A 72,089-nucleotide genomic window follows, 5' to 3' on the forward strand; every position below is an offset into this window, starting at 1 on the left:
ACTTCAGGTGCCAACAGAAGTCAGGTTCCGAGAAAGGCCTCAGACAGCACCCCCAAGGCCTTGTTAATTTTATAATGAATGATTTTAGAGTGTTGTTTATGCTGTACTTTTGTACTGTTTTATTGTTGTTAGCCGCCCTGAGCCCGGCTTCGGCTGGGGAGGGCGGGATATAAATAAAATTTATTATTATTATTATTGTTGTTGTTGTTGTTGTTGTTGTTGTTGTTGTTGTTGTTGTTGTTATTATTATTATTATTATTATTATTATTATTATTATTATTATTATTATTGTGAGGCCTCAGACATGACTTCCGGGGCTTCTGCGGTGTGGGTGCTAAGCATCCACCACAAAAATTTTGTGGGTGCTCAGGCATCCAGCGCCCAATATAGTTGGCGCCCCTGGGTGGTATGTTGTTTCTTTCCCGATCTTTTTATCCCAGCTCTCCTTTTGATGGTTTCGTACTGCAAGACTTGAGCTTTGATGTCAGATCGGTAATAAATGGGTGCGTCTTGTCGGTATTTTAAGCAAAATGGCCTGATGCTGGCGTGTAAGTTAACTCACTACTCAGCAGCACAGTCCTGAGATTATTAGCAGGCCTAGCTGTAGTTATAATCAACAATGGCACATTGAGTTCAGCAGGGAGGCCATCCAGAGGACAGTGCTAGGGATTATGTGGTGCCTTGGCAAGACTCAGGTTCAAGGCCCTATGCCAGACAACAGGCTATTCCTCCTGCAAACTGTAGTGGCTGAATTTTGCAGGTGTATTTAGTCATCCCATCCCTTCAAGCAAGGTCCCAATGCCTTCTTTGTTAATTACAGTTTTGCCTTACCTGCTATAAGCTAATCATATTTCTGGAAGAAGAAGAAAAGCCTCTGGAGAAAGGGAGATATTGAGCAAAAGGTTGCAAAGCCAACTTTTTAATATAACATGATCAGACTGATTAAAGCAGGGAGGGGGTGGGAGGCAATCTGGCACTTTTAAATCCTTTTGATTTCAGGGGGGGGGGAGAGTTAAGTATAGGCAGGTGTCCTCTTGCTAAATCCAACCCTATGCCCCTCCCCAAAGTGTTGTGCTTCAATTTTCCCCATGGGCTGAATGGCAGCTGTTCACTGACTTTTATACAAGAGAAAGGAAACGGATGTATTCAGGGACACCAGAGGGGTAAGAGAGAAACCTACATTTTTTTCTTGGGCACCCCCGTCTCCTGGGTACCACAGATTTTGTCCAACAGTCGGGCCCACTGCAAGATCTTTGCTCTGTGCTATAGGACTCAGGCTGCGTACTTGCAGCATTGTATTCCAGAACAGTGGCGTAGCATGGTTTGCCAGTGCCCAGGGTGTGTGCAACCTCCGGGGGACGGGACGCAGAGGATGAATGGAGCCTCCCCCCTCCCCATGCCAGCTCAGCCCTTGCCATTGATGGAGTGACACCAGCCCCAAGCCACTCTGCAAGGGCTGGGATCATCCTAGCCTTGCAAAGTGGTGCAGGGCTCACAGTGTGGAGTGAGCAGCACTGCCCCCCCCCAATGCACCCGGGCACTTGCCCTGGCAGCCCTCCATGCCACACCTCTGTTCCAGAATAAATGGCAACCACACACTTGTTTTTTCTACATGTTCTGCACACAATATGTTGCCCCGTTTTGCCCCTGAAAAACACTTATTGGGAAATGGGTTTCATCCTGAAAACAAAAGCTCATTGCAAATTGATTTTTGTGTTACGCTGCAGTGTGTCCACTTGAAAATGGATGAAAACAGTTGTAGGTAGTCCCAGCAGTGTGTTTGTGTGTGTGTATCCATACCTGTCCAACAGTGTTGTGGGTGATCGTATACCATTATCACATTCACCACTTCCTTCTTCCCTCAACTGGGGCATGTGCAGGGATGAAGATATGTGGATAATACAGTGCATCTACCCTCTGGGATTTGAACCACTAAGCAGCATTATAATTCCTACTGATAAAAAGGATTCTCCATCTCTAATCAATGGAAGGGTTTTCAAATGCATCTCAAGTAACCATACCTACTTTGTGAATCTTATATGACTTTTGTTGTTATTGTGCAGTTTAGATTTTTCTTAGTTGTTTTGTTAAGTGTTGTATAGATCGTAATTTTTTTTTTACTGTTTATTTGTTAATTATTCCATATGATGCTATATTTGTGATGTTCTGTTATGTTCTTGTTATTTATTGTATGTAAACCGCTTTGTGATTTATGTGGATAAAAAGCAGCATAGAATTACAATGCAATACAATACAATGCAATGCAATATGGCAGTGGGAGATGGGTTGGGGGACTAGGTATTGTTCTATCCAGCAAGACTCTTCTTAGAGTATGTCCTATTCTTTAGGCTAAATTTCCCATTATGTGCGCATATTTTCCATTTCATGATATGAAACCACTTAGCGTGATTATACATTTTGTTCAGTAACTGGACCCGATTTCAAGCCATTTCTCCATGTTTCTCCACATAATGCAATTCTTACAAATTGCAGCACGTTGACAGAGGTTCATGTCTATTTTCTGAAAAGGAGACCCCCCCCTCTCTTCACTTAATGCAGCTGATTTGAAAAGGTTATTCAGAAAATATACACCAACCCTGTGAGATTTCTTGTTCTGAGAGGTGGTGACTGATGCAAGGTCACCCAGTAGAGATTTGAACCCAGGTCTCTCCAATTCTAGTCTTTGGTGTAAGCTGGGGAGGTTAGACGATGTCAAAGCAAGTTTCATCCAGTACTTTCCAGGGCATTTCCCCAGTCCAATCTTTTGGGAAGAAGCAAGTTTGTTGCCCCAGATCTTCTGGTCAACTATAATTGCGCAACCTGAACTTGCCGATATGCGATTGCATCACACCCCAGTGTAGTGGCAGTCTGGAAGTGAAGTGAGGCTAAACCAAGTTATTACCGACCAAGTTCTCATAGGACGGGAAAGCCTGCTACGTTCTGTAAACAGAATAAAGTTCACAAAGCCCACTGCTCCCTGGGAAAAGAAACAAGGAAATAAGAAGCAAAATGTGGAACAAGGCAAAAGAGATCGTCTGGTGTCTTCACAGCATCAGGGAAGGGTGTTTATGAAACTGATGCTTTTGTGGTTGTTTATGCCTAAATCAGTTGTTTATACACTGGGACCCTTTCGTGCCGGTCTGGGCACCCACATACACATCTCCCCCTCCCCCCAAAAAGAGGACATTGATTTGCAAAATTTTTGCATATGCTTATTTATATGGATAGGTACGCATTTGGAGAGAATTATTCTCCAACCCCAGGGCATCTCACCACAGTGAGGAAGACTGTGACAAGAGGACTCTCCCTTCTTAGGGTTCTTCAGCCTGACTTGACTGGGCAGCCCTTCAGATAGAGGACTGTACTGCATAAAATAGGATACGGGCCCAAAGGCAGGAGGTTTAGATTCAATATATAGGCCTGTGAAATGCCCCCCCCCCATATTTAAGCACTAGTTGTGAAAACGGCCTCTGAGATACCCCTTTCCATCTCCTGCCTTGGAAAAGAAAAGGCTGCGCAAATCTTGAGTGAAGTCCTCAAGATGGTTGGGTGGTGTCTTGTATACCTCCAGGGACGCGGACTTAGAAAAAATATTGGGGGGGCCCGGGAAAGCTCATGAATAATAAATAAGCTCATGAATATGCAAATAAAGTGGCTCCGGCCCTAAATAGGGCAAGCCACGCCCCCCCAGCCAGCCGATTGGCTGGCTGGGAGGTGTGGCCAGTCGGGATTCCCCTGTTCTCGCGGGATTTCCGGCAGTGCCTCCGATTAGGGCGCGCGGCTGGCTGGCTGGCGAAGGAGCAGGTGAGGAGGAGGCGGGCGACGGCGCTCTGCTGAAAGGGCGCCCGCCCGAGATTATTGGGGGGGCTGAGCCCCCCCCAAAAATTTTTTTGAGGGGGCTCGAGCCCCCTCAAGCCCCATGGAGTCGGCGCCTATGTATACCTCCTTCCAACAACTCCTACAGCCAAGCTGGTGTATTGCTCTGCTTTCCTTTGGACCACATCAGTGAGGCCTAGTCATCTTGGCAGCCCGGGACCTCCAGACGCACTGCCTAGGCTTGCACCCCATAGCGGTCACTTTGTTGCTATTAATGCAGGAAAAGCAATGCAAGAGGCAGCAGTTATGAGTTACCGGTCTCTGCAGCCACAGCGGGCGCTGTGATTCTCCAGCAGTTTGACTTTGCCCTCCAGAAGATCACTCCAATGTCTCTTGAGAGACAGACGGCTAACCAACAAAGACATCCCTTTCAAGAAGCCTTTTAAAGAGTGGGAATAAAAGAAGGAGACAATGGGAACCTTGTTGGCCAATTTCCCCTTTGATTTCTAGGATGGCTTTTCAGTCCAAGGTGCTGGCTTTGAGCCTTAATGCCCGTAATAATTTGGTGTCAGGATACTGGAAAGATCACCTTCTTTCACATATACGTACCCTGAGACCCTCTTCAGAGGCCCTGCTCTGGGCACCCCTGCCAATCAAAATGAGATGGGTGGAGATCAGTTGGAAGTGGCACCATGGCTATGAGAGGCCCTTCCCAGACAGACTCGCTGATTGTAATGCCAGCTTCCGGGCCTTTAACAATTCTGTGGCCTTAGTGTTTTGAGACACAGATGACGATAATATAGCAGTAATATTTCAGTCGCAGTTCTCATGGTGGTATACAAAAAGTGCAGTAAAATACAATGTAAAACCCACAACAAAATTATCCAACTCAGAACTCAGTTACTAAATAGCAGCAAAACAAGAAAATAGCCTGTGTACTTTTAGTAATGTGGTAAAATTGGCTTTATTTTTTCTCACCGGTGATTTTCGCTCTACCGCCTCCCATGCTGACATTTATTTTTGTCGTGCAATTTGGTTTTGTTTGTTTGTTTTAAACAAAACGGTATCATATTTTTATTTCTTGAAGTTGTGAGCCACTCAAGAGACTAACCATGTCATCAGGCGGCCTGGAGAGATTCTGCAAACAAATACGTAAATAGAGAAATAAAAGCTAAGGAGGAAACAGGTGGGTTGGCGGGGATTCCCCGCTAATGAAAAGTCACATTATTGCACAATCAGCCTCCTGTACAAAGTCCAGTATTGTTGGCCTCAGCAGTTTAGCATCTCCCGTCTGCTAGAGCCCTGGGGGTGTAACTCTGCGCAAGAGGGAGGGGGGTGGGTAGCAGAGGGGGACGCTTCAGATATGAACTGCATCTCTATCCCAAACATTTTTTTATTTTAAAAAATCCTATTTTTAATCCTTTCTTTTCATAGGCATGTATTGAATAACTTCAAACATTAGCATGTCTATATTCCAATGTACAATTTTTCCAATTATTTTTTGTGTCATTACTGTTAGCTGTAAAATATAGCATCTGTGGTTATCAAGAAGTTGCCGTGAGTCAGTGGTGGTCCTTTTATGCCTTGTTTTCTTTGCTATTGTTATTATTATTTTATTATTTATTTATAAAAAAATATTCATATGTCACAAAAGAAAAAAGAAAGCAGATGTCAGTGGAAAGATGCATTCGTAATTGCCAAAACAGAAAAGCTTTCAGCGAGTGCTTAAAAGTTGACACAGAAGATATACTGAAGATATATCTTTGTCTACATAGATATATATTTGTCTACAAAGTGATCTTTGCCTGTTTGTTTTCTGGACCCTCTTAACTGTTTTGCTAACTTTTTTTTCTGATCGTGACATGTTTCAACCAAAAACTAATTTTTTAAAAAATCCTCTGGGCTGGGAAAAATGTTTTGGAAGAAGAACTCCCCCCCCCCATTTTCTCTCCCCCCCCCCATGTTCCCCTTGAAAGGGCTGCAGAGGAGCAGACAGAATTCAATTGCTGAACTGTCTGCTTGCCATGTGCTTGCTCCATCTCTAATGTTAAAGAGAGGTCTGTCTGTGAGACATGGGACCCCCAGCAGGGAGACAGATGGCATTTTACTGCCTGGCTGGAAGTCAGATTTCTTTTCTGTTTCGTTCCTTTTCTTTCAGGGAAGAAGAGAACCAAGTTCTGTACAGAGAATTAATATAGCTAAGTACCTGAGTGAACCGCAATCCAGGAAGTCACTGATTCTTGCCTCTGCCAATTTAACTGAGTAGGTGACCTTTGGCAAACTGCAAGCTTTCAGCCTCAGTCCATCTAACTGTAATATGGGGATAAGGGGTACATAAGAAGCACCCTGCCAACTCAGAACAGAAATCCAGTGTCCTGTTTCCATGGTGGTTAACCATCTGTTTCAGACACTGCTAACCTTTTTGGCTGGCCAAAAACCCTCCACAACTCTGGCCGGATTAAGGGCTCACCCATATTGTCATTTAATACAGATCTCCAGCATCTCCATTAATTCTCTGTTGTCCCTATGATGTTCTCCAAATCACTGTCTTCCCCCACCCAAATCTTGATTTTCCTCACATCAGGGATACTCTGAAAAGTAGAAGGTGAGCCCTAAGAGGCCATAAACCACGTCTCAGAGACACCATAATATTCTGGGGGTGGGGAAATGCATATCATTTTAACAGAAAGGCCAATGAAAACAGAAATAACAAACTTTTACATTTGCATATATCCCGGTACGTAGGCAAGGATGCAACTAAAACAATCCAACAATCTAACCAAAACGTGTATCTTGGAATAAGTCTATTTGCCTAGGAAATGCCTTTAAATGAAAACACCTTATGATTTCTTACTTAGCATATATGAAAACTGTTTGTGTACAGCGAAACAGGGGAAGTTGCACAATTTAGCACTTACTAAACGGAAGAGTCAACTCGCCCACCACTAGTGCTGTTTGACAGCTTAGTTATAAACGGTAAATGAGTGATATGTCATTTCGATAGAAATTATAGCTATTGCTGCACAGGTATGAAAACCGATGGTTTAGCCATTAAGTGTATCCGTACGATAATGTCTGTTTCTGGGTCTGTTTCCCTCCCTCCCCTACTCTTTTTAAAATCGATCTATCGGCATTTAATTACTTTTAAATTATGATCATTTCTCTGTTTATAGCTTTTTCTGTTTTATCTGGGGTTTTTTGTATTTTATTTGTAAGCCACCTTGAGTCCTCGTCTGGGAAAAAGGCAAGATTAATAATAATAATAATAATAATAATAATAATAATAATAATAATAATACAACCTCAGCAACTGATATTCAGAGGCTTTCTGTCACTGAACATGGAACATCTGTTTGGGCATTGTGCGTACTCATCATGGACAGCCTTATCCTCCCATGAATTTGTATTTTAAAGCCGTCTAAAGCCAGTGGCCATCGCTGCATTTTGCAGCAGGAAATCCCGTTAAGTTAATTATGCTCTGGCGAAGAAGATGGCCTGCCGGGTTCTTCCCAGCCCCAACTCTATGATTCTGCAACTTTCATCAGGTTGACAGTCAAGCAAGAATTTCAACTCGGCTATCCCAGCTCTTAGCTCCTTCAACAATATATCCAGCAGCTACTCTCTTCTGAACAATTAATCCAATATTCAGTGCTTTTTTCTGGGGGGATGCAGGGGTACGCATACCTCTAAACATTTTGTGAACCTAAGTTTGGCCTCATTGAGGGGCAGTATTTCAACATGAGTAGGAAAATGAGAGTACCCCTAAACATTTTTTTAAGGAAAATAGCACTGTCAATATTGATTCTAAATCTGCTGACTCTAGGTTTGTTCATGGTGTGTGCGGCTTACCAGAATACTGATGAGAGTGAAACACACTATCTACACCCACCCACACCCTGCTTTTACTGTGGCTACTACAACCCAGTCTTGATTTGGGGCTAGTCTGAGTGGCACTTGATTCCTTTAATCTGAGTTATCAACATTTTCAGACGCATAAACTCTCGCCAGATGTTCTTCCATAGGGGCTCATTCTGAGTTCAGATGTGAGCTCCTACCCTGCCTATATCTCACTTCATCTTGCCGCAGATGGCTGCCAGAGTCAAAGCTATGGTCACCACAGAATTATAGAATCACAGAATTGTAGAGGTGGAAGGGTTCCCGAGGGTCATCTAGTCCAACCCCCCGCAACACAGGAATCTCAGCTTGTGCATTCTTAGGCTGCATATGCACCATGCATTTAAAGCACATGACTTCCCCCAGAGGCTCATGGGAGCTGTAGTTCATTAAGGGGGCTGGGAATTCTAGGAAAGTCATGAGTAAGAATGACCTGATGCAGGGCTCTAGCAGTTCCAAGGGGCAAGGAAATCACTATTGAGCCACTTTCAGTCTACTTTGCACACGACACCGACTTCCCTGACACCTCACCCCTCCTAGTAAGCAGCAGTGATTACCCCTGCCAGAAAGCCAGGACCTTCTGCACTAGCTGTTCTTGGCAATTTCATAGATGTACAATGGGAATATTTATAGGACCACTACACAGAGTTGTTAAACAATAATACAATACAACACAATACAATACAATACAATGCAAATAAAAACCAGAGGGTGCTCCAGATAGGAGGGCTGCCCTTCTGGAATTGCTTATCCCAGCCTAACCACTATGCAGCTGAACTGACCCTAATGCAAGAAGCGGATTTAGAAGCTCCATCCATTGGCACATACTGTAGGGAACGCCCCTTCATGGGCTGATTTCAGAGCAAAGGTGTATTGGAATCCGAGCAGAGCCACAAAAACATACTGACTCTGGACTTTGCTCTTTCTGGCTGCTTAAAAAAGAACAATAATGGTAGAAGTTAAACAAATAATGTTGTTCTTCTTGTCCATGCTCATGGCTTAGATCCTTCGGGGTGGCCCTTGCAAGCACGTCCCAGGAGGCTGTGCACCACAGCTGTGTTTTTCAAACAGCTATGTGGCAGGCAGCAATCCAACAGGGGAATCCAATTCCAAGAGAGAAAGAGGCAGTAATCAGGAAGCCTCCATCTTTCACACGAGAGCCCTTCAGAGATGTGAAGGTATAGCTTTAGACACTTCTGTCGTGTCTCCAACTCTCATCCTCCTCCCCTAAACTTAAAAATCCCTAAACATTACAACCTTTCATTATAGCCTAATTACTCCAGCTCCTTTGTAAGGGATTATTTCATAGGGCTCTTCCATTGACTCTGATGCTCAGCCTCTTGGGGGCCTGGATATCATGGGCAGCCTTTGAGGACAGGGAATTTGATTTGCCTCTGTTGTTGAAAAACAACAACAGCCAGCCCCTTCCTTCAGCCCTGCTTTCTGCCTCTCCCAAATCTCTTCGGTTCACAATTACCATATCTCTTTGTTTGGAGCCACACTTCTGTCTGTCTGCCTGAGCAGCTGAGGCAGGATCCATGTGTTGTCCCTATTCAGGCTCTTAGTCTGGGCTTGCTTTGTGCCTCTTGAAAAGAATGCCAGCGTCGTTTGCATAAAAATGTGCTTAAAACCGATAATGTGCCCTGCGCATGGTGTGTGTGTGCATGTGTGAGAGAGGGCCGGCTGGGCAGGGGGTAAGGAGGGCCTTCCTTTGCACTCATTAATCAGGGACAGAGTAGCAGGTGCCTGCTCTGACAGCAGCGGGCTCTGACTTCCTGGCTTCTCCGCATTCAGAAACAAAAAAAACGACAGCCAGCCGGCGGCCCTGGTGCCTGGACTTGCTCTTGGCACAGAGGTTTGATGTCCTAATCTGTGAATTCCAGGGTTTGCTCCCAAGAGGATGGTGGTTCGTGCAGCACCATCCGTGCACAGAGCACCCACAGAACCCTAGAATTGTAGGGACACCCAGGGTCATCTAGTCCAGCCCTGCAATGCTGGAATGACTTGGAGAGGCATGTCCTTGAGGAGGTCACCATCTGAAATGGGCAATTCAAATAACAGGTGGAGTAGACATGGGCAGGAAAGGAAGAAATTCAGCAAGCATACTCTACTTACAGGGACGTGGGTGGTGCTGTGGTCTAAACCACAGAGCCTAGGACTTGCCGATCAGAAGGTTGGTGGTTCGAATCCCCGCGACGGGGTGAGCTCCCGTTGCTCGGTCCCTGCTCCTGCCAACCTAGCAGTTCGAAAGCACGTCCAAGTGCAAGTAGATAAATAGGTACCGCTCCGGTGGGAAGGTAAACGGCGTTTCTGTGCATTGCCCTGGTTTCGCCAGAAGCGGCTTAGTCATGCTGGCTACATGACCCGGAAGCTGTACGTCGGCTCCCTCAGCCAGTAAAGATGAGCGCTGCAACCCCAGAGTTGTTCACAACTGGACCTAACGGTCAGGGGTCCCTTTACCTTTACTCCACTTACATGTAGTGGTGGTGGATGGGGAGGCACGACATTTGACAATGAGCGACACCCAGGGGAGTTGTCTCCCACATTTAGTCAAACATAAAGTAGATCCATTGAAAGGACTAACTTGGTTCCATTGATTTCAATCTGTTTACTCTGAGTGGACCTCAGCTGGGCCTTCTGCAACCCAACAGGGTTCAGAGGCAAGGCCAACCATTTATCAACAGTTCCAGAACTGGCAATCAGTAGACGCTGTTGCTTGAGCTGCCACGAGGGTTTGTCGGGCTGGCACTGACCCATGGGAGGGATTTCTTGGTAGGAGCCCCCCATTTGTGGAATACCCTCCCGGGTGAAGTGTACATGTCCCCCTCTTTATTGGCTTTCAGGAGGAATTTAAAAACCTACCAATCTTTACCCAAACGTTCTCCTTACCACTCATTTCCATCCCCTCACCCTGTTTTTCTGTCTACTCCACTCCAAGAGTCACGCAGCATGTCACGACTGCTGAGCAAGCTCACTGGGATGTTTTGGGGGCCCTCCCCCTTGAGTTCAAATATTAATATAATTTTATTTGATTCTAGAACAAATCAGCTTCACTGTTATAAAATCTCCTTCCAAACTCTCTTAGGGGTTTTCCCCTAAATATTTTTTTTTGTACTTCTGCAAGTGTTGGGGTTTCCCAGAACATGCTGATACCTTCTTCCTGTGTACGGTTGTTGCCCTTTTGGCTACACAAGCACTGGCACTCACACTTGAACATCAGGAATAGAAGGAATGAAAGCACTTTGGTGGCCAAGGAATGAGGAGCCTCTGTTTGCATCCGCATTCAACCTTGAAACTAACTGGGTGTCTTTGGACTTCTTCTTCTTCTTCTTCTTCTTCTTCTTCTCCTCCTCCTCCTCCTCCTCCTCCTCCTCCTCCTCCTCCTCCTCCTCTGCCTAACCTACCTCACAGGATTGTCTTGAGGACAATGTAAGTAGCTAAGTAATTTTTTATTTATACCCTCCCCTCCCCGGCCAAGACCAGGCTCAGGGCAGCTAATATCAAATACACAATCAAACAATTGATTAAAATACAGCTTAAAAATAAGATTCAGGATAAAATAAAATACTGCCCATGAATTACAACCATAGGGGTCGGGAACCTCAAGTATTCATCAGGGCCAGCTATCCATGTTGGTCCCACATGAGCCGATAAAAGGGCCAAAGAGGTAACTTACTGGGTCCCATAAAGGGACCCCTGACCATGAGGTCCAGTCGTGGCTGACTCTGGGGTTGCGGCGCTCATCTCGCTTTATTGGCCGAGGGAGCCAGGGTACAGCTTCTGGGTCATGTGGCCATCATGACTAAGCCACTTCTGGCGAACCAGAGCAGCACACGGAAATGCCGTTTACCTTCCCGCTGGAGTGGTACCTATTTATCTACTTGCACTTTGACGTGCTTTTGAACTGCTAGGTTGGCAGGAGCAGGGACAGAGCAACGGGAGCTCACCCCGTTGCGGGGATTCGAACCGCCAACCTTCTGATCGGCAAGCCCTAGGCTCTGTGGTTTAGACCACAGCGCCACCCGCGTCCCTGTAAGTAGAGTATGCTTGCTCAATTTCTTCCTTTCCTGCCCATGTCTATGTTATGGCTCATGGGTGAGGGAAAATGTCCCTTTGTCCCCCACGCCCTGTGGATGCCAATATTTGGCTCTGCAAAGTCTGCTGTCCAGGGGCTGGGAATGAGGCGGGATAATAATAATAGATGGGCAATGACTGAGAAAGCTCTGCAAAGTAAGGCATATGACCACCTCACAAGCTGTTTGCTCTGTCTTTAAATTGTTCTAACCTTCTGGAAGCTGTCTGGTTAAATTATTTTTAATGCTGGTCTGTATTTGTCGTTGTTTTCAAAAAAATGTCTTCAGTTTCCGTATAGTTTCACTGTTATTTTATTATGGTTAAAATAGCCTTCCTTTAGTGTTGACAGTTGCCTCAGCCGAGGAAAGGTGCGGTATCAATGCTTTAAATAACAGCAGCAGAAGGAGCAACAACAACAACGAGAAATGCGCAGGCCTCTGCCCAAGATCGCCTGGCACTTCCGATATAAACAGCTCCAGTCTTTGCTTCCCTAGAGTTGGCTGTGGGTCACGTTGCCACATCACGAGTTCGGGACGCTACACACTATCTGCTTCATCCTGCACACTGTTTACTTGGAAGTCCGTCCCACTGAAACCGGTAGGAATCTGGAGCAAACATGGGCTAGGTTAGAAAAGCTGGACTGGTAGTTCCTCTTTGTGCAGCTTTGCTAGTTCCCTTCGCTGCCAGCCTGAGGCATTTCCTGCTGTTTTGTTCCTGGGAACTCATTTACATTCAATGTAGCCAGAGTGGGGAGAGCACACATTTGCATGCGGAAGGTCCTAAATTCAGTCCCTGGGATCTCCAAGGATCCTTGCAGGGAAAGCTCCCTGTGTTGACAGACACTGTTAGCCAGTGTAGATAAACATGAGCTAGATGGACTAATGGCCAGATTCAGTATAAAGCAGCTTCTTTTGCATTTGCATGTCCTTCTCAGAGCTTTTGAGGACCCTACCCATAATAATCTGGGATGCCTGATCTCCAGGTTTGACCTGAAGTTTCCAGGTTTGCCTGGTCCTCTACAGTCGGCAGGCAGAGGGCTTGAATCTCCAGGTGGGTGAGTGTGTCAATTGTCCATCATCATCATCATCATCATCATCATCATCATCATCATCTGTGCATGTAGCTTGCAAGTTTCAGCTCAGCAAGAGCTGGCTGCAAAATATAGCATAGACTGTATGCTATATTTTCCACTACCCTCTACCAATTAACCTCAATCTCCAGGGTCTGCCAGTGTGACAATGCCAGGGCTCTGAAATCTCAGGGTCTGGGATGCTTCTGACCTCAGGAATAACAGTAGTAATAGTAAGAGCAACAACAATGCCCCAAAATAAAATAAGGCACCGAAAAGAAAAAGAGTTACACTTAAAACACATAAAAAACAAACCCACAAAAACAAAATAAAGCACCGAAAAAGAAAGAGGAATATATAATTTGAATATTTTTGTATTTAACAAATGATTTTCTAGACTTTTTCTGTGCAAATTCACTAATTATCGAGGGTGAAGGTATGTATTTTACCAAATCACATCTCTTGTTTGCTTAGATTTACAGCTTTAAGCTGAGAGAGTGTGTCGCACTTTGATCCGACGCATATGAAAACAAGGTGTGAAACTTATCATATGTCAAAAAATGAACAAGTGTCTAAATCTGAGGTTCCTGTTGAGCTTGGGTTCCAGGCCAATTAGCCCTCATGCACCCTCCCCCTCTAAAAAAATGGTCTTACATGTTACTTGATGGAGATAAGTGGTGTGCATGCTTGAATGCGGTGCATGACAAACCCATAATTTGTTGATTTATTACATTCATATTCCACTTTCCCCTCCAAGGAGCTCACAGTGGTGTATATGATTCTCCCCTCCCTATTTTATCCTCACAACAGTCCCATGATATAGGTTAGGCTGAGAGATAATGACTGGCCAAAGGTCACCTAGTGAGCTTCATGGCTGCGTGGGGATTCGAACCCTGGTCTCCCAGGTCATAGTCCAACATTTAACCATTACACCACACTGACTCGCATAGGTAAATTTGATTTGTAGTCTGTTCTGACTGATGCCCATTCACATAGAATGTGTTTGGACAAAAGTTATCAGCTCCACGAATAATCTCGTCTTCCAAAAGTGTTTTATGTGTCCTAAAAGGCTTAGACCACTCAGGAAATAAGACAAGAACTTTATTTTCCTTCTACAAGAACACAACAGACACAGGAAATGCTAGACTCCACCCAGATGCAATTAAGGTCAATACCACCTAGTGACGAAACCTATATAATTGCACTATATAATTTAAAGGATATACTTTCTCCATGCCATGTGAAAGTAAATCAACCCAGATGAATGAAGCTATGGCTCCCTTCAGCTGGTGTTCTTCCCTAAAATATTCTCTTGACTGCCTCTAGTGATACACAAGGAGAGATCCTTTACATCTTGCCAGGCCAAATTGTGTGTGTATATATTGAGCCTATTGCAATTGTACGATTAAATCATTTATTGATGAGCAATTGGGTAGAATGCTTCCTGCATACTTGCCCTTATTTCTCCATGGTTGCCAAAGATTCTTTTTTCTCTTCTTTTTTAAACAAAAGCTGAACTTTTGGGGAGGGCCCTGGAGTGCACATGAGGGGAGGAAGCCTTCACAGCCCATCCCCAAATACTGATCCTTCTTGAAACCACTGAGATTCCTAGGTTGTTCCTTCCAAACCCACACTCATAGGAATTCTAGCCTGGGATTTATTAATGGCACAGTAATGCCCATTAATGCAGGTCCCATTCACTTCACTGGGGCTTGCTGTTATGTACTGAAGTTCTCATCCTGGGCCAGCAGGGGGATACTGTAGATAGTTATGCAAATGAAGGATCGAAAGTGACGTTCAGTGATTGGATAGTTTTAGAAAGTTGCTACAGTAACGTTGTACTGGAGCTCTATATAAGCAGGCTGACTGAGCCCTTCAGTTCAGTTCTGTTCTGGCCTCTGAATAAACAAGAGCTGTTTGAAGAATCGCTGTGTCATCTGATATGTTCACCCACAACTTAACACTTGCGAACTTAGGCAGCTGCCTGTCGCGAACTCAGACTACTGTTCTATCTTGCTCAGTACTGTATACAGTGATTGGCAGTGGCTTGCCAGGGTTTCAGATGGCTTTCTCCCAGTCCTACCTGGAGAAACTGGGGATTAAACTTGGGTGGACCTTGTGCACGCAAATACTCTACCACTGAGCCACAGCCCTTTCCCGAGTGTTGCAGCCACAACCTACTTATTTCATTATGCATTTTATATTCTCATTTTGTATTTTTCTGTTGTGAACTGCCCTGGGATCTACGAATGAAGGACTGTGTATTTGATTTTAATAATAATAATAATAATTTGATGCTGGCTCAGCAAATAAAAAATGCAGGAGCAGAAGGTACCCTCTGCACCAGCCTAATGGAAGCAAAGAAACTAGGGGCGTGTAACCAATAAGGATCCATAGGATTCTCTGGTTAATTCCCTGATCGCCTGATTAAGATGTGCAACATGCATGCGGGGCCTTTGCCTTCAGTTGTGAAAGCTTTGGAAAGAGCAGCTCAGAAGTTTGCACAACCTTGCTGAGTGGTGGGCGGCCGTGCGTGCTTGCGCAGAAGGGTGATGCATGCAGCTAGATAAGGAATTCAACCCCAAAACAATTGCACAACTCCGCGTTGCTCAAACCGAAGCTTTGTTTTTAGCCTGGTGTTTCCTATTCATCATCAACATGATTAATTTCTCTCTCTATTCCTTGTCCCCCCAACCCAGTAAAAAAACCCCCACACACTGAACCCATCAGTCACCTCGCTGACGTGCCTCATGATGAAATTTTGTCTAGCAGAATTGCCACGTTAGCCTTTCAAAACAGAAGCCACAATCCTAAATGCAGTAGCAAGGCCACATACCCTACTTTACAGAGAACAGCCCTCTGTTTCAAAGAGCTGTCAGAGGAGAGTCCTATTTGAATACTGTCCAAGTCTGATTCAAAGATAAGGAATCATAAAAAAGTACGTGAAGGAGCCCTGAGTTTCCTCGTCCACTCAGCAGCTTCTGGGTCACTTCCAGATTACCCGTTTATTGAGAATTCATCCTGATTTGTTTGCAGGGAGATTAGACAATGTTGCATCAAGGAAGTGTTATCCCCCACTTTCTAGTGTCATCCTATCACTTTGTATGTATTACTTCCATTAATTTATTAATTTTTATGCTCATTTCCCCCCTAATATATACATTGGTTGCTGTACTGCCCAGCAAATTTGGGATAAGTGTGTATTCTGAAGGATAGCTGTGAATGGTTTGCACAGTGCTTCGGTTCTGGAAATTGCAAATTTGATAGATTCAGCTGCAAATGAAGTCTGGATCCAATTTCTATTCCATCCCTAGTGATAACCTGTAGCTGTTGCTGCTGTAATAGTTTTTGGGCTGTACAAATTGTTGTATGTTGCTGCTGTTATTAATCATTTTCATTATTAAGTAATGCATGCTACCAAAAAGCCAGCACTGATACAACAACAGAGATGTACCAGTCAGTGCTTAGAGGTTTACAAGGTAATGCCTAGCAATAGTTTCTGTATTCATTATTTGTTTCTCTTCCTATGCTGAGCATCACCTCTGTACCATTCAGCTCTGCGGTGCACAGATAGGCAGCTACTCTTCAAGATTGATGACCACAGCTATTCATAATTTAGCCTTTCTTCCACAGCCGAAGAGAGGGGTCAGAAAGGTGTCGTTAGTCCTCCTTTTCATTTGTGCAGGTTATGAAGTCATGCCATATAGTGTGGGAATCTCAATTGCCTGCCACTCCCTTGACTGGGCGAATCTTGGATGTCAATTCCCCTTGCAATTGCTCCTTGCCACAATTTCTGATCCCAGCCACCCAGGGTTAAGCAGTTGACTGCCTTCCAGTTATGCTAAGGATAATGCTAATATTAATAAGATGTCAATATGTCCTATATTACAGAAGCCAGTCCACTATATGAAGAGGGCTGTCAGAGGGCAAAAAAACCCCTGGGATAAGCCTAGAGCTCTTGGAACATCTCATTGCTTGGAGAAGTGGGCAAATTGGCCATGTGCCCTACACTACAGAGGCTGGTCCTTTATTTGAAGGGCTATCTGGTTTAATGATCATCATAGGAAGGGAGAAGAAGGGGGCCTTGAAGTTAGCACATCTTCCCCATTCCCCATTGCACCATCTTCCCCATTCAGGTGTGATGCACTGCATTTTTGTTTAGATTTTAGTCATTATTTCCAAGGTTTGCGGATTTTCGGCCAATCCGTGTCCTCATTTGCCCTCATTTTTGTGTGATGCATTTCCCCTTTTGGGCAAGGTGGAAGTCACCACCTTGTCCAAAAATGTAAGTAATAATAATCAACAGGTTTCCCATTGGGTGCCTGCGCACAAAAAAATCTTTTGTCCAACACACACATTCCAACTGTCCTAAGAACTGGCATTTTGCTGGTGTAGATATGATGCAGAGGATTAAAGAGGCACAATCTCCCCTCTTCTTGGTAGACCTCCCCATCCCTTTTCCTGCCTTCCCTCCCCACCCCCCAAAAAGAAATATGTGTTTGGGCAATGAGAATAGTCTGAAATCCCTGGTTTAAAATTCTACCTTAGAACCGAGTGAATAATTCCCAATGAATAATGTAATCATTCACAATGAATCTGACATGTTTCTTTTGCTGTTTGAGAGCCTTCAACAACAGATGCCAATTTCACATTAACGTGGTTTTTTTTTTGAGGGGGCTGTTCTTTCCTCCACTTGTATAGAGTGCTGTTTACTATACTATGTGTTTATGGGCTGCTTGTCATTCAAGTTGGGTTCCCGGGCCGTGATTGGCTAGCTGTGACATGCCCGTTGTCGCCGTTGGATGATTGGATGGGCAGGTGAGCGCTTCTGTTACAAATACCTGCGCGTGTGCGCTTAAAATTCTGTTTCCATGGCTACTCATTCATGCCGCTTTGAAATTCACTTTCCATCAACGCCAGTGCCAATAAAACTCAATCACTTCAGTGTTTGTAGAAAGCAGGCAGAAAAAGGGACAGGAGGGTACATTTGCAAGCTCTGATACGTTTGTGACTTCTGAGTTTTGCTTGGCAAAATCCGGCGTGGCTTCCATTTGCGGGCTTTCTGCCCACTTCTCTTATAAACAGTACTGGCAGGTTTATTTTCCCCAGAGCTATTAGCCTGCCTGTACAGGGACGCGGTGGCGCTATGGGTTAAACCACAGAGCCTAGGGCTTGCCGATCAGAAGGTTGGCGGTTCGAATCCCCGCGACGGGGTGAGCTCCCGCTGCTTGGTCCCAGCTCCTGCCCACCTAGCAGTTCGAAAGCACGTCAAAGTGCAAGTAGATAAATAGGTACCGCTCCTGCGGGAAGGTAAAGGGCGTTTCCGTGCGCTGCTCTGGTTCGTCAGAAGCGGCTTAGTCATGCTGGCCATATGACCCGGAAGCTGTACGCCGGCTCCCTCGGTCAATAAAGCGAGATGAGTGCCGCAACCCCAGAGTCAGTCACGATTGGACCTAATGGTCAAGGGTCCCTTTACCTTTACTTTACAGCTGGAGTTGATAGGTTGCAGGGCTTACAAAAGAATCACCTCCTACCTTTTTGTTACATGCATTCCAAGGTCTACCAACTGGAGCAAGATGCAAAATTTTGTCAGTGAAACAAAATGGCCGCTTGTGGGTGGAGTCAATTATTAATTAATTAAATGTATATCCCACCCTTCCTCCCAAAAGGAGCCCAGCAAACAAACAAAAAAAGGACAAAACAATTTAAAAAATACTTTTTAAAAAATTCCAGTACGGATGCAGACTGGGTAAGATCTCTTGGGTTGTTGAAAGAGGAAGGTCTTCAGTAAGTGCCAAAAAGGCAACTGAGAGAGTGGAGTATAAATTATAAAATTATTATTATTAATAATAATATTCAAGAGGAGGGAATTCCAAAGAGTAGTACCACAACACTAGAGGCCCAAGTCCACTATTGTGCAGAATGGAATTATTATTATAGTAACTATTACTATTATTATTTAGATTTATATATTGTGCTTCATCAAAAGATCTCAGGCCAGTTCAGCTGACAGTGTCTGCATGAGGCTCTCACCTGTCATCAGTTGGGTATATAAGAGGTAAGACCATTTTTAAAAAGATATTCTGGTCCCAAGCTGTTTAAGAGTTTCCACGCCACAACCAGCACCTTGAATTTAGCCTGGTAGCTACTTGGAAGCCAGTGCCATTCTTTCAGCAGTGGGACAACATATCAGCACTATCCTGCCCCAATGAGCCGTTGAGCCGTCACATTTTGCATCAGCTGCAGCTTCTGGACCAACCTCAAGGGCAGCCCCACATAGAGTGCATTGCAGCCATCCAGCTTGGGGGTTACTAATGCATGGATGACAGTGGTCAGCCTGTCCTGGTCCAGAAATGGCTGTAGCTGTGTTACCAGCTGAAGCTGGTAGGAGCTAGCCGCTGAGGTCACCAGGACCTCTACTGACAAAGATGGATCCAGGTGGACCTCCAGACTACAAACCTGCTCTTTCAGGGGGAGAATGAGCCCAAAGCTGGCAATTGTCCAACTGTCTAAAATAGGACACACTGACCAGAGGAACAAGGGCTACTCAGTCAGTTTCAGCTCCTTTGTCCAAGCAAGACCTGCAACAAGAGAAGATCAGCATTGTCAGACTAGATCTTCCCCTTCTAGTCTCCCCTCCCCTCCCTATTTTGTCTCTTGTCTTTTGACATAGTAAGTCATAGGGCCTGAGGGCCTACGTTTCATTTTTTGACTGACGTGAGATGCACTGGGAACGTCTGAAAAAGTGGATTTTTAATCTATCTCTTATCTATCTGTGCAGGTACAACAATGTGTGGGAAGTGCAACAGCAGCGATCATTCAGTTTGCAACTGAAGGGTTAATTTCATTAACATCAGATAGGCAAAAGGGGGGTGGGTGGAGGTGCTGCTTAGGAACCAGGCAGAGTGACCTGCTGTTTGCTGAGGTAGCAGATGCCTTGATAAGCTGCGTAGTTCTGAGGGAGTTTTTCTCCTGTATGTTTGGTTGTAATATGATGAGAACAAGGATTGACAAGAAAGACAAAATGTTGCTGTCCATTCCTCCTCGGACTATACCGTTTCCCTTCAGTTTTGTTTAGTAGAGTGTTGTCAAGACTTTTCTCTCTGGACTTTGTAGATTTAAGGGACTTTGCTAAAAATGTCACAAATACCTTCATTTTCATTCAACCCCACCCTGTTTTTCTATTGTCTCTTTCTCTCTGACTAGGGTTACTGGGCATTCTCAGTCCTCATCGGACTGGGCTTTTTTGCCACATTAGGTTCATTTTTATTTTTGGGGGGTACATCTGCAAATTTCAGGGGTATGGTTTTCAGTACTGTAGCTTGGTATTGTTGGCACCCAAATACTTGGCGTTTGCTTTTAGGAGGAGCTAGGTTGGCACTGAGAAAGGAAGCTGGTTCTTTTTCCCATTTCTTTGCATCTGCATGATTAAAAGTAAGAAAGGTGTGTGTGTGTGTAGTCCTTTTGTTCTTAGTGGAGCAGGGAAAGTAGCAAAAAAGGATTAGTAAGAGTGGGAGACCGTAACTTATTTAGAGGCGCAGCAAACAGGAACAACAAAGCTGATTCTGTTTGGAAAGTGAGCAAACAAGCTGCCCTAGTCAGAAAGCGAAGCCAGCTGGGCTTGAGGTCATGATCCAGGACTGTTTGCCTGCACAGAAACATGTAGCTACTGATAACAACACTTAACTGATTACAGTTACCTAAATATATCTCCTTATCGTGGAACTGGTTTAACAGTGCAAATATTTTAAAGCTGTTTTTAAAAATTGTTTGTAGGTATATTCAGTTTTGTTTTATTTTGTTTCCTTAATTCTGGGTCAAACAGGTGCCTCGCAGAATGCTTGTTTTGACAACAGACGTAGAGAAGAAGAAAGTGCCACAGTAGATTATTTTTTTTTAAAGATAAATGTCCGCCAACAAAATTAGTGTTATGCATAAGAAACAAAAACAAAGAGGACACCCCACACACAGGGCTCCGTCTGCACTATACATTTAAATCAGTATCATACCACTTTAAAGAGTCATGGCTTCCCCCAAAGAATCCTGGGAGATGTAGTTTGTTAAGGGGGCTGAGAGTTATTAAGAGACCCCTTTTGCCTCCCCAGAGTTACAATTCCTTGAGTGGTTTAGCAATCAGGTCTTCTTCTTAGGAAACTCTGGGAACTGCAGCTCCACGAGGGAGACCCCTTGACAGCACCCTTGACAAACTACACTTCCCAGGATTCTCTGGGGGGAGGCCATGGTTGTTGAAAATGGTATGATACTGCTTTAAATATATAGCGCCAATGGAGTTAATATGACTCGCCATGCTCAGTATGGCAAGTGTCCTGCTGCCCTCCGGTGAGTGTGATGGATACCCCCATTCCTCAAGCTTTCTCCCAACCATGTATCTGGAAACAAGGGGGCGGGTGGGGGAGAAGCAGACAGTCCCCACAATTGTTCAATTGATCTGGAGACACTCAGTGCAATTGTGGGCAGCACCTCTCCCTGTCCCTGGCACTAAAACAACAACAATAAATTAAATCACTAACAATTTGCTGCTGTCCTTTCATGACACTCCAGACCAGCTGACTGAGGTGATTTCTTCCCTGTGCCTAACAGTAGGGCCAGCATTGTCTGAATAACCTAATGCAGGGGTCAGAAAACTTTTTCAGCAGGGGGCTGGTTCACTGTCCCTCAGACCTTGTGGTGGGCTATATTTTGAAAAACCAAGAATGAATTCCTATGCCCCACAAATAACTCAGAGGTGCATTTTAAATAAAAGCACACATTCTACTCATGTAAAAACATGCTGATTCCCAGACCGTCCGTGGGCCGGATTGAGAAGGCGATAGGGCCCTATCTGGCCCCCAGGCCTTAGGTTGCCTACCCATGACCTAATGTGTCATTTGGCCATCTCTGGGAGCTGTGGCCTAGTGGGCAGCGGCTGAGCGTTAGCACCAAGGAAGAGCAAGAAGAATTTCTGGAAACCATGATTCTGGCACCACATGAATACCACGTCCTTTCTGTCCCTGTTCGGACTTGAAGGAGATTTGATTGTGAGGCTCCTTATATTGCGGTGCAACAACTAGAGCACAACATTGCGTTGTAGTCACTAAAGCACAAGTGGGGAACCTGTGGCTAATGGTCAGGGATAGCAGAAGCTTTCTCTCTACTCCCTTTTCAGCCCCAGGGCCACATTCCTTCCTAAAATCCTTCTGGGTGCCGCATGTAAGTGGTAGGCGGGGCCAGAAGGAAAAGTGGGTGGGGCAAAGTCTGCTCACTTGCAGAGTAGGGCTGTAAAGCCAGGTGGAGGTATCCTAAGGAACTCTGAAATACATATCAGCCACTCGCTACCCTGGGATTTGCCTGCTGAGGGGTAGATGCAATAGATGCAACATCTCTGCCTGCATCTGGGCTTCTCTGCCCTGCCCTGGATGACTTGGAGGAGGCGGGAGAGGAGGGAGGTTGAGAAACAATAGCTGCAAAGTGCTCCCTTTGTCTGGCGCAGTCCCTGGCAGGCAGTGTCTGCTTCTTTTTGTCCTTCATTCCTTTGTCTGGGAGGGGAGGAAGGAGGAGGATGGCTGCCCTTTGAGCAGATGGCTGCTTGCCGCTCTTTGATGATTTTCTTTTTTTGTGGGGGGAACTCCAGACATTCCTAGAAGGGCCTGTTATGGAGAGGGGTAGAGTTGACGGGGTGTGTGTGTGTGCGCATCAATGGCTCTTCCTTCTCTTGTTCTTTTGTGTCAATACTGGGCTCCTGGCTGAGGGAAGGAGGGCTGGCTTTTCTTTCTTTCTTACTCTGCACACGTTCAGTTTCTAAATGAGCTGCACTGGGGAATTGCATAGACCAGGGGTAGGCAACCTAAGGCCCGTGGGCCGGATGCGGCCCAATCACCTTCTCAATCCGGCCCACGGACGGTCCGGGAATCAGTGTGTTTTTACATGAGTAGAATGTGTCATTTCTGTCAACATTTTTTTTTTAACACTGAATTGTAATGCTTGAATTTGTTTGCTGGTTTTTCTTGCACTCCAATTTTTATTTAATTTTAATGCTTTGCCATTTTGGAAGCCACCCAGAGGACACTGCCATTGGGTGGCATAGAGATGCTATTAATCAAAATCAACCAATCAATCAATCAATAATAATAATAATAATAATAATAATAATAGTAAATGCATAGAGTTGCATCTTTGGATATCTGCACACAACCGCATTTTGTCTTTGAAAGCGAAAGAACTTATGCTCATGAAATACAGCCCTGTTTTAATTTCAACATTACTGAGAACAGGCTACCCCACTGCAGCCTGGCTAGATGGCTGCAACTAGAGACCAATTAACCCTTCTCACCCAGGAAAGTCAAGAAGGCTTTTTGTTGTTGTTGTTTGGTCACAAAGTGACTAATCTACTCCTCCCTCTCTTTTTAAGTATTCAGTTGCCTATGCTAAGAGCCAGTAGGCCCTCCAAGAATGCCTGATTTCTGGGGGCAAGAATGCTGCTAATCTGATAGATAATAGGGTTCTTAGTAGGAGCAGAAAATAGCTGCAGGCTAGGAAACTTGGCTTCCTTTGTTTGCAAGGCTGGGCACTTCAGTGTATCTGATACCACACACTTCCAGAGGGGTCGCTGAATTGGTCTATTTTGCAGCAGAACTAGCAAGGTGGCACCTTAAAAGACTTAACGAATTCAATACAGCACAAGCTTTCATGTACGAGAGCCCACGTCATTCAACATACCCTCCGACATTTCTCCAATGAAAATAGGGATGTCCCATTCCATAATGATAATTTTACTCTTTATACCCCCCACATCTTATTGGGTTGCCCCAGCACTCTGAGCAGCTTCCATCATATGTAAAAACATAATAAAACATTAAACATTAAAAAAACACCACACCTCCCCTGTACGGAATTGCCTTTAGACGGCTTGGGCATTGGATCCATAGCCTCCAGCATTTCTTCAATGAAAACAGGGACATCCTAAGGAAAAATGGAAGGACAGATCCTGAAGCTGAGGCTCCAATACTTTGGCCACCTCATGAGAAGAGAAGACTCCCTGGAAAAGACCCTGATGTTGGGAAGGATGGAGGGCACAAGGAGAAGGGACGACAGAGGATGAGATGGTTGGACGGTGTTCTCAAAGCTACCAGCATGAGTTTGACCAAACTGCGGGAGGCAGTGGAAGACAGGAGAGCCTGGCGTGGTCTGGTCCATGGGGTCACGAAGAGTCGGACACGACTAAACGACCAAACAAGAACAACAAGGAAAAATGGGACATTCTGGGATCCAAGCAGAAACCGGGACAGCTTCTCTAAATTAGGGATGCCTGTGGAAAATAGGGACAGTTGGAGGGTTTGCATCAAGTGCTGCAAGACTCCTTGTAGAGTTTGGAACCAGGCCTTTTCCACTTCACACAAACCTCCCAGGTGCTTTTTATAGGGATCATGGAATCATAGAGCTGGAACCTGCAATCTCAGCTAAAGCATCCATGGCAGATAGCCATCCAACCTCTGCTTAAAAACCTCTCAAGGAATGAGGAAGGATAAGCTATAAATGACACCATCTGCAACACCTGTACTCCTCTGGTGAGGAAACTCCAAGGGATATTTTGGATACCTCCCTTCATGTTCAAAACAAATATTTGGGTAGGTGTTTTGCATTGCTGTTGCAGCTCTGATGGTTTTTAATGGTTGAAAGAAACGGAGATGCTGTGGATTTCACCTGGGACCTTATGCATGTAAAACTAGGGTTGCCATATTTCCAAAGGCAAAAACCCGGACATGCTGAAACTCCACCCCCCCCCCCAATTTCCCAATTGACTTGCCTAAGATCCAGGACAAAGTGTCACCTTTTGGAAATTTCCCCTGGGCATCAATTCTGCCTTTGAAATCCCAGCAATAACTGGGGAAGTCCGGGCATGTGGTGGCCGTATGTAAAACTGCTGCTCTGCCACTGAGCTCCACTGTTTCATGTGCCTTCCAGCTACATCCCGGGTCAAGTTTAGCTGCAGGAGTCGATTTGCAGGCCTGGCAGGGCCTTGATCTTTGAGGTTGTTTGTGTCAATGATGTTGATAAGACTGCTATTGGCTTCTTGTTTCATGGGGCAAAATTTCCAGGAAACCGGTATCTGGGTTTCTGATGGAATATATCGCACCAGGGGAGATATAAATAGCTCTCTTCCTGGTTTGAGTGTTGTTTTGCAGTTTAAGATGTACCAGAAAGGGAGAGAGAGACGCAAATTGACTCACACAGCTGGGATTTTCACAGAAACATTTCTAGGTAGTGCAAAGGAACTTAAGACTGTACTGGCATGCACTCAAAACAGATCTACGAACAGAAAAACATAACAGAAACCTTGTGACCCAGGAGCCATCTGTCTCAGCGTGACAAGGTGTCCTGTTTTGCAGGGGACAGTTCTCTGTTTGAGTGGCCGCCTGGTCCTATTCCAGCCTAGATATAACAAAGCATAAGCAAAGTGTCAGGGGCTCAGGAACAGAGGCACAGGGGAGAGAGGAAATGGAGAGCGAAGGGGAAGAATCGGAGGGCAGCGTAGGGGAGTATGGCAGCGACCCGAGAGATTCCATGAGCTTCTCCAGCGAATCAGAAGATTCCCAGAAGGAGGCGCCGATGGTCAGGGCAAGGGGGGTCCCAGGGGGGGACACGCCAGAAACAAGGGGCCAGCGGGGACTCCCAAAGCAGCAGCTGGAAATCAGGACCAGCTTCCCCACCAGAGCGTAGTGGGGGGGAAGAGTCCCATGGGGCAGGGCCAGCGTCTCCTCCAGCAGGGAGAGAAGATGAGTCAGGGCTGACCACGCCTCCATCGGAGAGTGAGGGAACGGAAGGGAGGTCAGGTCAAGCTAGCCCCCCCCGAAGGGGGAAGCAGTGACAGGAGCAGTGTAACGGTCAGGAGGAAGGTTGCCGGCTGGGCGCGCGCGCTAAGTTCAAATGTACAGGCGCGCGGGACAGCAGAAAACCCGGATTGGGAACCAGGTCCTAAAGCCCGCCGGAGGCAAGGAGAAGACTCAGGGGATTCAGCGTCAGAAGAGTCTAGGAAGGGCGAGACCCCAGCTGACAGGCGGAGCCAGAGGAGGAAAGAGCAAAGGAAGAGGTGGAGCAAGGCTAGAGTCTTAAACTGGTGTATGGGGGGAGGAGATTCAGACGGAGCTTCGGTGGTCTAGAGTTTCAGACGTAGAGCTGCACGCTGCGGCTGTCAAAGTGAAAATGAGCTTCAATAAAGACTTTTGTATATAACGACGAACTGGCGTTGGTCCTTTGTGAGCTGGGACCTTGGGCAGCTCTGACACAAAGTCAAATCAAGATGGTTAAGGACTCTGGTGCAGTTCTTAGAATTGCTCCCCTTCTCCTCCAGAAAGGACCAGAAAATAAATATTTTGGTATATTAAAGACTGATATATTTACAAAAATACTGTGGAGTCTGTGGGGTTTCATAACTCTCAGCAAAGCACAAACTTTTTTTTTCTTTTTTCCTAACCTTGATAAACAAAAACAAACTACTCTGATAGCTAACATGATTTAATTGTGTTAAATTTATTATGTGACTTTGCATTCCTGTACCCACTTATCTGGGAGCAAGCCCCCTTCATTGCAGACCCTTTTGTCTGAGTAGACATGTATACTTTTGTACTGTCAGTTATACAGTGAAATCTTAATGGCTTGACAGAGTTTCAGGAGGCGACAGGACTAACATCGGTTGAGAAAGAGAGGTATTTAGGGGTTAGTATGACCGCCAAAAATGTGAATCTGTTTAAGGATAACTGTGAAGGATGTTGGATTGAAGAGAAGGGGGATTTGGAAATATGGACAAATCAGAAGTTGTTACTGTTGGGCCGAGTTACTGTGGTGGGGATGAGGGCTGCTGTGTTGCTGGGGATGTTGCTTTTGTTTCAAACATTGCAAGCTTTGGATGGGATGGATTGTTTCAGGAGGTGGCAGAGGGATGTTTCTAGAGTTGTTTGGCAGGGCAGGAAGCCTCGAGTAAAACTTAAGATATTGATGGATGCCAAAGAAGGAGGTGGACCTTCCCTGCCAGACCTTTAAATTTCGATGTGAACCATCTGCTTTTTGCTGGTTGAGAGAATGGCTGCTTCTTGAAAGCACTGAAGTGTTGGACAATGACAGACGAAGTTGATGGACTATATGGAATTGGCGGAAATGACTGGCAAGATCCGAGACCAGGGAGAAGAGTCGGTGGAAGAAGATTGGAAAAAGTTTAAAGACTATTTATAGAAATATTGTAAAATTTAGGAATGTTAGAAAAATGTTGGAATGAAGTTATATGGCTTTAGTAGAAATGTCATAAGGATTTAAGTATAAATAGATTAATAGAAAATTAAAGGAAAAATAAGGCAAGAATGTGTTAAGATAATTATAGGATAGAAAACAGAGTAAGATGGAAAGGAATTGCTGAAACAATTAATAGAAGTGGAATACAAAAAGGGGTGTGTGAGGAGGTCGCTGGAAATAAGTGAATGAAATTTAAGATATTGAAAATGTTTGAGGTGTTTTTAAATTGTTTTTGTTTGTTTTTGTTTTGTTTTGTTAGTCCATGTAGCGTTTTTGTATTGTATTTGTATTGTTTTTTCTCTTTCCTTTTTTGTTTGTAGTGTTGTGTTGAAAATGTTGAAAAAGTAATAAATATTATTTATTAAAAAAAAAAAGAAATCTTAATGACTGCCTGAACTTCAGCTCCTGCAACAAGGGAGACATGCCTAAGCTGCCTCTACAAGTTTTCAGATTTTTCACTTGCCATTTTGGGTGGAGTGGGTGGAATCTCTAACATCTCTTTGTCCTTGTTGTGTAGTGGCAGAAAATAGCTTGTAGGGAGTACCCGATCTCTGATAAGCCCACTACAGGAAAGATGCTAGAAAGATAGGAAGAGGAAACTATAGAAATTCCAAGGGCTAGAAAATCAGTGAGAAGCAGGAAGGCATTCAAGGGGAAGGAGAAAACAGAAGCTGTTTATGATCCCAGGGATTCCTAATGTCTGGAGCCTAAGCACCTTACTCATCAATCACAGCTCTGACTTCACTCATTAGCTAAAACCACTGAAAGACATGAGCAGCAAGGATGGCCTGTGTCACACTTAGAAGGTTGCCTGCACATTTTGCTTCATAACTTTCTGCACAGGATGGCTAGAGAGCCCTATCTCCTTCCTCCACTCTCCCTATAAAATTAAAACTCACTAGTGTAGGCCCCTGCTAGTAGGGTTCCTAGTGCAGTTGCTCCAATTGCATCATTATAATCTAGCTCTAACCCTAAGAAGGAAGGACAGGGACCCTGAAGTTTCCACCAGTACTTTGTACCTGGTAGGAAGAAAGACTAATTTGGGACTTTCCCTTATACAGTGGTACCTTGGGTTAAGTACTTAATTCGTTCCGGAGGTCCGTTCTTAACCTGAAACTGTTCTTAACCTGAAGCACCACTTTAGCTAATGGGGCCTCCTGCTGCTGCCGTGCCGCCAGAGCACGATTTCTGTTCTCATCCTGAAGCAAAGTTCTTAACCCGAGGTAATATTTCTGGGTCAGGTCTTTAACCTGAAGCGTATGTAATCTGAAGCGTATGTAACCTGAGGTACCACTGTACTAGGCAGTTGTATCAGTCTGGCCACCTTGATTTGTCATCAGAACCTAACCAACAAGTTCCACGTGCAGCAGATATTTTTCTGAAAGCAAGGGAGGGTTGTATCCATTGCATAATACACCGTGCTCCACAACCGTCACATTTTTTCTTTTCTCAACCAGGATTACGTAAGCATGGCAAGGGATTTGGTGGCTGCTGTCGAAAGAAATCTTCTAAAGGATGCTTCCAGGTGTTGGCTTTCTGCGGTGACTGGAATGCTTGTGTGACTAACCACGCATGTTGACGTGCTGGACACCCACAAGGAAGATGCCATTGGTGCCATTTCCGGTGGTGACAGCTGTCTGCAAGCACATCACCAGAGGAGTGGCAAACCAGCTATGGTAGCTTTCTCCCTCTCAACCCTCTTCAATGGGGTACCTGCTGTGTTTGTTGGGGTGACTGACGAGTTCAAATATTTTAAACAAACAAATAAAACAACCACATCAGATTGGAGAAGTTCTCTGACAGAGTTGTGCAAGCAGTGGCAGACCTAGCTTTTGGGGCCCCCGAAGCTTGAACTGTGATGGAGGCCCCTTCACAACCAGCAATGAGGTCTTCAATAGGGTTGTTCCACAACAAGTCACCACATTGTTTTTTTAAAAAAGCAACTACCACATCTCAGATTTTGATTAAATTTGCTGTACAGTGGTACCTCCGGTTAAGTACTTAATTCGTTCCGGAGGTCCGTACTTAACCTGAAACTGTTCTTAACCTGAAGCATCACTTTAGCTAATGGGGCCTCCTGCTGCCACTGCGCCGCCGGAGCCCGATTTCTGTTCTTATCCTGAAGCAAAGTTCTTAACCTGAAGCACTATTTCTAGGTTAGCGGAGTGCGTAACCTGAAGTGTATGTAACCTGAAGCGTATGCAACCCGAGGTACCACTGTACTGAGTTATCTCACATGTCAAAGTCACTGGTCTGAATAAAAAAATCCTATGCCTTATAGTTTTCAAGTTATGAGTGAAGGATGAGAATTAGGGAATTGCTGTATATACACATGATTTATAGGGCCTCTCCGGGATTAGGAGCCCTGCAGCTTAAAGAAATCTGCCTCTATTCATTTATTTTGAACACTGGCATTGGTTTTAAAATATAGGTGTTGTTTTCTTTAATTTTCTTAAATAAGACACTCCCCACCCCCACCCCCACCCCTGAAGTAAATATATAGCACTCCTCCTTAAACCCTTGAAACTTTCCACAAAAGTATTTTTGTGGCACTGTCGTGTGGTAGATTGAATTAGTGGATTTCCAAGCACAGGGAAGAAATTTTGCAGCCAGTTCATCGTAAAATTCTCTTGCAGTTAACCACCAATTGTTTTTTCTCACACACACCCATGCTGTTTTGACGGAACAGTTTGTTTTTTCACGTCTGTCAGCTGGGAAATCCGCACCCTCCTTTTCTTCAAAAAGAGAACTTTTCCTCAGAATTTTCGAATGGAAGAAGCTTGCTTGTTTTCAGGATGTCACGATGAATGACTCATGGGCTTTGGACTGATCCTTCAGTGCAATGAGGAAATTCGAGAGCTGACAAGAGGAAAGAGGCAGCTTTGGCTATGCTAGGGCATATTTCCTTGTCTAATTGGAATGCTTATTACAATTTGCTGTTCCTCCAATGGGGATTTCTCCCGGCTCTCTGATTTCAGTATCGGCTTCATTATTGCATTCAGTTGCATTCTCCGGAGGTAAACAAGAACTGATACCGTTTTCAAGAAAATGTAATGCAAAGTTAGCCTAGCGACTGCAGAGTTTGAACCAACCCCCCTCCCACTCCCCACAACCACCATTAGCTGACGTGATTATTACATCAGCACTCCTTTTCCTCAGCTGCTGTTCGGGAGAAATCCCCATTGGGACGCTGGTGGGCGGAGGACTTTAATGTGTGGAGGGGATGTGTTTTAGTACTCGAAGGCTCCTGTCTCACTGTCTCCACTTTCAGTTTTTAGTCCTAAGAGGTCAGTAGCGATGGGTAGAAAATAGAGGCCCACCAAAAGTGATATATGAGGCCATCCTTAAATCACAAGTGACTCAAAATGCATCAGTGACCCTAATGGGACTTCTGAATGTTACACGTGTCCTTTCGAAATAAGAATTTGTGTACCTCTCCAAACCACAGAGCCTAGGGCTTGCCGATCAGAAGGTCAGCGGTTCGAATCCCCGTGATGGGGTGAGCTCCTTTTGTTCGGTCCCAGCTCCTGCCAACCTAGCAGTTCGAAAGCATACCAGTGCAAGTAGATAAATAGGTACCGCTCTGGCGGGAAGGTAAACGGCGTTTCTGTGCGCTGCTCTGGTTCACCAGAAGCAGTTTAGTCATGCTGGCCACATGACACGGAAGCTGTCTGTGGACAAACGCCAGCTCCCTCGGCCTATAGAGCGAGATGAGCGCCACAACCCCAGAGTTGTCCGCGACTGGACCTAATGGTAAGGGGTACCTTTACCTTTACCAAACCTTTGAGGATGAGATACCCCAGCACTTGGGGTTGTGACTCTGTATCAGAGAATCTGCTTTGCATGCAAAAGGCCCCGGGTTTAATCCCTGGCATCTCCAGGTAGGGCTGGGAATATCTCCTTTCTGAAAATCCAGAGAGCAGCTGCCTGTCAGTGTTGACAGTGCTGAGCTAGATGGATCAATGGTCTGAGTCAGCAGCATCCTGTGCAAAACACACACGAGCGGTGTGTGGCTGCCCTGTGTGGTGAACCACTGAACTGCAGTTGGCAGTGTTTTTCATGAAATGGGACTACGTGGTCCACCCAGGCTGGCCATTGGATATCCCTGGGAAGGAAGTACCGTACACTGATCTGCTCACTGAGTGAAACCAAAACCAACACATTACCCCGCCTCAGTCACACAAACTGCCTAACTTAGCACTCCCCAAGTTAGCCCTCAAGGGCAGTGGAAGACGTTGCTCATTGTCAGTGTCAAAGTGAGATTCAGCTGAAAGTCTGGTTGGCTTTTGTACACACAAGGGGAGAGAGGTTCATTTTGTCTTTTGCCTCAGGCTGCAAAAGGTCTTGAGTCGGCCGGGGCAAACAACAACCAAAATGATCAAGGGGATGGGGGCAAGTCACCTGTGAAGAAATATTTCAGTGCTGGGGACTTTTGGATTTAGAGAAAAGGCGAACAAGAGGTTATCAGTTTGCATTTCTTAGTACAGAAAGCATTGATCTGATGTGTAGAGATATTTCCTAATCTAATTAATTCATGAGGGTTCTGGAAGCTTCTCTGTGTGAAAGAAATGAGCAGAAGGTTCATGATGGTTATTATTATGGTGCCTCTCCCAATATGTAACCCAAAGTAAAAACAATGTTAAACCATAAAATGAAAATTTTAAAACAAAACATAACATAGATTTATTGCGACACATGACAGGATCAGATTTTCCTTACATTAGTGTCCAGATCAAGGAAAGTAATATTGCCACTCTGTTCTGCCTTGGTCACCAGCCCAGTGAGGACTGAGCATGCTGAATGACTGTTGAGGGTGGGGGGAATGGAATGGAATATCCTGGAAAAGGGTAAAGCTGGACGGAACCTTGAGCAGGACAACAGAATATCCCAGAGAAGGTCATGGCTGATTGGAACCCCGAGCAACGCTTTCCTTTGCAGGTTTGACTTGTTTTATTTTCAACAAAATTTATCACCCACATTCCCCTCTGTGAACAGAGATGTTCAAAGCTGCTTGGGAAAGCACACAAAAGAAGAAGAAAGCTCGGTTCATTAAAAATGCAGTAAATATAACAAAATTGCACCTTTTGAGTTGAAGTGCTGCCTGTCATTACTCAAATGTTTCGGTACAGGGTAATTTATGCGTTAAATCAAGGAAGGCTTCCCAATGGGAGGAGCCGGTGTTTCACTTTTGCGAGCTGCTATTTAAGCAGGAGGCAGAGAATGGGAGAAGGGACTGCTGGGAGAAGCCAAAGATGATAGCGGCACATGCATTTTGTATGCTGCTTCTGTGGCGAAAAATCTATACCTCTGTAAAGAACAGTATGAGAGCACTGCCCAGCAACTGTACCTGTTTTTCACAGATACATTTGTGCTATCTGCGAGAGCCAGCGTGGTGTAGTGGTTAAGAGCGGTGGACTCGTAATCTGGTGAACCGGGTTCGCTTCCCCGCTCCTCCACATGCAGCTGCTGGGTGGCCTTGGGCTAGTCACACTTCTTTGAAGTCTCTCAGCCCCACTCACCTCACAGAGTGTTTGTTGTGGGGGAGGAAGGGAAAGGAGAATGTTAGCCGCTTTGAGACTCCTTAAAGGGAGTGAAATGTGGGATATAAAGTCCAAACTCCTCCTCCTTGTCTTCTTCTTCCCCTCAGAAAAGGAGGGGGCAATCAGCCCGCTATAGAAATCATCGAACTCTAGAAAGGAATATACTTCCCACCCACTCCACCAAATAAAAACATATCTGGGCAAGTCATAAGAGAAATTGTGTTAGCAAGTTTTTTTCATTGCCACTATGAAGTCTAACAACTTTATATACAGTGGTACCTCGGGATGCGAATGGGATCTGTTCCAGAGCCCCGTTCACATCCTGAACATAACGTAAGACGCGACAGCGTGTCTGCACGTGTGTGGGTCGCGTTTCGCCGCTTCCACACATGCGTGTGATGTCAATTTGACTGCGGATGCGCGAGCGGCGAAACCCGGAAGTAACGCGCTCCATTACTTCCGGGTCGCTGCGGAGCACAACCCAAACACGCTCAACCTGTAGCGTATTTATCCCGAGGTATGACTGTATGTATAAATACCCACACGCTGAATTCTGAAATGCTACAGGACACTTTGTTTATGTAAGGATTGGCACTCAAAATTGAACTCAGAATGAGTTTGCTATTAGTTGTTGGCATCCGTCTTCCTCGAGATACAATGGAGTGTGCCTCCGGGGGTGAAGTCAAACCGCTGTGTTAGCAGCACTGAAGTGACCTCCCTGGGACACAAGCCTGGGCAGTGTCTATGGAGGCCCTGGGCTGCCCACATGACAAGACCCCCTCTCAGACTCGCTGATGTGGCCCAAAGGAAAGCAGAGCAATATGTTTGACACCAGCTGGACTGCAAGATTTGCTAGAAGCAGGCATGCAAGATGCCATCCAACCATCTTCAGGACTCCACTCTGGATTTGTGTAGGCTGTCCTCCTTAGCCTTTTCTTTTCCCGAAGATGTCACACAAGGCAGCAGAGGTTTAGGATCAGAGTTTTCCTTCTCCTAGATGGGCTACTTCCCAGATTGACAAGCTCCATCTGCTGTTTGTGGGGCTGGGGAACTGTGGTGCTCTAGATATTGACAGACTCGACAGTCTCAGCCGTAATGGCCAATGGTCAGAGATGATGGGAATTGGGAGTCCCTCAGCATCTGGTGGGCTACAGGTTCCTTGCCCATGGCTTATAGTATAAATACAGTGGTGCCTCGCAAGACAAAATTAATCCGTTCCGCGAGCCTCTTCGTCTAGCGGTTTTTTCGTCTTGCGAAGCAACCCTATTAGCGGCTTAGCGCTATTAGCGGTTTAGCGGCTATTAAAGGCTTAGCGGCTATTAAAGGCTTAGCGGATTAGCGGCTAAAAGGCTATTAGCGGCTATTAAAGGCTTAGCAGATTAGCGGCTAAAAGGCTATTAGCGGCTTAGCAGCTTAGAAAAAGGGGGGGGAAGCGGAAAAAAATCGGAACACTTGCAAGACGTTTTCGTCTTGCAAAGCAAGCCCATAGGGAAAATCGTCTTGCGAAGCAGCTCAAAAACGGAAAACCCTTTCGTCTAGCGGGTTTTCCGTCTTGCGAGGCATTCGTCTTGCGGGGCACCACTGTAAATGTGCAGGCCAAAAGCAAGGTACCAATGAGTTGTACGTGCTGTTGTCCAGGGCCACGTTACTCATATCGAACAAACTTATTTTTATTGAAGGGCAATAAGTACACTGGTTTATTGCTGGAAAGTACAATGAACAGAAACTGAAAGAAAATGAGAAGGGAAAGTTCAAGGGTAGAGTTGGAGCTCAGCCCATTATACCACGAGGTACAAACCTATCCATTCTTAAGGAAATCAGCCCTGAGTGCTCACTGGAAGGACAGATCCTGAAGCTGAGGCTCCAATACTTTGGCCACCTCATGAGAAGAGAAGACTCCCTGGAAAAGACCCTGATGTTGGGAAAGATGGAGGGCACAAGGAGAAGGGGATGACAGAGGACGAGATGGTTGGACAGTGTTCTCGAAGCTACCAGCATGAGTTTGACCAAACTGCGGGAGGCAGTGGAAGACAGGAGTGCCTGGCATGCTCTGGTCCATGGGGTCACAAAGAGTTGGACACGACTAAACAACAACAACAACAACAATAATGTTCACACTGCTGCACCTGCTTAGCTGCATGTTGTTAATGGAGAAAGTTTGTTAGGGCGAAATGGCACACAAGTACCTTTCTGGAGCACCAGATTATGCATTTGAGGATGAACTTGGGGCTGTAGCTAGGCTGAGGATAAGCAGTAAATGCATTGATTTTCTAGAGCGCTGGCATGCCCGATATAAGAATGTGTTGGGGAAAAAACAATTTGTGGCATTTCGAATGCAGTCCTAGGCATGTTTTAGTCCTGCTATGTTTGATGAGCCTTAAGGTGTTGTCACATTGCAGGTTCACTCTAAATTCGAAAGTTTGGGCCTGTATGAAGTTTTAACCCCAGCCAAACAGAACAACTTTCCTTGTATCAGAGAATCCAGACTGCAGACATTCTGACATGTGTGTTCGCTGAGAACTTGGAATGTTCATGAACATTCTGTGACTCAGCCGACCAGTGCGAGAGGTTTCAAGGCCACATGTGCAGTACAGTCTAGTTTTCCTGCTTCAGAGCACTGCCATAGCTGTTCAAGCTTCTATTCTCAGCCCAGCCTATGTTCCTGCTATTCTTAGCATAGTAAGAACGCAGTAAGCACACAGAGCTTTTCCACATCCTCCTCCAATAGTTTAAACAGAGGTGAGAGTTTTGACTCGGCCAAAGCATTACTAGGGGAATTAGGGGCACAGAATCTCAACCTTCTTCCGAAATGCTAATGCCAAGAAGCCAGAGGGCCTATCATGTGACTCGGGAGAATGGTTGGAGAATTCTGGCAAAAAAGTGTTTGCTGTTGCTGCTTTTGGTCTGCAAAAGATACGTAACTGATTATGTTTTTCTTATCATGAAAATTAGGGATTGTTTCCGCCCTGAACCCCAACACAACAATCAGAAAGTGAAGGACGAGGTGGCTTCTCCCTCCAATGTGCCAGCGTGGTGTAGTGGTTAAGAGTGGTGGACTCGTAATCTGGGGAACCGGGTTCGCTTCTCCGCTCCTCCACATGCAGCTGCTGGGTGACCTTGGGCCAGTCACACTTCTCTGAAGTCTCTCAGCCCCACTCACCTCACAGAGTGTTTGTTGTGGGCGAGGAAGGGAAAGGAGAATGTTAGCCGCTTTGAGACTCCTTTGGGTAGTGATAAAGCAGGATATCAAATCCAAACTCTTCTTCCTCTTCTTCTTCTCCTCCATTCCAGGATTATCTGGAGGGGAGGGACAGCAATATGCACCTGACCTCCTGGCTGTCGCATTGTTGCTGCTTACTGGGAGGGAGAGTCAAGGCAGCAGGTCAGTCGGCATAGTGTGGGTCACCAGCAGAGTCAATCTGGGCTTCTGCTAGTAAGCCCATAGAATGGCTACTTCTCCACTGCTTTGACCCTGATTCCAGGCTGGGAAGCAGCAGTGGTGTCACCGACAGAAGGCCAGATGTGTAGCCTTGCCCTTCCTTCCGGCTGCTCCTGCTCTTTCTGCAAAAGCCAACTGGACGGGTGGATCCTCAATTGCACCTGAAGGCTAGCTTAGGGAGGCACAAACCAGATGGTGCAGCACACACAGCTCTGTTCATCATCACCTGCCCCATCTGCCACCTGAGGCAGCTGCCTCCTTCTGCCTAACGGTAGGGTCAGACCTGCTTCAGATCTTTCCATATTCAGTCATATGAAAGACTTGGTGGATTCACACAAAGCTTCGGCACCATACTCTGCTTGTGGTGTTTGCTCGGGTCCCACAATGGGGAAGGAAGGTCTGGCTTAGGGCCTCCCTCCACTGCAATTTACCTGGGGACCGTCAACTGCTTGGTGTCTGTGTCTCTGTGGCAACAGCCACCTCTTCCTCTGTTCGTGCTAAAACTGAATTCTAGGAATGAACAGAAAGTCCCATCGCACTTCTGCTTTGCAGACATTCTCTCTCACATTTTCCGTTGCACAGAGAAAGCAGAACTAGACTCGCAGCACCATTCCCAAGATGATATCACATAGCCTTCAGAAGAAAAGGTCGCTCCCAATGTCACTCATTGTTGCTTTTCTTTTTAGGGCAGGAAATTCTCATAGCTGGCCTCTTTCACCCGCCTAATTCCACACACATATCTTTTTTTTTGGAAGGGGAGGTAAGTAGTTCCCACGCCAGATTTTGCAGGGCCTTCTCTGAGTGGCCCCCCTTCACCACTCTCCATCTGCTTACCAGCAACCAGATGAGGCGCCTCTCTGCTCTTTTGCCTTACTCTCGTCACTGCTCACACAAAAGCCCTACCTTATGTAGACCGAGTTTGCGCAGTTGCCGTGAGTGTCTGGGAAAAACAAAACAAAACATGGTGTGTATATGTGAGCGGAATGGCTTGCTGGAGGAGGGCATGGCTGGCTGCTTTCAGGCCTTTTGGGAAGTGAAAACACACTGCAAACTTTTCATTCCAGGTTCCAATTAAATGACCTTTATTAGGGGTTCCCAACCTTTTTTTTTTTTGCCCTGGGACACATTAGGAAATCTAAGCAACCAAGAAATAGTCAAGGACACCACCAAACACCCATTTCACAGAATCTCCCACCCTGGCAATGCTCAGAATTCTACCACAGAGAAACAACAGGCAAAACATCGATATCCCCACTAACAAAACACAGACAAAAAAGCTGGCAACCCCACAAAAAAGAGCAGGTAGCAAAAAACAAAACAAAACCCTGAATAATAATAATAATAATAATAATAATAATAATAATAATAATAATAATAATTTGGCTGGGCTTCCCCAACCCTCTCAATTATTTTAAGAAATAAAAATAAGTATTCAGATGGGCGAAGGACCTTTGCGGGTGTCTAAGGGCATTACAGACATCACATTGGGGACCCCAGATTTATACAGACATACAGTGGAACCTAAGGGACGCGGGAGGCACTGTGGTCTAAACCACAGAACCTAGGGCTTGCCAATTGGAAGGCTGGCAGTTCGAATCCCCGTGATGGGGTCAGCTCCCGTTGCTCGGTCCCTGCTCCTGCCCACCTAGCAGTTCGAAAGCACGTCAAGTGCAAGTAGATAAATAGGTACTGCTCCAGTGGGAAGGTAAACGGCATTTCTGTGCGCTGCTCTGGTTCACCAGAAGTGGCTTAGTCATGCTGGCCACATGACCTGGAAGCTGTCTGCGGACAAACACCGGCTCCCTCGGCCTGAAAGCGAGATGAGCGCGCAACTCCAGAGGCATCCGCAACTGGACCTAATGGTCAGTGGAACCTCTACTTGCCACCATAATCTGTTCCGGTGGCCCGTCCTTTAGGCGAAATGGGTCGATAGTAGAAACGCTGTTGTGCGCATGTGCAGATGGTGGCAGCTGCTTCTGTGCGTGCGCGAATAGCGGCAAACCTGGTATTTACTTCTGGGTTTGCCGCGTTTGCAACCAAGTAGAGGCGGTTGTAAGTAGAGGTTCTACTGTATTTCTAATGCCTGACCTCAAGTTGCCCCTTTTAGTGCTTCTAGTTCATTCTAATGGCCACATGTTCAGTCCTTGGCTCGGTTAGGTCTGGGAGAGAACCCTGATGAAAGCCACTGTCAGTCAGAGTGGACAATATTGAGCAAGTTGGATTCGGTGCGATTCGGTCTAAGGCAGCTTCCTGTGTTAATTTGATGCTGTTCCACTCCTGATATTCTGACCACTCTGAGGATCGCTTTGTCTTCCGTGCCATGTCATGTTTGTATGAGAGAAAAGCACAGGGGCAGCAGACGCAACTACCACATGGTGCACTCAGCAGGGGAAAGCTCTGCAACACTACAATACCTTAATCTCCACCCGGTTTTGATTTTAGCCCCATCCACTTTTGCTGCTGGCTACTGATGGCATGCATCCCTCAATGGGATGACCTGCAAGGGAATGTGACTATCAGCAGGACAAAGGAACCACTTCTTTTTTAAAAAACAAAAACAAAACTACTTACTGTATTTGGCAGAGAATGATGGATTTAGTTTTTAAGGGATTAGGAGTGTTGACTTTCATATGGTTGTTTAAATAAATGGCATTTTAAATCAAGGACCATCACCTGGTTAAAGAAATCTTTGCTGATTAGTTGTATGAGTTTTAATCAATTCATCATGAATAATTTTGCAAATGAATGTTAATTCTGAAGGGAAAATGTACTTTGGTTTTTGATGTTAGGTGCTTCACAGCAAACATTATTTTAGATGAAATGTTCTTCTTAATGCTGCCAACTCGGTTTTTGCAAGTGCGCTTTTTTTTTATGGAACATTTTTCTTTTAGACATCTCCTGCCTGATTTATCAGAAGCACCTTTTTAATCCATCAAATGCTTGAAGTTGATTGATCAAGAGGTTTTAAGTTGATTAATCTGATTCATCAGTTAAACTTTGCAGCCTTATTTTTTTTAACCAGTTCCCTTTTCGACCATCCAAATAACTTGTTAGAGTGAGAAATGATAAATACGATTTCTTTTAAAAATCTAATGTAAAATCAAAAATCTGTTTTTCATTTTTAACGCCCCCTCCATCAGTTTTGTTCATCCTGGTGAAGTTGCTCTCGTTCCTCTTTTCTGGTAGGTCCTCTCTGTTGATTACAGGTAATGACAGGCATAAAGGAATGTAATAATAACCAATAATATTAGTAGAAAGAATGCCTAGATTAAAGTTTTCTACTTCACTACCTCTCCAGGCCTTACATGTTGAATTTCTACCTGCCATGCAGTTGTAGAGCCCGGCCATATAAAAGCTGGCAACCTTAAAAGTGAAGGTCTTCAGGTTCAATAATACTTCCTGATTTGTCTTGAAAGATCTGAATGTGAAAAAAAAAAAGAAATAGGGAAGAGTGTGTTGCAACGTTGCTACTAGTTTCTCTCTGCTAGCATCTCTCCCACTCTCGTTGGAACCTCCTCCCCACCCTCTACTAATTTCCATCTCCTCTATAATTCTCTTTCATTCATAACCAGCTGCTGTTTATGACTGCTGGTTGTGTTATTTTTAGCTACGGAGACAGGCTAAACACAAAGGAAGCACATGCAGATTAATAAGCAGGATGGGACTGAGGCTCAGCTAGCACCTCACACAGCAGATTGCAAGGCCTGCCTGGCACCCAGCATTTGAGTCCTTCATTGGGTTGCCAATGGTTCTCACTGGCCCAGCTCCCTTCCTTTTAACTGCAGTCTGACACGCAGATAGGTTAGCAAGTTAGAAGCTTCTCTTGGCATGGAGATGAAGTAAGGAGCAAGGCGTGGATCTGCCAAACTTCTCTGACTGCAGTTGCTAAAAGCCCAGGAGCAGGGACAAAAAGAAGTTGGCAACCCAAGCTTTTATTCTAACGTATCCTCTAACAGTCTCAAAAATTTGGAGATGCTTGTAACATCTCAATGTTCAGACCAGCAGCCACTGCCAGCACATCCCCTCTCACTATTACCACACACTGCTGAAGTTTGCCTTCTGAGGATGACTGACCCAAGATGTGTTTTATAAAGCAAGCATGGGCAAACTCCAGTCTTGTGGGATGTATTATGATGACTTTACTACAACTCTGCCATCCATCAACCAAAGCCAAGTTCAAAATGGTAGTTTGGGGTCTGAGCCAATCCCTTACTTCACCTGGTGTGCTATATCCTGGGATAGTCTGCGTATACAAGTACAAATCTCCATCTCCACCACTGCACAGCAGGGATTCCAACACAAACCCTCACACTAGTCAGCAAAGATGCCCAAAGACCTGGGAAAAGGCAACCAGTTGGGTGGACAGTGTCACTATACTGTTTCGTCACCAGGTGGCAGTGGACCTAGTTCTAGGTCAGTCGTTTCGTGTTCTGTTTTTCTTGGAAAGAGACAATAAAGTTTTTGTCTTGTTTCCTGATTGGTGTGTCCTGTAAGCCTTCCAGAAAAATTGCTTATATTTAACACCTGAAGAACACAGTGAAGTTAAATGATGGTGCACTTAGCATGAATATTTTTTTAATAAAAAAGAATTACTATTGTTAATAGCATGAAACCCTTGACTGACTTACTAAAAAACACCAGTAGTTATCAACTAAACTTTAGTCCTTCACTGTTCTGCAGACTCTGAAGAGGGCAGTCAGTCAGTCAGAGTTTTTCTTCCTTTAAAGAATTCAATAATTTAAATGTAGACGTATACACAAATATATGAATACACATACATATCTTACTATATAATATTTTTTATAAGTCATCATGCTGCAGTTCTCCTGGCTGCCAATAGGTGGCCAAGCCAACTGCAGCATGAAGATAGAACAGAAGGCAGGGCTTTGCAGGCAGGCGGGCAGGAGAGAGAGCCACTTGGATGGCAGGTGACCCAGATGAGCCACAGAGGAGCAGTCAGGACAGGCAAGCAATTGTCTTACACTACTGCCACTGTGCACTTGACACTGATGTTGCCATTTTGGCCTCAGCAGCATCAGAGACCAAGGTGGAAGAAAATGGCAGGAAAGCAGGACAGCTGCTGGAGAGCAACCTCCTCTTCTTTCCCCTCTTCCCCCATGAGCAGCAGTGGCCCATCTCCATCTCCCACAGCTCGCCCCAACTCCACCCTCCTTCACAGTTTGCCCCTATCCCAATATCCCCCTTCTCTCTCCCCTGAGGATGGAGGCAGCAACTGGGATCCTGGGATTGGGACAAACTGTAAGGGAGGGAGAGGGGAGTTTGGGGCATGAGGTGGAATTTGGAAAAGGTGTGGGTAGGTTCAGATGGGGAGGTTGAAGGAACTGTTGACAGGGAGTTTGAAGGGGATGGAGCGTAAATGGAAGGGGGTTGGCAAGGGGGTGAAGTGGGGTTTTGGCAGGTAGGCAGGGTTGACAAGTGATGTGAGCAGGGGTAGCAGCTCCTAGTAATAGTATATGACCTTTTTTTTAAAAAAAAAAGGTATGACAAGTCTCTCATTATCAATGTTAACAAGTGTTAACTATTTTGATAAATCACATGGGGGAAAATTGCACTCCTCAATATTTACATTGTAATTGTTTTTCACAAATTAAATTAATGAAGCCATTTGCCTCTTTTAAAAGCCTACCCTATCTTGATTGGACAAAACGTGTAAGATGATGCTTCTCGCCTATCTTCCAAATTTTACTTAGCTGTCGTGGTGGTAACCTATCCTTTCTGTGCCACTAACACGAAGTGGCCAGAGAATATTAAAACCCACAAAAACTCTTTACACTAGATTCGTTCCCTTAAGTGTCCTCAGAAGATCAGTGGGGCATCATCTAAAGGTGTAAGGGTAATGGTTTGTCCAAGGAGTTACAGTCGTACCTCGGAAGTCGAATGGAATCTGTTCCGGAAGTCTGTTCGACCTCCAAAACGTTTGGAAACCAAGGTGCGGCTTCTGATTGGCTGCAGGAAGCTCCTGCAGCCAATCAGAAGCCGCGGAAGCCCTGTCGGACGTTCAGGTTCCAAAGAAAGTTTGCAAACCGGAACACACACTGCCGGGGTTGCTGTGTTCGACGTGGAGCACCCCCATGCCATGGATACACCTGTAGCTTGCCAAAGAGAAGAGGTTTTAACTGCTGTTTTTCCATTGTATAGAATTCAGATGCGGAAGCCGAGCTGCCTCTCTTCAGATCTTCCTCGCACAGTTGACAGTAACGAGCCACACTGAAACAGCTTCCTCGCAACTGTGCAAATAGAATTAGTGCATCTAAACAGGAAATGGCGGTGCAGTCGGTCGGCTGAAACAACATCCTGGAGCTTCACCAAACTGCCACATGCTAGCTACAGCTTTCATTGTAGGGACTAAAGAAAGCCCATGGGGGGGGGGGGGAGAGAGAGAGAGAGAGAGAGAGAGAGAGAGAGAGAGAGAGAGAGTCATTGCTGCTGAAATGGATTTTTTTTGTGGGTGAGTGGGTAAAGGAAAGGGGTTTCAATTCGGAGAAAATGCTAATTCCTACCAAGGAAATGTGGGCACGATTCACTTTGCCGACTTTCTGCTTGAGTCAGGTTCCCTGACAGGACTGGCTTGCCATGCTAATCCTAAAATGGTGATAGGGTTCGCCCTTGTGCATCGCCAAAAATGGATGCAGATTCGCCTAAACTTTGCATATGATGATTTGTATCAAAAGAGGCAATCTTAGAAATAAATACCATGATTTAAAAACATCTCATGGGCATGGTGACCAGGGAGCCATAAACAAACTTTTGGCATCATAGTGGGGTACTTATGGGAGCAGTTGGGGTACAGGGATTTTAAAAAGGGCAACAGAATCACACCAAACTGCACCCCTCATATAGATTCTTCCAGAAGGGGGATGAATGTTGCAAAGGGGTCATTCCTATAGCTCAAACAGGTAGTTGGCAACAGCTTTAAAAAGGTATTGAATCCCCCCCCCCGAAATGACAAATCTTGATTGAAAGGGGGGTGTTGGCATTGGATTATGAAACAATATGCAAACTGAAACATAGCAAGCCTTTCCTGAATTTCATAATGCAGTACTGCAAACACATAACATATACAAAGGCTTATATTAGAGAAAAGTGTGCATAGAAATGCACTTATTAGTGATAACATTTAAAATGCACTGTGATAGAGGAAAATGCTTGCAAAAAATGAGTTTTCAGGTGGACTTCTTTTTTTGGAAAAAATTGCATGCTGATGCATGAAACACAGAGAACTGAACTTTAGAGTGGAAGACTGAGAAACCAGAATTGACAGGTGAGCCCATCCCTAGCAGATGCTACAGAAAAACTGTGCATGCATAAGGAGCATAGTTCCTGCAGTAAACACCTGTCTGGAGGAAGCACCTTCAGAACTGATCAAACAACAGCCTGAAACTAAACAAGCAGCAGCCTTTAAAAACAAAACTAAACCACCACAGTGAGAGCAAGCAGGGGATGTTGTTGGAGAGTAGCTGAATTCTACATAAGATAAATAGTTATAGGAAAGAGAACCCAAGAGCTAAAAGTTAGAAAGATTTTTGTTTTGTTTACAAGTCTCAGCATGATATGACTCCTCCCCTCCCCTCCTTCTCTCTGGGTCTGGGCATGGCATCTTGCTTAGAATGACCTGGCATGTATTTTCTGCCACTCATTTACACATAAGACACATCTTGCTGGGATATGAATCAGAGGTCGCTTCCAGGTGACCTGTCAATTGAGCATCCATCCTGATCAATTTGCACAAAGTTTGCAGGGGGATGTCGGCGATTTGTTGAGCATGGATTCCGATTTGTTTTCCCATCAAGCAGTTGTTATCCCACACTTTACAGCACATTTTCCTGTTACTTCCCTTTCTGGGAAAAGTCTGGTTTTGCAGGTTGTTGAACCTGCACATGATTGTATGGAAGCATTGGTCTCCCAAGATCATTGAACACAACACACCTTTCCCCCACCTAATGTTTTCCAGATGTTTCTGACTGCAACTCTCTGACCATTGGACATGCTGGTTGTGGTTGATGAGAGTTGCACTACTCCTGCAGACAACCTGTTTATGGAGCAGTCATCCTGATTTGCTTGCACAGAGCTGGCAGTGAGGTTATACAATGTCCAGCCTTTGTTTGGCATTTGTTCCAATTTCCTTGCATGTAGCTTACACATCTTCCAATCAATCTGTAATTATCCACACATTTGAGTGCATTTTCCCCATCACTTTCCTAACTGTAAAAAGCCCTTTTAAAAATCTGTTGCACCAGAGTCCCAGAGCACTTTAATCCACTTTAATTGTGCCAACATAATTTCCCTGCATGCAATCAGATCCCTCCTACAGGTAATCTGTAATCCAAAACTTCTGGATGACATCAGATTAGGAAATGGTAGAGATGGAGGAGAAACTCAATTCTGTTCTCATTTAAAAGCAGGTCTACCCAGCTCACACTTTCCAAATCATTACGCGGACCAGAACATAGCCATCTTTTGAAATGTGCATTTCTTTGAATTTTGCAATACAGTTCTTCCGTCAAGTAATGTTTGCAAAAACGCATATACTAGTGGCATAAAAATGCATATGCTAGTGAAAATGGCATTGCATTACAGGACAATGTTTTGCAAAAAGATGTATGTTAGGGGAAATTGCATGCAAACATATTGATATTAGGGAAAAATTCACACTCAAGGCTGATGAATTTTTGTGAGGACTTCAAACAAACAAAATTGCAAACTGATGTGGAAATGCAGAGAACCAGATTTAAGACTGAAAAGAAAATGAGAAAAAGAGAGAAATGGAAACGGATGGATTTGCCCATCCCCAGGGAATGGTGCCGTGACTGCATGGAGAAATCTGTGTCAGCACAAACATGCCCAACCTGCAAATAGCGAGAACCTGCTCTCTCAAGAGCAGCGGCTCAATAAATCCCTGCCCTCCTGTTCTCTCGCTTTCACTCAGGAAAGGTTGTGTTTGGCTTGGGGGCAGTGCTTAACACCAATGTCCCTTTCGTGTTACCTAAGAACAAACAGAGCAGCATTCCGCGCAGCACGCAGGCAGAATTATGTGAATCCTAGGGAGCCTGGGGTGCTGTTGCAGCTTCCCCAGCAGCTGGAGAAGGAGGAGGCCATTCTGCTGTCAGCTTTTATTAAGAACGTGCACTTTGACTTTGCCCTTTTCATTTAATGCCAGCATTATCCTGCCTCCCTCTCTTATTTTGCATCCTGCCCAGGAAGATTTCGAAAGGACAACAGGGAGTGTACAATGAATGTACAGAGAGTGGCCGGGGGTGGGGGGTGGGGGAACAGGATTAAACCACTGGGCCCGCTCCTGATCTCTGTGCATGCACCAGAACTCCTGAACGACGCCTGCGTATGAACACACATAGTTATGGGATCTGCGCCCTGCGAAGGTATAGCTTATGTGTTTCAAAGGGATAGAGGTTATGCACTCAAAGGGATAGGTGCTCCTCATGCATGCAAGTTCTGTGCAGCGTCCAAATGCCAGCAAGTCCCCCCCACCCCAATTTAATTTGGATCTGTCTTTTCTGCAGAAAATCTGATTAGTTTTTTAAAAAACAAAAACACCGTTGACAAAGAGGTATTTGTGATACTGAATGACCTGTTTGCAATATTAAACCCCTTCTTGAAGCAATTGCAAAAACGTCAGGGCTGCACTGTGGACTTCTGCTTCTGCTGTCCTTTTTAAAAAGGTGTATTCACACATACACCTTTTGAAGATGACTTCTTTCGAGTCAAAACATTGGTGCATCTAGCCTAAAGGTAAAGGGACCCCTGACCATTAGGTCCAGTCTGGGCCGACTCTGGGGTTGCGGCACTCATCTGACTTTATTAGCCAAGGGTGCCAGCATACAGCTTCCGGGTCATGTGGTCAGCATGACTAAGCCTCTTCTGGCAAACCAGGGCAGCACATGGAAACACTGTTTACCTTCCTGCCGGAGCGGTACCTATTTATCTACTTGCACTTTGACGTGCTTTCGAACTGCTAGGTTGGCAGGAGCAGGGACCGAGCAATGGAAGCTCACCCCATCACGGGGATTCGAACCGCTGACCTTCTCATCGGCAAGTCCTAGGCTCTGTGGTTTAACCCACAGCGCCACCTGTGTCCCTGTCACATCTAGCCTAGTAGATGCTAATTGCAGCTCTCCAGGACTTCATACAGGGCCTTTCCCAGCCCTATCTAGAGATATACCACTCAGAAAATGTTTAATTTGGGCACCTGTCACTTGGAACACTGTTCGTGGGAAACCATTGACCATGGTCTCTTTCTGGGTCACCTTGCTAGTTTGGAATATAGAGCAGAGATGGGGAAGGTTTTTTGTTTTAGATCACATATAAAGGTAAATCTTTCTAACTTGCACTTTGCAAAACAAGAACTGGAACACAGCAATCCTTTGAAATTTCTGTTCTCTGAATTTTGAAACGCCATTCTCCGGCCAAGTAGCTAAAACACACAAACAGGGATAAAGCTTGCATAAAATGCATATATCAGTGAAAATAACATACAAACGTGCAATTTAGGAAGACTGCTTTGCAAAATGTATTTTTGGTAAACATGCATACAAACACAATCAAATGCTGAAGGATTTTCATGAGATTTTTAAAAACAATAATAAAAATAAAAAGCACACAGCTGTGGAACTATGGAGAACTGAAGGCTGGAAACATGAGAAATGGAAAGAAATGGAAATTGTCCACCCCCAGAATCAAAGAATCATATAATTGTAGAGTTGGAAGGGACCTCAAGGGTCATCTGGTCCAACCCTCTGCAATGCAGGAATCCTTTGCCCAACGAGGAACTCAAACCCATGACCTTGGTGCTGAGACATTGCCTTGCAGTTCTCTCAGTCCTTCCACTGGGGTGCAAAAAGTGGTCGGCTGGTGGGAATCAGGATCTGGAAAGCCACAGATTCCTCATCCCTGCTCGTTCATTTTGGATAACTATTCATAAGTCCATATAGTAAAAGCTATGGTTTTCCCAGTAGTGATGTATGGAAGTGAAAGCTGGAGCATAAAGAAAGCTGATCGGCGAAGAATTGATGCTTTTGAGTTATGGTGCTGGAAGAGACTCTTGAGAGTCCCATGGACTGCAAGAAGATCACACCTATCCATTCTTAAGGAAATCAGCCCTGAGTGCTCACTGGAAGGACAGATCCTGAAGCTGAGACTCCAATACTTTGGCCACCTCATGAGAAGAGAAGACTCCCTGGAAAAGACCCTGATGCTGGGAAAGATTGAGGGCACAAGGAGAAGGGGACAACAGAGGATGAGATGGTTGGACAGTGTTCTTGAAGCTACTAACATGAGTTTGACCAAGCTGCAGGAGGCAGTGGAAGACAGGAGTGCCTGGCGTGCTCTGGTCCATGGGGTCACGAAGAGTCGGACACGACTAAACGACTAAACAACAACATTCGTAAGTCTTTCCTAGATATCAGCAGATCTCTGGATTTGCTGAACACCCACAACTTTCTGAAGGGTGGCAGAGAGGTGCATGGCATCCTGGCACATATCATAACAAATAACACTGTGTCGTGAAAACCTGCTCATCAGACCTGTAATGGCTCTAATGCAGAAGAGCATGAACTAAATAGATGCTGGAGTTACTGCCCCAGACAGGGGTGTCTGTCTTTCGCTCTTTTCAAGGCTGCTTTCATGATGACAATGAACAGTTTAGCTAGCGTTCTGCTGAAAAAAGGTGGGCAATTGTCCAAGGCACCGGAAAGCGATGCCAACCTCCCAAATACACCTGGGAACATGGTGAGAGTTTGTTTCCTTCTGCTCTGATATGCTGGGACACTTTGTTCTTTCATTGTGACACAGGGGTTGGGTGGCTTAGGAAAAAGATCATAATTGATGCCATCCGTCTCCCCGGACAGCAACCTGGAGCACGTTGCTGAAATAAAGCATTATATATATTGCTGGGATGGTGGTTCCTGTCAGCTGAAAAGGGAAAACACTGGAGAGCCAGTGTGGTGTAGTGGTTAAGATAGGCTTGTAATCTGGGGAACCGGGTTCGCGTCTCTGCTCCTCCACATGCAGCTGCTGGGTGACCTTGGGCCAGTCACACTTCTCTGAAGTCTCTCAGCCCCACTCACCTCACAGAGTGTTTGTTGTGAGGGAGGAAAGGAAAGGAGAATGTTAGCCGCTTTGAGACTCCTTCGGGTAGTGATAAAGCGGGATATCAAAATCAAACTCTTCTTCTTCTCTTCTTCCCTAAAAGTAAGGGAACAGAATTATAGAGATGGAAGGGACACTAACAGTCATCTTGTTCAAACTCCTTCAATGCAGGAATCGCACCTAAAGAATCCCCGACAGATGGACACCCCCAACCTCTGTTTACAAACCTCTGATGAAGGAGATCCCCAATGAAGGGGCATCTGTTCCACTGTCAAATAGCTCAGAAACGTCCTCCTAATATTTAGTTGGATTTTACTTTCTGGTAATTTGAATTCATTGGATCAGGTCCTACCATCTGGAGCAGGAGAAAACAAGCTTGCTCCATCTTCCATGTGACAGTCCTTCAAATATATGACGATGACCGCCTGATCACTAGTCTTCTCCAAGCTAAACATACTCAATCCCCTCAACTGTTCCTCATAGTTTCCAGCCCCTTTATCACCTTGGTTGCTTTCCTCTGCACATGCTGCATCTTGTCAATATCCTTCTTAAATATGGTACTATTTAGGCCTGAAATCTAACTTGAAGCCTCAAGAAGTAAGGCTTATAAACAAATCCTAAATGCTTATAGCCCCGATAAGTGGCGGTGACATTGCTGTCAGGAGGGTCGTGGTGAAAGGCATTATGACTTCCGTCTGAGTCATAATGCCTAAAATAGTACAGGCTAGGGCAGGAATAGCCAGCACAGTGCCCTCAAGATGCTTTTGGGCTCCCATCGGCCCCAGCCAGCATGGCCCATGCTTGGGGATTATGGGAAATGTAGTCCAACACCATCTAGAAGGCACCATGTTAGCTATGCCTGCACAGTGCCATCTGCCTCTGACTAGTTCTTAACAGGAAGGTGTTTGCTGCCCATCCTCTAAAGGGAAGCTGGTCTGCCAGCAGTTTCTGCAGGCCCTCCTTCTGTTGATGGAAAAACCAGTCATAAATCAAGCATTTGTTTTGTTCATAGCAATCCATTCCCACCGAAAACTGTACTAAGAGGATCTAATTACACATAGTCCCAGTGGTGTGCAATTGTTAAAACACATGCTGACATTAATTTGTGGTTTCAGTTTAAATTCAGCCGTATGGGCAAGGCCTGAAACTGAAGCTGTTGTTGTGAACAGTAACACAATTCTTTGATTAAAAGAATTATTATTGAACTGTTTGGGATACTCATTTCCAGGCCAAGCCCGACCTGCAGGAAAATGGAACCCATCCTCCTTGAGCTCCAGTTCCTTTCATGGTCTAGTAGAAGCCAAATATGCGCAACTCCGCCCACTGGATACCAGATCATAGCATGATCTTGGCACCATGTGGACCACACAGCCTCACTTCACTGTCAGGAGATGTGGTGATAGGTGTGCAGCTGCCTCGTGTGGTGACTCACAGAACTGCAGCTGGTGCAGCCCCACTGTCCCATCTGCTCACCTGACCCCCCCCTCTCCAGCTCCCTCCAGCAGATAATAATAGAATCATAGAATTGTAGAGTTGTAAGGGACCCCAAGGGTCATCTAGTCCAACCCTCTGCCATGCAGCATCTCAACTAAAGCATCCATGGCCAATAGCCATCCAACTTCTGCTTAAACACCTCCACCAATGAAGGAGAGTCCACCACTTCCCGTGGGAGACTGTTCCACTGTCAGACAGCTCTTACCATCAGAAGTTCTTCCTGATGTTTTAGTCAGAGTCTCCTTTCTTGTAACTTGAAGCCATTGGTTCTGGTCCTACAGAGCAGGAGAAAATAAACTTGCTCCATCTTCCATGGGACAGCCCTTTAGATATTTGAAGATGGCTATCATATCTCTTCTTATCCAGGCTCAACATACCCAACTCCCTAACCTGCTCCTCCTAAGGCTTGATTTCCAGACCTTTGATCATCTTGGTCACCTTCCTCTGCACACGTTTCAGCTTGTCAACATCCTTCTTAAATTGTGGTGCCCAGAACTGGACATAGTATTTCAGGTGTGTAGTCCAAGTTCCACTATCATGTAGGTTTCATAATTTGGGGAAGCATGCTTGTATTTTTACTCGTCCTTGTGAATGCATTTAGCATTCCTTAGGCATATTAATGAGGCTGAGGCTCTTTGAAGGGGGCATATAGTTTGAGCCATCTGGTATTGCCCTTACCTTTGCTCCTCTAATCTGTCCGGGGCAGAGATTTTCACCTGCCAATTTAACCTGCCTTACCATATTGATCATGATCACATGTTATTATTCGATCAGTGCATTATTGTTCCATTAGGACAAGACATTTGCTCCACAAAGTACATGTTGGTTCAAATATATATAGCTTTTGATTGCTTTATTAGATTAAATAAAAAATACTAATAGCACACTCCGTTCTCTGAGTGTTTTTGTTTATGTAGCCCAAACAGCACCATCCATGGGCAAGTGGCAAGTATCAGCACAGTAGGGGAAATTTGCAGATTTCTTTCTTTTCTTTTTTAAAAGAAATTTACAGATTTCTTTCTACAGGAGGAAAAGCCCCCAAAAGATTCCAGTGAAGACCGAGCAGAGGCACAGGTCCATGACTCAAAATTGCACCAATATAGAGAATGTGTCTGGATGAATTGTTGTTGTTGTTTAGTCGTTTAGTCGTGTCCGACTCTTCGTGACCCCATGGACCAGAGCACGCCAGGCACTCCTGTCTTCCACTGCCTCTTGCAGTTTGGTCAAACTCATGCTGGTAGCTTCGAGAACACTGTCCAACCATCTTGTCCTCTGTCGTCCCCTTCTGCTTGTATGAATGAATTAAGATGCATTAATTTATTTTCATTTATATCCCACCTTGTCTCCCAGGATGTCAAGGTGGCAAACATGCTTCCTCCCCTTCCCACATTTTATCTTCACAACTGGGGATGGGGGGGGGGAGAGAAATTTGATTCAGTTCACTTCAAAGGTGAACCTACTCCACCCAACACTTTCCCAAAGCAATACGCAAATTGCAGTGCAACCACTCTTTGAAATTCGCTCGTCTATGAATTCTCCAGGGCACCTCTTGGACAAAAATGCACATTAATTAGAGTCAAGTGTGCATAAAAATGCTTATAGCAGTGATGAAAAATAACATTTAAAATGATTTTTGAGAAATTGGTTTGCAAAGTAGTGCATATTTGGAACAATTGCATATAAAAACTTTTGTGACTAAAATGGTGGTTAATTTTCATGGGGATTTTGTTTTTTTATAATCAGAAACTGATGTGGAAATGTGGAGAATGGTAGGCCGGAAAAATGAGAAACTGAGAGAAACCTAAATTGACAGACTTCCTCTTCACAACAAACCTGTGAAGTAGGGTAGACTGGGAGATGGTGACTAGCCCAAAGTCACCGTGTGAGCTTCATGGCAGAGTACGAATTTGAACCTGCTCCTGGAATGAAATTGGAGTAACTGAAAACCAGACCAAAAGCACTCTAATGCTGCAACATTACAGTGGTACCTCGGGTTAAGTACTTAATTCATTCCGGAGGTCCGTTCTTAACCTGAAACTGTTCTTAACCTGAAGCACCACTTTAGCTAATGGGGCCTCCTGCTGCTGCTGCGCCGCCGGAGCACGATTTAACCTGAAGCGTCTGTAACCCGAGGTACCACTGTATTATTTTTTTGTAGGTCCAACTTCTCATCAAATAAAATTCATTTCCACAGGTTCTTTTACTACCACATTTTATTCCGCTTGCAGAGAATTTGCAGGAATTAAGACCCCCTCCACACACTCCCTTCCAGGAAGCAACAAAAATTCTTAACCCCCTCCTCCCTGGTAAAACCAAGCCCCCCTAGTCATTGCGAAACTAAAGGGCATGATGATACATACGAGGGAATAAAGCTGGCTGCCTTTTTGCTGCCGAGCCAAAAATGTGCGATGTGTTCTGCTGAGCTGGCAGAAATAGCCGGGCTCCCTGAATGAGCAGCTAATGAGAAATGTTTCCAGCAAGAATCAGCACTCTTGGAGATTAAGCCTCGGAGAATGAAAGGGCCTGATTCCCACTGAAGTGTAGGTGGGTTCAGGCATGACCCAAGACCGAGATTCAGTTCAAAAGGGATTTATTGGAACATCAGGAACAAACAATGACAAACAGGGGCACATGGCCCAGTATATATACACCTAAAGCCGGCCCAGGCAAAACACACACACCGCCTGTGATAGGTCGGCTTAATGCTCCAATTAGCGAATCACAACACTGGCCCTATCTCAGCAGGGATTGGCTGCCTGCCAGCGACTAACAAGGTCATTGGAGGGGTTTAGAATCCTCTCTGTCTTTTGTTATGCAGGTGAAGCTCCTGAGCTCCAGGAGGCCTGAAGGCCAAATGCCTTGGCTTCCTGAGTCAAGTGCATTGCATATTCCATCAGGACATATAAAGAGCTCTGCTGGATCAAGCCAATGGCCCATCTAGACCACCCTTCTGTGAGCAAGGGCTCGTCTACACTTCCACTGGCCCTGTGACTCGGAAGCATGAGTCTCAGTGGTTTTCCACTTGTCCTGATCCTTAGTGCTAAATCGGAGCAAACATCAATCTGGAGAAAACTCAAATTGCCATTTTCTCCTGAATTGCCATTTCCTTTGATTGAGTGCTAAAGAGCATGGATAAGCCCTAAGATTCAGCTGTGCTGTAGGGATAGGCACACCTATCGATTTCAGTTTCTTTTAGTATTTCCTTTCTCCAGTTTTAAGTTCACTCTTCCACGTTACCACATCAGTTTCGGAATTATTATTTTTCTTTCATGTCCTCGTGAAAATTCACCAGCATTTTAGGGCAAATTCCTCCTTGTATCACATAAATAATAAATTATTATTATTATTATTTGCATATGCAATTATTGCCCAATCTATGCATTTATGCAAAGTTGTTTCCCCTAATGCATACTTTTTCCACTAACATGCACACATCACCCCACTATATGCATTTTCGTGCACATCGCTTGGCTGCAGAACATTTGGACAAGGGCAAATGTCAAAGCATGCCCGTCTTTCCGTTTGTGTATTGTTCTGGAAAGTGCAAATCAGATCGGTTCGCCTTTAAATGCAAAACCGACTCAAATTTCTCCTGATCCCTGACTGCCAGTCTAGGAATATTCTGCACAGGTGGAAACGGAGGAGGTGCCATCTTGCCCTTTGCTTCAGGCAGCAAAATGTCCAGGACTGGCCCTGTCTGGGTCAAATCCTCTTCACAGGAACCGAAAAAGAGTCCTGCCAGATCAGACCAGTGGCCTATCTAGTCCAGCGTCATGTTCTCACAGTGGCCAACCAAGATACCTGTGGGAAGCTCCTGACCTGTGTGCTACAGCTGTGATTCCTAGCAATGGCTATTCAAATGCTTGCTTCCTCCAACAGTGGAGACACAACATAGCCATTCCCCCACAAAGTTTGCATAGATTCTTGTATTGCCAAATCCTGTGTGTGCACAAACATGTTTAGCTGCGTTGGGCTCCACCTCTGCTTCCCTTTTCCTGGAGGGGAGGAGACATAACTTATCCCTGTCAGCTAAATCGCATTACGCCCGGGAGCCTGCTGTTCAGCTTTTGCCGAAGATGGGCAAGAATAAATAAATACCTCCCTCCACCCCACCTTCACCAGCTGAGTGTTGGCAGGGAGTCTTCTGCTGCCTTGCCTCTCTCAGTCGTCTCACCCTTCCCTGGAAGGAGAGCAAGAGCAGGCATGACTGCTCATCCTGACAGCAGAAATTATATACCAGTTTACAAAGCAAGGCTAATGAATGGGAAACGAAACTCCTTTGGTTGCTTGCACTGACATCACTAATGAGGCAGAAGCAAACACACAAACTCATGCACTTCGTGAATGCCAGGAAAAGGCCAATACACTGGAAACCGCTTGTTTTCGTAATACAGTGGTACCTCAGGTTAAGTACTTAATTCGTTCTGGAGGTCCGTACTTAACCTGAAACTGTTCTTAACCTGAAGCACCACTTTAGCTAATGGGGCCTCCTGCTGCTGCCACGCCGCCGGAGCACGATTTCTGTTCTCATCCTGAAGCAAAGTTCTTAACCTGAAGCACTATTTCTGGGTTAGCGGAGTCTGTAACCTGAAGCGTATGTAACCTGAGGTACTACTGCATGTCAGAACGGGGCAATCCTAGACGGATTGTTTTGTCAGTCATCGGCACCCCTCTCACACTCTGTGATGTTGAGTCCATCGACACCTGCAAACCCTACAAGCGTCATGGTATCTGACAGCTTAAACATTTTAAAAGAAAAACCTATAACATGCATAATGGCATGTGTTGGAAATGTGGCTTACAACCAGCAATTTTTAGGCCTATCACAGTGGTTGTGCCCAAATATTTAAGTGTCCTGGAAACAGGTCAGAAGAGATATTCAGAGAATAAGTAGGTGCGATTTAACTTTTGACCCTAAAACAATGTGGTTGGAAGCATTTCATTCCTGTGTGTAAAACGATAATGATAAATCAGCCAATGATCTCTCTAACCCAGTGTTTCCCAACCTTTTTTGGGCAAAGGCACACTTGTTTGATGAAAAAAATCTCGAGGCACACCACCATTGCAGCCCCGTGACGTCAGCGCGCAGCGTCACGCCGGGAGGGACGCACGAAAGTGTAAGTTTCAATTTTTCCCCCTCCCCCTTGCCGGGGAACCTCCAAGCTTTGGGGGTAGGGGGGGAGGAGGCAGCAAAGCGAGGCAGGAAGGAGAGCGCGGCTTGGCTGGGTGAGCTTTGGCAGGGGCAGGGAATGAGAGCCGCGAGGCGGGCGCTGCGGACGGAGGCGCTGCCCGCCGAGCTCGCAGGCAGCCAGGCAGGCAGACGGCGAGAGCCCCGCGCTGGGCGGCCTCTCCTCGCCGCCACCGCCCCGCCTCTCGCCGCCCGACTCGCCCGCCTCCCTCCAGGCAACATCTCGCGGCACACCAGGCAACATCTCGCGGCACACTAGTGTGCCGCGGAACAGTGGTTGGGAAACACTGCTCTAACCTACGAACAGCAAAGTCTGATCATCGCAAAGAACTGGGAAATGCCAAGGATAAATAAGGCTTGATGCTTAGCACAAGTCTTAACAAATGAGGCAGTAAGAACCCCAAATTTATAGTCTTCTTTGTTGACGATTGGGAAATACTGCAAGCAGTGATGGGGAGATTAATGTTATTCATCTTGCAATATTGCAGGGTTAACAATCTCATAAGGGACTTTGATATTGACATAAAATTATTAAAATGAATTGTATAATCTGCTGTATATTTTCTTCCCTATGAATTTGGACACCAAATTGTAACCAAATATTGTAACCAAATTTTGCATGATTCTTCTTGAGATCAAAGAACAGGTTTTTGTCTGTTTGGACACAATTAGACACCACTTTGAATCAAGATGGTAAACCGAACTTTTCAAAACTACATTGATTTTAACGACTGATTTCAAAATACTGGAGTAATTGGGTGAACAATGTGTCTGTAGGCTCATCCATACTTCTGCTTGACACATATTTTAATCATATTGTGTATGGATTAATTCCCTCTGGTCCAAGATACTTCCTTGTTGTTCCGCTGCTGTGCCTTGTGAAATTCCAATCTTACCTGCTGAACTGAACCTCAGTTAAGCAAAATCTCTCTTTGGATCTTCCACACATCTGATAAGATCTGATTTTCACAAGGCACAGCTGCGGAACACTGAGAAAAGCTCTCAGACCTGGGGGAATTAATCAGAACAAAATACGATCGAAATATGTGTGAAGCGAAAGTGTGTATGAGCTTACAGACACATCATCCACCCAATCACGCCACTATTTTGAAATTAGTTGTTTTGAAAGGTTCGCTTTGCCACAACGAGAAAAGCCTGTTGGACCTCGAAAATCCAGAGCCTGCCTTTTCTGGAAGGGACAAGGTGCACAAATGGACAATGGTACCTGTGACTTTGGGCATCACTGCAAAGTAAGACGGGGTGTGTGTGTGATGTGGCATCGTTGGGGCAGTGTATCCTTTCCTGGCTTTGGGACGCAACAAATACTCAACTCTGCTGCTTTTTGCAGGTGGTGAAGATGGTTGCATGCACACCACACATTCAAACCACGTGGCTTCCCCGAAAGAATCCTGGCAATTCTGCAGTTTACAATTCCCTGCACCCTTAACAAACTAGTTTCCAGGATATCTTGGGGGCAGCCATGTGCTTTAACAGTCACACTGGAGAGCCAGTGTGGTGTAGGGGTTAAGAGCGGTAGACTCATAATCTGGTGAACCGGGTTCGCTTCCCCGCTCCTCCACATGCAGCTGCTGGGTGACCTTGGGCCAGTCACACTTCTCTGAAGTCTCTCAGCCCCACTCACCTCGCAGAGTGTTTGTTGTGGGGGAGGAAGGGAAAGGAGATTGTTAGCCGCTTTGAGACTCCTTAAAGGTAAAGGTAAAGGGACCCCTGACCATTAGGTCCAGTCGTGACCGACTCTGGGGTTGCGGCGCTCATCTCACTTTATTGGCCAAGGGAGTCGGCATACAGAAAGTGTGTCCATCTCTCTAGCTCAGCATTTTCTACTCTGACTGGCTGCAACTCTCCAAAGTTTCAGGCAAGGGAATTCCCAACCCTACCAGGAGATGCGGGGGTTGAACTAGGAACTTCCTGCATTATTATTATTCATTAAATTTGTTTATAACCCTTCATCTGAAGATCCCGGGGCGGTTCACAATAATAAATGAGCTATTTCATTTTTGTAACTCATGTGATTTGGCGGTTATGTGCCAGGCAGATGCTCTACTACTGAGCTATGATGCTTCCACACAAGACATAGAATTATAAAATCATATAATCTGTTATGTACTGAGTTGAATAGGATCCAAATTGCAGCAGTCTGATTGGTCCTAGAACAATAGAATCCAGAATGCAGCAGTCTGATTGGTCCGCAGCAGCCACCCAATCCAACTCCAGGTGGAAGTGAATCCGCAACCTGATTGGCCTACAGGAGAACCCCAGAATTAGCCAATCACGTGGGGCCCATTGTGTAAATACTGTATATAAAGCAGACATTTTGGGGGGACTTCCATTCCTCCTCACTACTATGAGCTGAATAAAGAGCATGAAATCCACACTCGACACCAAGTATGTTTCAGAATCATTACTGCACTACAGGAATCTCAGCTAAAGCATCCATGACCAATAGCCAACCAACTTCTGCTTTAAAATCTCCAAGGAAGGAGAGGTCACAATCTCCTGAGGGAGACTGTTTCACTGTCAAACAGCTCTCACTGTTTTTCTGAATGTTTCGTCGGAAACCTCTTTCTTGTAACTTGAAACCTGTTTCCACCACATGTATGGTTAAATGGCTGCAACTGTTTACATTAAGTCCTGCAGTCATAATAGTCATAGAATCATAGAATCATAGAGTTGGAATAGACCATAAGGGCCATTGAGTCCAACCCCCTGCCAAGCAGGAAACACCATCAGAGCACTCCTGACATATGGTTGTCAAGCCTCTGCTTAAAGACCTCCAAAGGAGACTCCACCACACTCCTTGGCAGCAAATTCCACTGTCGAACAGCTCTTACTGTCAGGAAGTTCTTCCTAATGTTTAGGTGGAATCTTCTTTCTTATAGTTTGGATCCATTGCTCCGTGTCTGCTTCTCTGGAGCAGCAGAAAACAACCTTTCTCCCTCCTCTATATGACATCCTTTTATATATTTGAACATGGCTATCATATCACCCCTTAACCTCCTCTTCTCCAGGCTAAACATGCCCAGCTCCCTTAGCCGTTCCTCATAAGGCATCATTTCCAGGCCTTTGACCATTTTGGTTGCCCTCCTCTGGACACGTTCCAGTTTGTCAGTGTCCTTCTTGAACTATGGTGCCCAGAACTGGACACAGTACTCCAGGTGAGGTCTGACCAGAGCAGAATACAGTGGCACTATTACTTCCCTTGATCTAGATGCTATACTCCTATTGATCCTATAGTGTCTTGGTCCTCCACAAGTCATAGAGATTACAAATATTTCCCCCTTTTTTACAGTTTTATTTTGCAGGGATCTCTTATTATAGCAAGTGGGAGAGGTTTTTTTTGGCCAGTGGCGGCTGGTTCCGTAAGTCACGGGTGTGTCTGCTGAGGTCAAATTACATGTGACTTAAGAATATAAGAACCACCTTGCTGGGTCAGAACAAACAGGATGCTGGAGCCAGTCCAGTATCCTGTTTCTCACAGGAGCCAACTAGACTCACATTTACGCATTATAATTTATTAACAGCCTTTCTGTGTGTCACCCAAGAAGAGGGTTCTCAGTGCAGCCAAGATGACTGCAGAATCAAAAACAATAAAATCCCAGCGTTAAATAATGTCAGCAGCCACAGAGAGGAAAAGAACACAGTAACTGAGGGTGCCACAAAAACTATTCAGTAGATCTTAAAATTGAAAATTTCATGGTTCAAAAGCCTGGGGAAAGAAAAAGGGATTTTCACCTGGCATCAAAAATTTCTGTTCTGGATGGGGTTGCATTCTTTCTCTCTCTCTGAAGTTTGGGGTTGCTCCTGGATCCATCTTTGTTGCTGTGGCTATGAGTGCTGTTTAACCGGCTAAGGCTGGTGTGCTAACTGCAGCTGTGTTTAGACAGGGGGTGGATCTACACACAGGAAAACAAACGCTACAAATAAGTCAGAACTCAAATCGTTATAACAAAAGGAAGGAAAACACTATGGAAAATCACACAGAATTTTTTTTGCTCTCCAGCGCCATCTGTTGTGCATTCGAAAAACTGTTTTTTGACTAATGTAGCTGAGTCCAGCGACAGTCTGACCATGGTAATTCATGCATTGATAACCACAATACTTGATTAATGCAATGCACTCTATGTGGAGCTGCCCTTGGGCCTGGTCTGGAGGCTCCAGCTGGTGCAAAACTGTTCCCTGGACCTATGCACATTTTCTTAAAAGCAAGTCCCATTTAGTCCAGTGGGGCACATGCTTATAGCACCTTTGTCAAAACTTGCCTCTAAAACCAGGGCCCCTTTTTACCCATTTGTAAAAAGAGGCAGGGAACTTTATTTAAATACTTGCTTTCATATACATTCACTTTTCTTTAGAGAAATAATCGTGCAATGTTGCTGTTATGTACTGAAGTTCCTCACCCTGGGCCAGCAGTGGGATACTGTAGATAGTTATGCAAATGAAGGATCGAAAGTGACATTCAGTGATTGGATAGTTTTAGAAAATGGCAACAGTTACATTGTTCTGGAGCTCTAAATAAGCAGGCTGTCTGAGCTCCTCAGTTCAGTTCTGTTCCAGCTTACAAATAAAGAGCTGCTTTGGAAGAATTGTTGTGTTGTCTGATATGTTCGCCCACAACCTAACAGTTGCTTTGCTCTTTGACCAGAACCTTCCATTGCTATCTATTATGAGACAGCTTCTGTATTTTTATTCCTAACCTTCCTGTATTCGCCAGATATTTGCTTCTTTCTCTGAAGAGTGCCTAGAAATGAGGTGGAACGATCCCTTATCACACACTAGGTCTTCTTCACTAATGGCTGTTGGAAGAAATACACCATATTGAGTCTACTTTTTAAGTAAGCCATCTTCCTTTTCAAAAGACAAGTCACTCCCCCTTTTTTGGCAAGCGTTATATTATTATTGTTATTATTTCATTTATTAAATTTGTATACTGCCCTATACCCACAGGTCTTGGGGTGGTCACAACATAAAATCACAGTAAATAACACTAAATGCACAATAAAAAGAAAAACAAAACAATTCAATAAACCTGCCCTCCCCAACACATTTTAAAAGGGCATTGGATGCCAGTCAGCCAAAGGCCTGGTTAAAGAGGAACCTTTTTGCCTGGTGCCTAAAGGTGTATAAGGAAGGTGCCAGGCGAACTTCCCTGGGGAAAGCATTCCATAGACGGGGAGCCACTGCAGAAAAGACCCCTTCTTGTGTTGCCACCCTCCAGACCCCTTGTGGAGGAGACAATGAAGAAGAGCCTCAGAGGGTGATTTCAGGGTTCGGGTAGATAATAATAATAATAATAATAATAATAATAATAATAATAATAATAATAATAATTTATACCCCACCCATCTAGCTGGGTTACCCCAGCCACTCTGGGCGGCTTCCAGCAAAACATTAAAATACAATAATTCATCAAATATTTAAAACTTCCCTAAACAGGACTGCCTTCAGATGTCTTCTAAAAGTCAGATACTTGTTTATTTCCTTGACATCGGATAGGAGGGCGTTCCACAGGGAGGGCGCCACCGCTGAGACAGCCCTCGGCCTGGTTCCCTGTAACTTCACTTCTTGCAGGGAAGGAACCATCAGAAGACCCTCGGAGCTGGACCTCAGTGTCCGGGCTGAACTAAGGGAGTGGAGACGCTCCTTCAGGTATACTGGGCCGAGGCCGTTTAGGGCTTTAAAGGTCAGCACCAACACTTTGAATTGTGCTCGGAAACGTACTGGGAGCCAATGTAGATCTCTTGGGACCGGTGTTATATGCTCTCGGTGGCCACTCCCAGTCACCAATCTAGCTGCTGCATTCTGGATTAATTGCCGTTTCCGGGTCACCTTCAAAGGTAGCCCCACGTAGAGCGCGTTGCAGTAATCAATGGAGTCAAGTTTATATGGAGAGTCAAGTTCATATGGAGAGAGGCTGTATTGCGGTCCTGAGCCGTTTAAGGCTTTATAGGTCGGAACCAGCACTTATACAGATCATGTTTGTGTAACTGGAGGTGCTGGTGACAATTTAAGCTGCAAAGATGTGCTTTCAGATAGCTACGATGGCCCTCATCCCATTAGCAGCTTTAACACAGAATAGGGATGCTGGATTGAGCATTCCAGAATGAGAGTTCATTTATCTGTGTGGAAGCGATTTGTTGCATATATTTGCATGCCATCAACTTCCTTTCATTCAAGCTATTTCCCCCCTCTCCCCCCTCCCCGTTTTTAATTGCAGTGTGCTAAAACCTACAAGGATGGCTGCATAGGCAAAGCTGTGGCCACAAAAGGCTTCCTATGTACAGCATCTGGAAATGCCGCTCGTGCAAAGTTCTTTGCAGATCAAAAATAGAAGGGAGAGAGCAGCTTTTCCTAGGGACCAAGGCGAATCCCAGCTTTAGCACTATTTGAATGAGTGCTGCACCACCACTTTAATTTGCTTTTGAAGTATGTGGAGAGGACAAAGCCCAATTAATTGCGTGTCTTGTTCTTGCTAAAACAATGCAGACAAGAGAGAGCTGGTATGTGTGTGAATAGAAATCATGTTCCATTCATTTTCTCTATGGACTGCAAACAGGGATCTCAGCAGGTCTTGCTTCAGGTTGAGATGCTCCATTTCAGCCAATGAAGAGTTACCCCCACTCTAATTCTGTTCATAGGAGAGAAAACAAAACAGCTAATCATCTAGAGGACATACACACAGTATATAGAAGCTCAAATCACGAGATGGATACGTGTTCTTTAACCCTTCCCCTTTCTAGTGTGGTGTAGTGGTTAAGAGCAGTGGACTCGTAATCTGGTGAACCGGATTCGCTTCCCCGCTGCTCCACATGCAGCTGCTGGGTGACCTTGGGCCAGTCACACTTCTCTGAAGTCTCTCAGCCCCACTCACCTCACAGAGTGTTTGTTGTGGGGGAGGAAGGGAAAGGAGAATGTTAGCCGCTTTGAGACTCCTGAAGGGGAGTGAAAGGCGGGATATCAAATCCAAACTCCTCCTCCTCCTCTTCTTCTTCCATGGGGACTGAGGATCTGTAAGCATATGTGAAAAGGTTTGCCCATCCTGAGCGAGAGCAATATTTCCTGCCATAGCTCTGAACAGGCTATGTAATACGATCATAAAGGTAAAGGTACCCCTAACCGTTAGGTCCAGTTGCGGATGGCTCTGGGGTTGCGGCGCTCATCTCGCTCTATAGGCCGAGGGAGCTGGCATTTGTCCACAGACAGCTTCCGGGTCATGTGGCCAGCATGACTAAGCCGCTTCTGATGAACCAGAGCATGATCATGTCATATGATCATGTCAATGATCTCAGAATACTTAGAATTAGCTAAATTAACAGACGTAATAAGACAAAAACCAAAAAGTGAAGTAAGAAAAGAATGGGAGTGCCTAAATGAATACCTCAAAAGTCAAGGTTCGAGGGCAGAAATCTGGCTGAGTCTGGAATGACCTTGTGAAGTGAAAGGATATGAAAGAAGGATTTATATCTAGATGTTAGGATAGAGATGATAAAGAAAACAGAAAAACAGGAAGACACAATGAGAGATAAAGGAGGTGCTGTGGGATTGGTGGAAGTCAATGTGTTGTTGTTTTAGTGTTTATAATATTAACTTGTAAGATATGGATTTTGTTGTTGTTGTTGTTGCTTTCTTTAGTTTTCGAATGTTGTTTTTTGTGTGTTGTGTATTGTTATTTTTTGATATCTTCCGTGTTGTTGTTGTTGTTGTGTGGAAAATACTAATAAAATTTATTTATTTTTTAAAAAAAGATCATGTCAATGCTCAAATCATGGTGTGTATGTGGGAAGGAAGGGAAGCCTCAGATCAAAATGTACAATCCCCACCCCTGATTCTTCTAAAAGTTCTAGCTAAATTATGGCCACCATAGCCTTCTCAAAATAATAACTAGGAAGAAAAGCATGGGGGAGGGGGCATGTGGACCTTCTGTGGCCTTCTGATAATTCAAGCAATGATGTGGCACAGTGACATCGCCACATTTGCAGCAGGATCCCTAATCACACCCCCAGCAAGAAGTTTGCAGGAGGTGTAGATGGCAGTGAAACAGAAACCAGGGAGGGTATGGTAAATATGTGTTTAAAAAGTGACCATGGGGAAATGGAGGAATGTTTTGGGTTCCTTGGAAAACCCATCTCCCACAAAAAGGTTAGCTTTTGAACTTGCAGTACACCTGCTTCTTAGACCATTTTTGTGCATGATGCTCAAAAACACACAGGCGTTTCTCTCACATGACTTGTGCCATGCATCAACATTGTTAACGTGGAATTGACACCACGTTGCATTCCTTCCTCCTGTGTTTGGCTTCCTTTCATAGCCCAATCTCTCCATATAATTTTCTCTCGCTGTTAAGCTTCCCTCCCTCCATATGGGTTCTCCCTCCGTTAGATTTTGGTTTCTCAATTGTAAAACGCAAACACTTCAGGGAAAAGCGTGAAGGACAACTGAGAACAGGAGGAGAGCGATTCTGAACGAGCGTGTACACATTGTAGAGAACGTAGGTTTCACATTTACATTGCCAACTGATTTAAGCATAGAAATTCACAAAATCCAGTGTGTGTGTGTGTGTGTGTGTGTGTGTGTGTGTGTGTGTGTGTGTGATATGTCTGGTTTAGAAAATCTTAACAACAGGAGTCAGATCTGTCTAGGGGAGCTGTGAAGATCTACTAAATATTTTGGAAAGTTGTTCGTCTGTTTGCTAGACATTCGGAAACAATTTTTGCACAATAGTTCCTGAGATTGAGGAGCAGGTTTTCATCTATGTTTGGATACAATTGAACTGGATGCACCATTTGGGGGTTCCAGTCTGGGGAAAAGGTGGGATGTAAGTATAATAATAATAATAATAATAATAATAATAATAATAATAATAATATTGAATCAAGATGGTGGACCAAACCTATCAAAACTACACTGATTTTAATCACTAACTTTTGGTTTTTTTAAAATTCCTGAGCAGCCCCAGACTCCAGGCTGTGAGCTATTCAATAAAGAGAGGCTGAGGAAAGGGCAATCTTTTCTTCCTTGGAAGACCCTTTCACAGCCCGTGCAAGCGGTGGCTTTTGCATTCAGCTGAATTCCTGCCTGGTAACAATGAGAGAACAGATAAGGGCTGCAAATGATACAAAGTGAAAGCCTCCAACAGAGCAACTGTCCTTGTGTTTGAAAAAGCTGCAGCCAGATCATGACCCCTGGGAGATGTTCCCTTCTTTGCAGCCAGAGTTTTCTCTTGTTCTGCGTTTACTAAGCAGCAGCTGCTGGAAGCCATGACACCAAGCGCCTCTCTCTCAACTGACTTGCATTGTAGGGAGAAAAGAATGAACTGAGAGAGCCCCCGGCGATGCATTTCAATCTTTTGAAAATTATCTTCTACGTATATATTCTGGGAAGTGGTTTGTTCGTCCATCCGCCCGTCCATCTGTCTCTCTGTCTGTCTGTCTGTCTGTGCTCTATAGGTTCGGATGCCTCTCAAGATATCCTTGCCATGAGGGTTCCTGAGGTGGGGGGTGGCAGCCTTCGCTGATGTTGGAATGCCAAGCAGGAATTTGGTGTGAACTTGGCTGTTTTGTGCATGTGAGGGTCTTGGGAGGTCACTGCATTATTCAGGGGCGCTTAATGCTGTGGGTCCTGGGGACAGTCCAAGAGTGTGTGTGTGTGTCAGGAGGTTTCTATCCACCTGCTCTCACACCTCTCTGGTCACCATGGTGAGAGCTGAGAGCCCCACCTTCCTCTCCATAGTTGTCAGAGGCCATCTCTGATGCTTCCAGTGTGGAAGAGAGCAAGTGTGGTGTAGTGGTTAAAAGCAGTAGTCTCGTAATCTGGTGAACCGGGTTCGCTTCCCCGCTCTTCCACATGCAGCTGCTGGGTGACCTTGGGCTAGTCACACTTCTCTGAAGTCTCTCAGCCTCAGCTTTGCTGCTTTTTGCAGGTGGTGATGATGGTTGCATGCACACCACACCTTCAAACCATGTGCCTTCCCCGAAAGAATCCTGGAAATTCTGTAGTTTACAAAACTACAATTCCCTGCACCCTTAACAAACTAGTTTCCAGGATTTCTTGGGGACAGCATGTGTTTTAACAGTCAAACTGGAGAGCCAGTGTGGTGTAGTAGTTAAGAGCGGTAGACTCGTAATCTGGTGAACTGGGTTCGCGTCTCCACTCCTCCACATGCAGCTGCTGGGTGACCTTGGGCCAGTCACACTTCTTTGAAGTCGCTCAGCCCCACTCACCTCACTGAGTGTTTGTTGTGAGGGAGGAAGGGAAAGGAGAATGCTAACCGCTTTGAGACTCCTTAGGGTAGTGATAAAGTGGGATATCAAATCCAAACTTTTCTACTCTTCTTCTTCTTCCATTGTGCCCATCACACAACCTACTCCATCTTCAGAGTTGTCAGACAATGCAGCCCTACATCTCCAGAGAGGGGTGTCCTGTCCTCGTCTCAAGAGGCAGTGACACCTGCCCCATCACCTGGGTCCAATAATAATAATAATAATAATAATAATAATAATAATAATAATAATAATAATTATACCCCACCCATCTGGCTGGGTTTCCCCAGCCACTCTGGGCGGCTTCCAACAAAACACTAAAATACAATAACCTATTAAACATTAAAAGCTTCCCTAAACAGGGCTGCCTTTAGATGTCTTCTAAAAGTTTGGTAGTTATTTTTCTCTTTGACATCTGGTGGGAGGGTGTTCCACCACTACCGAGAAGGCCCTCTGCCTGGTTCCCTGTAACTTGGCTTCTCGCAGCAAGGGAACCGCCAGAAGGCCCTCAGCGCTGGACCTCAGTGTCCGGGCAGAACGATGGAGGTGGAGACGCTCCTTCAGGTATACTGGGCCAAGGCCGTTTAGGGCTTTAAAGGTCAGCACCAACACTTTGAATTGTGCTCAGAAACATACTGGGAGCCAGTGTAGGTCTTTCACAATGGAGCTGTGGACAGATGGGGCAGCTTCCACCCTCCAGGAGGAGTGCCAGATTGCTTGCGAAGGGACAGAACCGCTTGCCACACTAAGTTGTGCCTGCCCCATTTCCTTATAACAGAATTGTATGGGCATGCCATTGTTGGATCAATGTCTTCACTTGAATAGCCAGTGAGCCTTACTGCATCTGGGTTTACTCTGAGTAGAATGTAGGTGGCTACAACCCTGAGGCTTAGAGAACACTGGGTGGCTTAAGTCAATGTAGAAAATGACCCAGAGTTGGTAGCGCTTACACTCCACAAAATAAATAAGCTTAAGTGCATCTAATGAAATTAGCCGCAGTATGATCACAACTTAGGCATGCTTAACATGTGCGATTTGAACTTCATGCAATTGAAGACTGGCCAGTTGAAATCACACAAATTAAAAGCACAGAAGGCGGAGAGCTTAAAAGCTTAATAATAATAATAATAATAATTTTGATGATAATAATAATAATTTTTTATTACTTATACTCCACCCATCTGGTCAGGCCTCCGCAGCCACTCTGGGTGGCTTCCAACATAATTTTTTTTAAAAACAAAACAAAACAATAAAACACCAAACATTAAAAACTTCCCTAAACAGGGCTGCCTTCAGATGTCTTCTAAAAGTCAGATAGTTGTTTACAGTGGTACCTCGGGTTAAGTACTTAATTCGTTCCGGAGGTCTGTTCTTAACCTGAAACTGTTCTTAACCTGAAGCACCACTTTAGCTAATGGGGCCTCCTGCTGCTGCCACGCCACCGGAGCATGATTTCTGTTCTCATCCTGAAGCAAAGCTCTTAACTTGAAGCACTATTTCTGGGTTAGCGGAGTCTGTAACCTGAAGCATATGTAACCTGAAGCGAATGTAACCTGAGGTACCACTGTATTTCCTTGACATCTGATGGGAGGGCGTTGCACAGGGCGGGTGCCACTACCGAGAAGGCCCTCTGTCTGCTTCCCTGTAACCTCACTTCCTGCAGTGAGGGAACTGCCAGGGTTTTCCTGGCATGGAAAGAGCTTTTAAGCTCTCCACCTTTCTTAGTGATCACGAAATCATGCAGGAACTTGGACAGCGCCACGAGATCTCATGGGAACATCCCAACGCCCTGTGGGAGAGCTGATTCATTGCTTACCTGGGAATTAACTGGGGCTTTCTGGCTCATGGTTCGCACTGTTCAGGATATAAACATAAGAAAAGTCCCATAGCCGTTATGAAGCTGCTTTATTGGTCCATCTAGCTCAGTATTGTCTCTGCAGGATTACAGGTCGGGTTCTTTCCCAGCCCTACCTGGAGATGCTGGGGATTGAACCTGGAACCTTGTGCATGCAAGGCAGATGTGCTACCGCTGAGCTATGACTCTTCCTTGTTGGAATGTTGCCTTCAGCTGACTGTAGCATAGCAGTGTCTGAGTAGCACTGAAGGGCCATAGTATGGAGGGAACCTCCTTAACCTTTTGGCTGTCATATTGTATGTGGAAGGCATGCATTGGGCGAAAACTGTACCTTTTCAGGGAAGGAGGGTGGTAGCAGAATGGGATGTCAAAGTTCACCAGCAACAGAACAATGGAACGTGAAAAGATGCAAATTAATCTCTGATTGCACCAACTTTCTGATTGTGTCCCGATAGTGTTTTTGTTTTATTTCGCCCCCTCTTGTGTCTCTCTCAAGTAAAACAAGAACAATTTGAATCAGGTCTTTTTCCTGAAGTGCCGATGCTTCCAATAATTAAAACAATCACTTGGTTAATCTGAAACTGACAAAAGCCAGATTGTCTGGTGCTTGCGAATAAAGTCTGTAAAGGAAATGTCACAGATTAAGCAAATCTCATTTTAAGCAAGCGAAAGAAAGAAAGAGGTGGCACTGTTTATGAAACCGGAGCCAGGAAAATACAATAATCAAGGGTGGGGGAGGGGGGGTTAGTGGAGAAACAGGTCATATGGAAAACCATATCTAAGTTGACAATCTTTCACGAAGATATGAGTTCACATTCATTATGCATTATATTTTCATACAAAAGCTTTCTTGTTAGCCTTTGTGCATCATCATTAAAAAAAATTAAAGAGAGATGGGAATGCTTTCAAAAGGAGTATTTCATGTAAAAAAGAAAAAGAAAAAGTCAACCAGGAGAACACAGATGTATTTCATCAGACTCTGTTTGATATAAAGGTTGAATGACGCTGCAGGGAAGGGAAACTACATTTAATTATTTTATAATTTTGCCATAAATGGGAATCCTTGAAAGCCACTGGCTGGAAGGTTTGCAGAGCGAGAAGGCACAGGGGCTGATCACGCAGCTTGGAGCTGCCGTTTATTATTGTTTAAAAGCCACCACAGCTCTATCCAAGCACACGTGTGTTTGGAGGGCAGGGCTTTAGATAAGTTGTGGCTTGGAGGGCATCATACTAAAGGATGGGTTCACCTACTTTTCAAACAAGTATCTGAAAAGATAGTGCACACTGTGGTACATATAGCATGCAGAGTTTCTTAGCAGCAGTGATTCTGGCAGCAGTAATTTTTTATTGCAAACTTTGTGCAAACAAATCAGGATGAGTGCCTTCTCGTTTGCCCTTTGGTCTTGGGGAAGAGCTATAGCCCAGTGGGAGAACACCTGCTTTGCACGCAGAAGGTCCCAAGTTTGAGCCCCAGAATCTCCTGGGTGGGCTGAGAATGTCCCTGCCTAAAATACTGGAGAGTGTAGACAAGACTACATTGGCCACTGGTCTGACTCCGTATAAGACAGCTTCCTATGTTCCTATGATTATATGAACACTTTATTGCCCAGGGGTAGGGATGAGCGAGTCTGTCAATTTTGGTTTCTCTGAGTTTCCCATTTTTCCAGTCCTAAGTTCAGATTCCCGCATTTCTACATCAGTTTGTGATTTCTAATTAAAATTTCCTCATTAAAAACCAGCATTTTGCTTTAATTCCTCCTACGTGTTTTTTTTTATGCAGCATTGTCTAATATACAGATTTTGGCAAAGCAATTTCCTGCAGTATAATGTGTTATTGTATGTTATTTTCACAAACGTATGCATTCATATACAGACTTTAACATATTGTATGTATTTTTGCACCTGCTGGAGAACCACATTACAAAATTCAGAGAAGTGTGAATTTTGAAGGCATGGCAAATGCGAATTGGGTACCTTTACCTTCAAATGCAAATTGAATGTAATTTCTCCCCTGTCCCTCATCAGGGGTCACTTTGACTTGTAACTCTGATGACCTGCCACTAGGGGCAACAGCGCCACACAAATCCAGTGGTTCCCAATGCACATATTCTATGCCCCAACCCTGGATTCCCAGGCTGACTTTGGAACCATGAGGCCAGGACTGGAGCACCTTGGGTCTGCCTCAGATGGGAGAGTCTGTGACCGCTGTCTTGCAAAGGGAACTTTCCAAAGGAAGATGTGCATTCATGCTGCTCGTTGGGGGTGGGCAAGTAAAAATAACTTGGTGCGGAATGGCTGGTTCCTCCAAGTTCCTTTCCTCCTTGCATGTAAATGATTAATGGAGGATATTGTGGAAGCAGATGTACTGTTGCCACAGTAACCGAGGTGAATAGCGAGAAAGGCACAAGCTGAATACTGAGGTGGTGTTCCTACCGTGCGGCGCAGCTATTTTAGCCATCCCGAGATCCTGGTTAATTATTAACACCTAGCAAGTCCTCGCCCAGAAAAGCATCGATAAGCAAGGCCAATTATATAAACACCACAACAGTATCTTTTGCAGTTTGGTTCTCAGATCCTCCCGCACCACTATGAAATCGGATACGGTCCTTTAATCCCATCTAGTCCGCCCTCACCTCACAGTTAGTTGCGGTAACCTGCCTGGGCCTTTGCTGTTTCAAAGAATGGTAACAAAAGGTAGAAGACAGGGTGCTTTGTCATTCTTCACCGTCTAAATGGGGAGGGCCAGCCCCAGGGAGCAGGAGATGCCTGTAACAACAACAACAACAACAACAACAACAACAACAACAACAACAACAACAACACCCTGCCCATCTGGCTGGGTTGCCACAGCCACTCTGAGCCGCTTCCAACACACATAAAAACTTAATAAAATGCCAAACATTAAAAACTTCCCAATACAGGGCTGCCTTCAGTTGTCTTCTAAAAGTTGTGTAGTTCTTTATCTCCTTGACATCTGATGGGAAGGCATTCCACAGGGCGGGCACCACTGCCGAAAAGGCCCTCTGCCTGGTTCCCTGTAATTTCGCTTCTCGCAGTGAGGGAACTGTCAGAAGGCCCTTGGAGCTGGACCTCAGTGTCTGGACTGAATAAATTCTGAGTTAAATTCTTTCAAAAGGTGACTGGTGCATGAAGCAGGTATTAAGTGAGTCGAGCCAAGAATCATTGAGTTGAAAGGACAACTCACTCTGCTGAGAGGTGACCTTTTGCCAAGCAGATGCTTTGCCCTGATTTAGCTCTTCTTGACAGAGATTTTAAAAAAGGTCTTGGTCTTCTTAAATCCATTGAGTGGGCGGGGAAGAAGTGTAGCTTATTTGATTTTCTCATCAGCCACCCAGCTTTCTTCTGGTCTACCAATGGAGAATTGCAGGGTAATCTGCTCTTCCTGAGGCTTTTTGCTTTGAATTGGCCCTGTTGTTTTAAATTAAAAGTAAAGGGACCCCTGACCATTAGGTCCAGTCGTGGACGACTCTGGGGTTGCAGCGCTCATCTCGCTCTATAGGCCAAGGGAGCCAGCGTACAGCTTCCGGATCATGTGGTTAGCATGACTCAGACGCTTCTGGTGAACCAGAGCAGCGCATGGAAATGCCGTTTACCTTCCTGCTGGAGCGGTACCTATTTATCTACTTGCACTTTGATGTGCTTTTGAACTGCTAGGTTGGCAGCAGCAGGGACTGAGCAACGGGAGCTCACCCCGTCGGGGGGATTCAAACCGCCGACCTTCTGATCAGCAAGCCCTAGATTATTTGTATGCTTTATTTGTGATATTTCTACCCCACTTTTCAACCCCATGTGGGTTCACAGAGCGTCTTACGGGAATAAAAACCTACAATTGGGAATGAGCCGTATTAGAATAAAAAATTTCTAAGCCCAGGAATTTATTTTGTGTACCAGAACCAAACTGATTTCACAGCCTTCCCACACTAAAACCCACATTGAGTTGACTATCACCACCACATCTTTTCAACATTGTGTGTGTATGTGTGTGTTGGGAGGGGGGAAATCATTTTATCGTTGAAACTGTTAAGTAATTAGCAATCACAAATTCTTGATGATATACCTGAAAAATCCAGAGATCTACCAGAAGACACTCATCAACTTTCTGCCCACCCCTGCCCTATTTTCCTAATCATATCCACAAAACTCAATAAAGTCTAAGCTACAGCGAGAAAAAGGTAAACAGTCACAAATTCATGCAGGACCAGTGCTATTGTTAGGCATTGTGAGGTGGCTGCCTCAGGCGGAGGCTGCTGGGGGCAGACAATGACACTGAGGTGTGGAAAGACAGAGTTGTGAGTGTCACACAGTGTGTCTTGTGCCCCTTAAATTACCCTTTTGCTCTCATGCTTGGGTGGAGAACTTCGTGGATGCATGCAATAGGTTCCTTCCTTCCTTTCTAGTTTATAACCCCATCAATCCTCTTACTGGGCCCATCAGTGGTGTAGAGATATCCACTAGCCATAGGCTCCTGATTAAAGGCAGAAGGGAGCCAATTACTCTATTTTGTCCTGTTGCTACTGCAAGGTAATCCCTGTCAGTGACTTACAAGGAACTGCTTTGCCTCAGGGCTGCTGCAGGTGAGATCTTACAGCCTGCAGCTGAGTCGTCAGATTCTTTTTATTATTATTAAAAAGCCATTCTCTGTAAATTCTGCTAATGAAGCTCCAGGTACCCCTCTACCTGCCAATCCAATGTCCCAGCATACCGTATCCAGATGGCAACACTGTTTTTTGAGCCACAAAGCGAACACAATAGCACAGCATGTGCAAATGTTTATTGCTAATGAATTCTTGGGGTGTTCATATTCACCTTGTGGCAGACCGGACCTGATGTGTTACTGGCACATGTCCCTGGAAACCTTCTGGGTGTTGACCCACTATTCTGTCCTGCCTGAGATTCAGGGCAAGATTCAGGGCAAGTTGCCATGTACATACAATCATAGAATCGTAAAGTTGAAATGTAACCAAGGGTCATCTAGTCCAACCCCCTGCAATGCAGGAATCTCAGCTAAACCTTGAG

Source organism: Podarcis bocagei (genome assembly GCF_964188305.1).
Source record: "Podarcis bocagei genome assembly, chromosome: 7".
NCBI classification, from domain to species: Eukaryota; Metazoa; Chordata; class Lepidosauria; order Squamata; family Lacertidae; genus Podarcis; species Podarcis bocagei.